The 72,089-nt window shown below is 41.0% G+C and overlaps 1 protein-coding gene and 2 long non-coding RNA genes across 3 annotated transcripts in view; 2 read left to right on the top strand and 1 right to left on the bottom strand.

Annotated features, from left to right (window-relative positions):
• The window catches only part of Adamts17 (ADAM metallopeptidase with thrombospondin type 1 motif 17), a 344,255-nt gene extending 338,634 nt beyond the window's left edge, over positions 1–5,621 (top strand). The window contains 2 exon segments of the mRNA XM_015493124.2: positions 1,623–1,800; positions 2,889–5,621. Of these exon segments, the coding sequence (XP_015348610.2) occupies positions 1,623–1,800; positions 2,889–3,055 (345 nt within the window). The 3' untranslated portion in view covers positions 3,056–5,621.
• An 11,373-nt stretch (positions 5,622–16,994) lies between these two features.
• Positions 16,995–24,281, top strand: LOC125612525. Its single transcript, XR_007342950.1, has 3 exons — positions 16,995–17,100; positions 21,929–21,934; positions 24,270–24,281. It is a non-coding gene; the product is annotated as an uncharacterized LOC125612525 (long non-coding RNA).
• An 8,817-nt stretch (positions 24,282–33,098) lies between these two features.
• Positions 33,099–61,066, bottom strand: LOC125612524. The gene is made up of 3 exons (XR_007342949.1): positions 60,905–61,066; positions 53,624–53,628; positions 33,099–33,142 (listed from the first exon to the last, which is right to left on the bottom strand). It is a non-coding gene; the product is annotated as an uncharacterized LOC125612524 (long non-coding RNA).
• Positions 61,067–72,089: the final 11,023 nt, after the last annotated feature.

Raw genomic sequence — 72,089 nt, 5'->3', positions numbered from 1 at the left:
TGCCACACATGGATATGGCTCTCTGCTTGGGAAGAGACCAATGTAGCAGACAGTTTTAAGGGCTCCTGCAAGAGTTAGCAAGGGCTCAGGGGGCAGAATCCAGGCAGGACAGAATGCCTGGCAGTTTCCTCCCTGGGTAACACAGTCATGCGCCACTTACAACGGGGCCGGGTACTCAGAAGTGTGTCATTAGGTGAATTCGTCTCTGGGTATGTAGGAGTGCACTTGCATAAACCTAGACGGCATGGGCCAATCTCCATGTGGCCTCTCGTGTAATCAAGAGACACACTATTAAACACAAGACATGTGAGGCTGCTGCTGGCGTAGCACAGCAAACTTTTACAGTAAATTATTTTTATAAGTAGAGGAGTACACTGACCATAAAAAGCATAGTAAATATATAAGCCAGTAGCATGGTCGTTTATTATCAAGTATTATGTTCTGCACATAATTTTGTGTGCTATACTTTTTATGTGCATGACAGCGCAGAAGGCCGTTTACGTTGGCATCACCACAAACACGTAACTAATATGTTGAGCTATGACATTAGGACATCTGCAACATTTCTAGGTAATGGGAATTTTTCAGCTCCAGTAGACTCTTATGGGATCACTGTCGAATATGCAGTCCATGCTTGACTGAAGAGTAGTCATGTGTCACATAACCTGAGACAACTTGTCGAGGAATGGACAGAGGATAGAACCACAGCAGAGGGTGCCTCAGGAATTTGGGATGCTCTGCTCAGCCATACTGTCCTGGCTGTAGCAACCTCTGCCTCTTTGTGCCAGGGTTTCTAATGCTGTAAATGCCAGCAACTGGGGATTTGGTGCCAAAATCAACAGCCTCAAATATTAGTCCATGACTGATATACAGTTTGCATTTCATTTAAACTTAATGCTAAGCTGCAGCCCCCCAGGCTTGTGGGAAATCTAACTGCAGTCATGATTGAGCAAAGGTCCCAGAGGCATGGGCAGCAGAAGTTCTGGGGAGACCTGTGGTAATCAGGTCCAGTCCCTTCTGGGGGCTACTGGGCCACCTGCCCACTGTCTTAAGAATTTTGAAGCCCAGAGCTCTGCTTAGAACAAGTAGAAGATGAAACGCAACCAGTATGAATTAATATTTTGGCAATCATCTTAACTGGGGCTGCTATCACAAAATACCAAAGACAAGGCAGCTTAAACCAAAGACATTTGTCTTACACAGTTCTGGAGTCTGGAAATCCAGAAATCGATGTACCAATAGATGCAGATCCAGTGTGTGGTGGGGGCTCTCCTCCTGGTTTGCAGACGGCCATCTTATATGAAGAGAACAGTCTTGCCTCTTTCTCTTCTCATAAGGCTACTAATCCCATCCTGAGAGTCCCACCCTCATGACCTCATCTAACCCTAACCCTCCCAAAGTTCCTGCCTCCTAATACCACCCCCCTGGGGGTTAAGGATGCAACATATCATTTGGGCAGGGGGGACACCAACATGCTGTCCATATCTTGAAATGGTCTTCTTTCAGGCCACTAGTACCTTGCAAATGTTGCAAGCACCTGGGGATGACTTGCAGGACCAGGGGCAGTACATTCTGGGGTCATTGTCCTAGCCCCCACCTCAGGCTGTCCCTGTCTCTGGCAGTGCTCATCCACCTGCGGGAAGGGGCTGCAGTCCCGCGTGGTACAGTGCATGCACAAGGTCACCGGGCGCCATGGCAGTGAGTGCCCCACTCTCTCGAAGCCGGCAGCCTACAGACAGTGCCACCAGGAGGTCTGCAATGACAAGATCAACGTGAACACCATCACCTCCCCTCGTCTTGGTGAGTACTTCTGGTCCAGATTTCCAGGAGGCACTGTGTCCTGTGGACAGTGACTCGCTGCTGGTGGTAGAGTTCTATATGCCAGAAAGCTGCCTCCTTGGACAGGCTTTGAGTCCTGAAGAGGCCAGCAGTTGTTTGTTCTATAGAATGTAGGAGGATTCAGAGAATTTCATTGTCAAGAGACATTTGCTAACTGCAGTCTCAAACATAGTCCTTAAAGGTATCGGGATTCCTAGGCGTCACAGGGCTGAAGGAGGTGCTTTGTCCTGGAAATGAAAGATTCAGGAGGCCCTCATGATGTCCATGGGGGATGCTCCCGAGTGAAGCCAAAGATGCAGAGACACAGTGGAGAACAAACAGGTTTTGTGTAAAAAGTTTGGGGCCCAGAACCTGGTCCTCTATCTGTCCCAAGCTGGTGGTGGGATAAGAGGAAGAACATTTGATATTGATCTGATGACTCAACAGTTTCTGCTTTTCTGGATAAAAATTCCTGGGAAATATATCCTTGCCAAATATATTTCCAACATGAAAACTCCACCCAAAAGAAGGGGCTTTCTGAACAGCTCCATTTGGGTTTGGGCAGGGAGGGACTTTGAGATCACAAAAGTGACTCGTGGCTTTTGCCAGCCTAAGCCTGATTGGTATCCTCCAAGGACCTCCTCTGAGCAGGGCTCTCTCTCCATACTACCCTGAGGGAAATTTGGGTCATTTGTTTGTACTCTGACCTCTTGTATTTGTGGGTCCTTCAAAGTCCACTGCTCCATGTCCCCTTGTCTTCAAAATGTCAACAGTAATGGTATGCTGTGCCACAAAATAACAGTGAGTGCTACCATGCTCAGGAGCAGAGTGTCCTCTGGTCTCTCCCTTAAACAGGCAGCCAGATTACCACACTCAGCCAAGTAGTTGTGTTGGACATACGAATGTGTCCTTTGTAGCAGAAAATGGCATCTACAGTGCCCCTGGCAAGGGCTTAGTTTCACGAGTCTCTAGAGGCCAGTGGGTGCACAAGGGTAAGGGAGCCCGACACTGTCAGAGCATGGACCATCTCGATTTCCTCTAAGTGCCCTCTCTTCCCATTGTCACCTTAGCTGCTCTGACATACAAATGCACACGGGACCAGTGGACGGTGTATTGCCGGGTCATCCGAGAAAAGAACCTCTGCCAGGACATGCGGTGGTACCAGCGCTGCTGCCAGACATGTAGAGATTTCTACGCGAACAAGATGCGCCAGCCGCCTTCTCCGCCAAGCTCATGACACACGGCTCAGCAGTTGCTCAGCACTCACACTCGAGGTCCGAAGCCTGGCATTTGAATGAGTGAAATGCCCACCTTCCCAAAAGCAAACCAGCCCCATGGCCAGGACTCCCTGAAGCACACCTTGGCTCCCCCAACAAGGCCACCCCAAAAATTCAGTTGCATAGAACTTAAGAGTGGACTTGACATTGCCATTAGTGCTTTTGTTTAATATATTATTAACAGCCACTGGATGGCTTTCTACAGTAAGGAAAAACAATGGGCATGAGTCACATAATTATTATTTCTAAGGTTCCGTGTACTTCAAAAGGGAACACCTCTGGCAGACAGTTGCCGAGAGAGAGACACCATTCATTGCTTCTGTCCTGGCTCTCTTTTGACACTGAATACCCAATGCCTGTTGTACTGTGGGGGTTGGGGAGGGGTACATTCTGAAAATGATACACCATACTTAGAAGAGGCTTTATTCTGAAAGCCAACAACACGCTGTATGGAAGGACAGACGCAGACAAACCTCTACTGGCTGATCTGGAGCCCACATTTCTTAATCAACCTTCCAGATAACACAAGGATGGAACTTGGCCTCCCTGCCCATCTCTGAGAACCTATTCTCAAAACCCTGGGCCTTGCCTTGGAAGTTTTATTCCTGAGAGTTTAACTCTGCATAGACCAACAAGGAGGCCAGCGTACGTAGCACACTGCCCAAGTGGGGAGGACATTCTGAAGGGCTGGGTCTGGGGAAGCATCTACTTTTCCAAGCTCTGCTGTTCACCACGTAGGGCGACAGAAGTGCCTTTCTGCAAGGTGTCGTGAAACAGGACACATACCAGTCGGGGCAATGGATTCTACTTCCTAGCATACAGGTGGGCTCAGCACAGCTTGTCGTGTGGACTTCCCACTCCTCCGGGCGTCCACTCCAGCAGGCCCTTTGCAGAGCTTTGCACCTTTAGCTGCTGCAGCACCACCCAACAGCCCACTAGCCTTGCATTGGACCTTGGCCTTGTATCTGAAGTAAAGATTATACTCAAGACCTCTGAGGATGCAGTTCAGGCCTGGGATCTGCAGAGTAAGGCCTAACTGCTTCCTTGGGGCGGGTTTCTCGAGCTTGGTGTGCCATGACCGGTGGATGCACACTGCCCAGCTGGGATGGGCACCAGGCCTCATGGAACCATCATCACCTTGCAGAAGGCCTTCTTCATAGTCCCCTCACCCTTTGCCACAGAGCTGTTTTGTCACCCAGAATGGCCTCTTTGAGAGCACACCTTATGGTAGGACCCTGGCTGTCCCAGGCGGCCTGTTGTGCTCACCAACTTGGTGGCTATGTCTCATAGGTGCTTATGTTGAAACTTACCTTGAGAAAGTCCCTTCTCCTCCCTGGGTTCAGACAGAGGATCTCACTTGGGTCAATTTCCACAGATCATCTTCAAGTGCTTGATTTATTGGTGCTGTTTTGTTTTTGTTTTTTGATTTTTACTGTCCCCTAGCAGAGAAGTGGTAGGGATGGCCGGAAGTATATTCAGTTCCACTTGAATCAATGAAAAGTGTGGAGAAAACTCCCTAGGTGCTTAAATGAGAGAATGTCAGGATGGATTAAGTGACCCGTCAGCCACCACTCCAGGGCCTGTGCAAAACACTGTGCTTTCCCAACTCAGGCCTGGCCACCAGCAGACTCCCCTGAGCCCATTTCCACAAAACCTTCAAATGCTGGGGAGCTTGAGGTGGCACTATCTTCCCCTAGTCCAAAATGCACTGTTAATTCACCAAAAGACATTTGCCTTTTGGAATCAAGAAGCAGAACAGGGGCAACCAGCTGAGGCGGCCTCGGTGACCTTTCTTGTTCATCCGCAGGGGCCACCCAAGCAGACTGAGCATGTGCTGGTACTCACTTTGCCTGGTGCCTCTGAACTGCCTCTGGGTCAGGCTGAAGACTCCCCTGGCAAAAGCCCCATACCTTCAGAATGAAATGATCAATTTGGTTATTATTAAACACTCCGCTAATTCCCCAGGGTCAGTGTGTTCCTGAGCCCTTGCAGCTTATGCTGGTGCTGTCACTCTGAAATCCACCAGCCCACCTTCGGTTTAATGGCATCAGCCATGTCACCATCATGACATTCTTGTTCCACTTTGTAGGAGACAAGCTCTGAGTACCATAGTGATGTTTCTGTGTTAACAATACCCTGCACTATCACTCAAGTACTGTACCTTTGTGGTGGCACAGATGTGTTACTAACTAGAGTCTCACGGTCTCACGGTGCTATTCTTCTTGGTGCAAAATGAAACCCTCTCAGTTGACCATGGCTTGATGTGATCAGAACAGAGGAAAAGATCCTCAATGGCAATAATATCATTGCTCTTTTTTTTTTTTTTTTTCATTTCAAAGTCAAATGTATATATTTTCCATTAGTTAACTTACATTACGTACTGTACCCATGGTATTGTTTGTTTTAATTTTTTGGTGCTGGTTTTGGGGGAAAAAAAAAGACAAACATTGGTTGCCGTTATACATGAAAAATTAATCATTTCATTGGAAGCAAGTTGAACACGTGTAATAAAATGTTTTTCTGTAACAGTTTTACACTGACTGTGAAGTAAAAGACGAAAGCCAGTCCTTGAGGGCTTGGGGGTAGGGGGAGCATAGGGGGTGGGGCTGTGTCCTTTACTGCTGTACTGGTCAGCTGGCCTGCCTGGGACTTGGCTGCAGGGAGCCTCAGCCTGCTGGCCTCAAGTGTGGTTGGAGTCAGAGGTCTCTAGTAAATGCAAGTCTGGTGGGTGGCTGTGTCTTTCTGAGCAAGTGCTAACAAATCATTGAGTCCTGGGCCTCGTCCTGTGTGATTGCAAAACCCTGGGTGGGGATATGAAGGTCTGGCAACGGTGCTGAATCTGTGCTTCTGAAGTGGATCAGCCACACTGCTGGCCAAGCGACACATTCAGCATGGGAGTAAGTGACCCTTGCTGTAGGAACCTCCAACAGAGTGTGGGCCCTGGTCATGATACAACCCAGGCCTTCTCCCTCTGGCTGGGTTCCCCAACTCTTAGCCCATCTCCTGCCACCCCCTATCTCTGCTGCCTGCCCTACCGGCTCCCCTCCTCCAGCAGGTATGAGGCTGATCCTGGCCCTGCCTACCTCCCAGGACTGGGGACAGAGCAAAGGCACCACACTCCCACAACTGAGACAGCAGCAGCTATTTGGAACCCATCTAGACAAGACACGGAGCATTAATGTCACAGCTGGGATGGAAGGAGGGCTATTTCATCTCCTAATGGGATCAGGAGAAACTGCTCTCCCAGCAAGAACTTAGAGACGATCCATTACTAAAGTTGAAGCAGCACCCAGAAATTTCACCAAATAATTTGTTAAGCAAACTCCCCACAGCCCCTGGTTGCCAGGTATATTAATCCATTTTCATGACTGTAATGAAGTACTTAATGCAGGTAACTCTATAAAGAAAAAAGGTTCATTTTGGTTCACGGTTCTGAAGTTCCAAGGTCAAGGGGCCACATTTGGTAATGGTCTTTTGCTGGCAGAGTCCTGAGGTGGTACAGGGCCTCACATGATGAGAGATACAGAGTGAATCTGTGTCTCTTATCTCACTGTCTCTTCTTCATGGGGGAATCAATCATGGGGGCTCCATCCAGTGACCCTATCAAATCCTAATCACTTCCTAAAGGCCCCATCTCTAAATACCATAGTCAGATTAAGGTTCTACCTTGGTAATGATGTTAACATATGACTTTGGGGAATGGATTTAATGCATGGGTTCAAGGGTACAAACCACATTCCAACCACAGCACTAGAAAACCTGTATCTTATGTTGTTAGATGAGATCCGCATGCTCCCCATCAGCAAATGTTGAGTGGGTTTCAATTAGAGCCCCAGCACCTCTAGAACTGCCAAGGACCCCAATCCCTGCTGGGGATAAGCCCAGAGAGTCACACAATAGGGAATGAGTGAAGACAGTAGAACCTCCAAGAAAGGAAAGGTCTGGATTTCCTTTGGGGGTTTATTGACTGACTTTCTGGACACAGACTATGAGGCCTGGGCTGGAATTGTTTCCAGGGGCGCTCTCCCTCTGCAAAAGGTCTCAGCAAGAGCCCTCGTGTTTCTACTTCTGGGCACAAATCTACCTGCTTCACTGACAATGGGAGCAGCCTCGTACCTTCACGTAACCCACAAAGAGCTCTGCTTTCTGCCTCCCATTTCTTGCTGTCATTGCCTCTCTGGCCTCTGGCATTTGCCCAGAATATGAACTGACGTGACACTGTTCTTGACAGGTCACCAATGACGTCACAGGATCAGACTGCAGACATATTAATCTCCTCCTCTCTGGCTCTCCGCAGCCCTCCCCTTCAGCTTGTCTTCTCCTCTGTGGAGAAGACACAGGCCCATGACTTTTCTCATCTTCATCTTTCCTGGCTCCCTTTTCCCACCAGCTCTCCAGGTGACCAAATACCTGGAGAAGAGCCCTACACATTTTCTCTCTAGACTTTCTCCCCAGATCACCTCATCCATTTTACCCAGGACTTTTAAAACCATGTTCATTCAAGTCTCTCCTAAATGTGCGTCTTTGACCCTGACCCTGGAAATTCATTCATGACTCTTCACATGTTTGGTCAATCCCACAGGAAGCTCTAGAACTGGGATGGCCCTTCAGAGTTATCCCAAATCTGTAATTTGGGCAAGGGCTCAGTGAGGACAGCTCATCCCTGGGGTGGTTCCAAGGACAAGTAGAGACTGGACTCGACAGAAAGCTCACATACGCATAGATGTGGCAGCTGATATCAGCTGGAAGATTCTCATCTAGGATTCTCCCAGGAGCCTCCTGCAGCAGGGTGGTGGGGCTTCAGTGGCAAACAACCTTAGAGAAAGCACAGGGACGCTCAGGAGAGTAGCATCACTTCATAGGACAGCTCACAGTTCACACAGCATTGCTCCTGCCTGCTCGAACAGTGAGGCAGCCTCAAAGACCCACAAGTTAAGGTAAAGGGACAGAGCCCACCTGTCGGTGGGGATGTGGCAAGGTTCTGGAAGAGCAGGTAGGTTGGGAAATGATTTGTGGCCATTTTTTAAAGATTCATGCACCCACAGTCATCCTATATAAGTTAGAGTTCTCCAGGGGAACAGACAGTTGAATATACATATAGAGAGGTACTAAAGAGATTTATTACTGGAATTGGCACGCATGATCATGCAGGCCCATAATCTGCCATCTGCAACCTGGAAAACTGCTTGGCATAATTCATTCCGAGTCTGAAAGCCTGGGAACCAAGCAAGCTGAAGAAAGAACCAGGAGCATCTGAGGACAGGAGAAGATGGATATCCCGACTCTAGAAGAAAGAGAATTCACCCTTCTCCATCCACCCTTTTGTCCTAGTTAGGTCCTCAGTGGATTGGGTACTACTGCCCACACTGGTGAGGGCACTCTTCTTTGTTCAGTCTGCTAATTCAGATGTTAATCTCTTCTGAAAACACTCTCATAGACGCACCCAGACATAATAATGTACCAGTTATCTGGACATCTTATTGTCCAGGCAAGGTGACACATTAAATTAATCATTACACCCCAGGAACAGAATGCACTCCCCCTCCCCCATTCCACTTCTGAAGTCTCATCCTTATTTCTTTGTCTGGTTGAGGATTGAGGGCCAGGATTGGGTCATCTAAATCAGATACGCAAGAGCCTCTGCCAGTATAGTTGCTAGGTTCAGTCCTTTTGCATTCTCTCTCCAGATCTATGAACTAAAGAGAGACTTCTTTTTCCTCCCATCAAGACACCCAAGAGAAAATGGTAGTAGGGGCATCTGATAGCTGCTATAGGCACACTCAATTTAAGGAGGAAGGAAAGTGGAAACACATAGCACTCACTGTCCCTAACACTTTAAGTCCAGCCTGGCACTTTTTGCCAGCTCCATTTAAATTCAGTTCTACTGCCAGGAATGATTCTCCTTGGACCACCCCGAAAACCCAAAGAGAATTTGGCTTGTCTTTCATTCTTAACAGAAGGGGAAGCAAGATTAAATAAGTAAGTGTCCCTCCTCTTAGAGAGGATGTGGTAACATGCCCCAGACCTCTGGACTCCTAAAATACTTCACCCAAATAATGGATCTTAAGCTCTCTGTAGGGTTCATCTCCCACTCTCTTCAGTGCGTGTATCTCCCTACAGCCTGCAATTTACTTGCCACTTCTCACTCATCTGGTGTGTCTTGCATGAGGCCACAGATGCAGGATCCCTGTGGAGTCTGTGGAGGGTGTTGCAGTCCAGGCCATTTCATGCTACTTCATAACAGACTGGGAGAGCTAACATTAGCCCTGGGGAGGATGTAAGTGGATAGTGTTGTGTCTCTTGTGAACATGAACCGCTCTGCTCTCCCATTCTGAAAGGGATGCAAAAGAACACATTCCAAGGTCAATGGCCTTAGTCCTTACATCTGAACCAGGCCCATACACTCTAGCAACGATCCCATGGTGATCTAGCTTGTGGTAGTTCACCATTATCAGTGACTTTTCTAAGGACCAGACTGATGAATTTCATGGGAAAGTCACAGGGACATTATAGATTGTATTTTTAAGTTTTTAAGTATGACATTAAAATATGCCATTTTCGCTGGATTGCGATATCACAATCAAGTTACTCTCTTACCTGGGGATGGAGAGTCAGTTTCACAGGCTTCCGTTTGACCTTCCCTGCTACAACAGTGCTTTACACCACAGTCCAGGAACCAAGTTCATGCATTCTAACTATACATTCAGAGACAGAGGAAATTATCACTGGGTAGCTTCATGGATCCACTATGAACCAAATATAGACCAGGACCCAATTACCTGAACTCCATCTTCAGTCATTTCAAAAGGAGGACCATTGTGTAATTCTGGGTTCTGGGTATCAATGTCAGATTGGATCCTGTGTGCAACACCTGCCACCAAGTAAATGATGGAAAGTCCCTTTAAAGGTAGACTGAGGGTATCATTTCATACCTTCTTCCTGATCCTCAGCCTCTCCTGCAATCCACAGATTCTGAACATTAAAGCTGGCTTGGAATGGAAATTGAACATGGTATCATGACTTGTTTTTAGGATAAGGTTTCTCTTGTGATCACGTATCCTCTTTTATCTTAAGTTGTCATACCCTGTTGGTTGCCCATTTATCTTTCCCTAATAGATGGTTCTATCTCCAAGGCTATATATAAATCAGGACATTCCTTTCTGGTATTCTGACCTTGCCACTCATTTTAATCATTAGACCATCCTGTTTCTGATTATTCAGAACTACTCTCTGGTCTCTATTACTTGGTATTCCTATTAACCCTATTGCTCACAGGGAGCACAGTTCTGTAACAGCCTCTTCCACAGTCAGCCATGACCTACAGAAGACAGCTACGATTGGACTTCTCCATAATACTGGTGCCCTCTCTCTAGGACTATCTTATTCCTTCAGGAAATCTATTCCAAAGGCCATCCAGGGAACAGAGTCTGGAGTCCATCCTAGCAGGTCCATCCTCGGAGACTTTTGATCCCTTTTCCCACCACTCACCATACAACTTCTACTTTCCTTCCCATGTCTATCATTTTCCTCAGTGAACCGTGTGTCTCCCAGCATCCTTCCAGGGTTCAGTCCATGGAGAGTGCTCCCACCACCACAGACATGCCCCATCCACCTTTATATTCCATGTTGTTGATCTGGTGCCCTCAAATCTGGTCCCATAAAACTCTCCTGATATCTTCAGGTACGTTTTTGGCCAGGTCCTGCTGATCCTTTGGAAACAAGTTCCTTTCCTTCTTCAGCTGTGTTACACTGTGACTTGGTTTGTCCATCTAGTGGTATGGATGGAGGTAGGAGGAGACTAATTCTGAGGGGCTCATATTATCTTGCTAGGCAGAGGCACCCGTGTGCCCTTTAAGCAAAGGAGCAGTGATAGCATCAGTATGTAAGAGAAAGCACCACTTCTGCAGAATGGGAAGATTCCAGAAAATGTGGGATTTCCCATTTTTTAGGTCATTGAACTCAATATTCCCATTCCAATCTCAGAGTTACACTCTCTCCAAATCAGGGGCCTGACTAGCAGTCGTCCACCTACTGGGGCTGAGAAGTCAACCTTCCTTTAGCTTCTGTCACCATTACATTAAAGCCTGGCCTCAGCTTTTTCTGCCCTTCAGCTCTAAGAGGATGTCTTTTATGATGCCAAGAAAGCTCCCTGGTTTTTCCACTTCATCTTTAATTGTTAATTAGCAGCAATTAAGTTCTCTAATGCATCCCTAAAATTGGCAGTTGTATTTCATTGCTTTATTATTTGTTTCCCTGCATCTTTCAAATGAGCTATGGTGCCATCAGTGAAAGCTTCACCACTGCCTGTACAGGTACCAGGGGCCTCACTCTTATGCTGGAGTCCTTGCATCCAAGTGGCAGGTAATAGATCCTAAATCCTATTTTAGGGTCTACTTACTAAGACTATTCATGGCAACAACTACCTACCTTAGTCTGGTTCTCAGCAACCAGTCTCCAAAATAGAGGATTTGTGCACAGGGGGATCACTGACTGGTGCCCTTGAGGACGCTGTAGTGGAGCTGTCGGACAGGACTGGGCATGGAGGAGTCTGGAACATGGATGCAGTCACAGCATTGGCTCAGCCCATACCACAGGGAACTGTGGGGCTAGAATGGTCCTTTAGAGCTGCCCCAAATGGAGGCCAGGGGTGAGCCTCTGTATATCATGGGAACAGGTGTAATCTTGAGATACCACTCCAGGCAGTGCCTGGAGACAGATCCACTGGGAAGCGACCACTTCTGACATCTGGGGAATAAGTGCCTCACTCCTGAAAGGGGCTGAGCGTAGCACATCACAGCATCCACTACATGCCTCAAAACACAGATTTTTTTCAAAATTACATTCCAAAGTTCCTCCCTTTCCTCCCAGAGGTTTCCTTAATCAACAAATGATACCACTGTAACAGCTAATAATATATGACATCAAAAGCTTTAAGTCACCCTTGTTTTCTCAGTTTCCTTTTCTGTCCTCAGACCAACTCAGCCATGGATACTTTTGGTTCTGCCTCCAGCTAATTTCTGTAATCAGTTTACTTCTCCCTAACTTTCCACCACCACTGTGCCTTGAGTCACAGACTTCTCACTGCAACCCCAATGTAGCTTCCTGTCTTAGCCAGTGAGGGCCACTCCAACCAAGTACTTCATAATTTATAAGCAATATTAATTTATTGCTCACAGTTCTGGAGCCTGGAAAATCAGAGATCAAGATGAGGATGCCTCCACTTCATAGATGCTGCCCAACTTCATCTTCACCCTGTAGAAGAGCAAAATAAACATTTTTTAGACCTCCTTTATTTAAAAGGGCACTAAGTCCACTTTTGAGGGCCCCACCTTCATAACCTAATTTTCTCCCAGATGCCCCACCTCCCAGTACTACTACACAGAGAACTGAATGTCAATATGTGAATTTTAAGGGGACACAGGCATTAGGACCATAGTATTTCCTGACTCCCTCCCATACATTCTGCACACCCTAGAGAGGATAATATTTGAAAACATAAATCATAATAAAAACAGAAAACACCATAAAGACATAAATGACATTCTCTTGCTTCAAACCCTCTAAGACTTCCTGGGCCCTGTGATCCTCTCAGGCCCTGTGTTCTCTTGCCCCTGTCACCCTCATCTCCCTCCCTGTCTTTCCTACACATAGTACCAGTCACATGCTTCTATCCTGTGACACTTCCACTTTCTCCCAATATTTGGGCCTTTGCAGCTGTCATTCCCACTGTTTGCAATGCTCCCACCCACTCTGCAGTTCTTACCATGGCCCATTTCCCTGCATCCTTCATGTCCTACCTGGATTATTACTCCTAGGACAGATGTTCCTGAGTACTCCATCCAGTGTGGCTTCTCGTGCATGGCTGCCATCTCTATCCCTTCTGCAGTGCTTGTCATAAACTAGAATTATTTCAGCTTTTTTGCTTTTTTATGTGTGCATTGTCTGTTTTCCCATCTGAAAAGTAAGTTCCAGGGGGGCAGCAATCATGTCTTTTTCCTCTGTGAATCACTGGTCCCCTGGAGTGCTACATACACACAATAAACAAACATGCTTGCCCTCTGCTAGTTCCAATTTCTATCTTTTATGCTATTTTCAGGTAAAGGAAAGATGTTTGTACTAGGTAATAAAACGGTACTCTAAATTTGATGGGGGACCAGCTTATACCTTGAATGATACAAATATTTGGGCAATCAGCTTTAAGTCAATAAAAAAAAGTGTTTGCCTTTTTTTTTTTTTTTTTTTTTCAAATTCTCCATCCATTACAGATAGGTGTTTTCAGGAGGTTGCCATAGTAATCTAGATGCCGTTTTTCTCTCCTCTTTATTTTATCTACAGGGCAGGAGATTCACGAGGGACTTGGCAGACAGAACAAGTCCATGGCTTGGTGAGGATCTTTGTAAAGCTTGCTGCAATGCCACGGTCAGATTCTTCTAGACTAACAGCTTTAAGCCTATATGGCTCATGGTGCTGTCAGAACAAGTCCACAGGCCTGGCTGGGAGCCAGCCTGATAGAGTTGCTCACTGTGGGATTCCCTTGAGCAGAGACTATGCTTACTCCTGTGTGCATTGTAAACTCTTCCTTCTGGCATTGATGCCCTCCTTGGAAAACAGCCCCATCAGGAGCCCAAGAAGCTTCACTATTCCAAGGGACAAAATTCAAAAATGACCAAGAAATGAGATTTTCCTCCTGGAATTTCTCAGTAGAACACTGGGATGGATTTCCCTTGGAATAGACTAAACACTCAGGACTGGGGGAATCCATCCCATAGTAGGAAAAAGGTAAAGAACCCATCAAGGACCTTGCTAGATAGAGTCTGGTTAGCTAAGGCAAAACACCTTTCTGGCTGAGCCATCAGGGTATCAGCCCATACTGGGACTGCCTTAGGATCCATCCACCCAGTTCTTATATACACCAACACTTCAAGCTATGCATACAGACATGAATGTGGTTTAAACAGGAATCAGGGAAGGGAAAGTGTCCCTGAATCAGCTTCCAACAGACCCCCTCTCTCTCCTTTCTCCGAAATTCTCTTTTATGATTGAGTTCTTGATATCTTACTCTCCACCCCATTATTGTTCCTTATTTATTCTTTATCTCCCTCCCCACATTTACCTCTCCTTTCGTCTTTTCCCATGTTCCACTTTCTCCCTACCCTCTGCTATTTAAGATGATTATCCACTCCTGACTCTGGCCTCTCTGCAGATGCAGAAACTTTCACTGAGGGCCCACTCATTGGTCTCCAGTGAGTGGGGAAGTGCTCTGGGGGCTGTGTTCTACCACGCCTTTACACTAACAAGTACCCTTTAAAAATTCACTCTCCAACTGCTCACCCAGGATCCTTGCAAAACTAGCTGTTCTTTAGAAGTTTTAGAAGTCTCTGAGTGCTCACTTCCAGCTTGTTTTTGTGTGCCAATCACACGTCCAACAATCCTTTGGCTGATGATATATATCTAGCAATTGGCTTTTGCGCCACTGAGGTTAGTTTTAACATGCCAGTTGATAGTAATAAAGCAGCAATTCTGGAAGTTCTGTCCAAGGATCGCTATGTATTAACACATCGTTAAAATAGTATATTGCAAAGTCAACATACGATTATAACTGTTGACCTATCAAATACTGACAGATTTTGAAAGCTCAGTGGAAGCCAAACATCATTTTATTCAATTGGGATTCAGTGAAAGGAAGAGTATGGTGGATGTTGCAGTGGGGTTGGTTTAATGTGTTAATGGTCTTTGTAATGTTTTCTTTTACAAAATAAGCATAAAATACATCCACACATATTACATTATAATACTGCATTTTTATACTGTATGTACTTTCATGTACACACATAATGCATACATAGGACGCATGACCAATTGTTAACATGGGCCAATTGACTATAGCTTATATAATGGCCCTGGAGCAATTTCCACAGGGTCCCTGCAACCTTTGGAGCATCAGCCACGTGCTCAGTTAGAATAGATGCTCCCAAAGAAGCTGCAGCACCTATCTGAATATATATGCTTATGATAAATAAGAATCAGTTATATCATGACTCATATATTAGCCATCCACTTTACAATATAAATCAATAAACTTTATTGAGTGGTACAGTAGATGTAGGGTGGAGAGATGAAGGATGAATAATGCACAGCTCCCTAGCCTGGGGGAGTCATAACAATATGTTATTGTACCCTTGTCCTGGCAAATAAATGGTTCTGCCCAAATGTGGAAAAATATTTAAGTCAGTTCAAAACTAATAGGGCTGTTGGCTCTGAATTCAGGATAAACAAACCTCTGCCCAAGGAGAAATCAGATCTGCTGTCTTTCTGATCTGTTGTACTCAGCAAAGCCAAGCTCTCAACGTTTGAATGCCTCACTCCTAAGTACCCTCAAATGAACTTTGTGCCTCTAACACTGCATAGTGACATTGCCATTGCTCTCCAATATATTGACAAGTCAAACCACATTGAACAGTCCTGAATAGTTTTCTTTCTCCAGACCAAACTGACTAGTCATGGTGGACAGACGTTATCTGTCTGCACACTGCCAGTTGCATCTATGAACTGAATTTTCATTGTAGTATAGGATGTTTAAAGGGATAAATTAAAGGGTAACATGTATTTTAAAAGAACAGAAAAATCATTTTTTAAAAGTAGGTAGGAAAAATACCAACTAGAAAACTCAAAATTGGCAAAGTCATTAAAATGCAAAAATCAAAACACTGGATAAATTCTAGTGATAAAGGAATCAGAGAATTCATGAATCAAAAGATAATGGTGAAGCATTTTATTAAGATGGCAGTAGAGACAATGTAACTTTTAAAATAATTAAAGTGGAGATAATAAAAAGCATAGGCAATTTGAAAGGTATCCACTTTTGTCTAATAGCTACTCCAGAGACAATACTCAAAGAGATGACAAGAGTCATATTTAAGGAGATAATGGGTAAGGATGTCCAGGAATTAAAGACATGAGTCTTTAAATCAAAGGGACTACCCATATAGTAGTACCCTTTAAGGAGTACATTCTAAGACCCTCAGTGGATGCCTGAAGCCAATTATAGCACCATATTCTATGTATATTGTGTTTTTTCCTATACGTACATACCTAGGATAAGGTTTAGTTGATAAATTAGGCACAGTAAGACATTAACAATAATAATAAAACAGAACTATTATAATAATATCATATATCTTACCAACCTCAGCATATTTTTTTCCTTACTGAGAACTTTCAGCTTTTCACTTTAAAGAAGCACTTTTTCTTTTTTTTTTTAGTTTTTTTTATTAAAAAAATTATATTTACTTAGAAGCATTCAGAATGTCAACAAAACAGCTGCAACTTTTTTTTTTTTTTGCAATTACAGAGTGGTATTCAGTTAACAGAACAACAGTTATTTCCTATAAGCTACATCAGTTATGAAAGAGAAATGAAAACCTATATCCCTCCTAAAGAGGAAATAAACAGGAAGTTCAAGGATCCCAATGCACCCAGTTAAAATAGATGCTCCCAAAGAAGCTGCAGCACCTATCTGAATATATATGCTTATGATAAATATATATTTGTATATATGAAAAACCCGTCCCCATATATAACTAATTTGTGCTGTGCACCAACAAGAACCTGCTTTAAATTTCCATGTCAATTTACAACCCCCATACTGTACCAGGCAAGGTTAGTGGCTATTGAAAATACCACCAGGACAGGGCTCTCTAAAGACACATTCCGTAGTGTGTTAACTATACAAAAAAGACACTGTGCAGTTTAAAAACAAATCTTACACAGCCTTACATTTCAATTTTTTTCCTTAAAAGGAGTGAGTTGTGTAAGGGGGGTTAAATGCTTTATAGACAAGAAAAAAAAAAACTGCACTAGAACCAACTTATTCATCGTCATCATCTTCTTCATCTTCAACATCTTCCTCCTCTTCCTTCCGTTTCTTGCTTTTTTCAGCCTTGACAACTCCTTTTTTTGCTGCATCAGGTTTTCCTTTAGCTCGGTAGGCAGCAATATCCTTTTCGTATTTTTCCTTCAGTGGGGCAGCTTTCTTTTCGTAAGTCTGCTTGTCATCTGCAGCCATGTGATTCCACATCTCGCCCCGTTTCTTTGCAGCATCACCAATGGATAGGCCAGGGTGTCCTCCCTTGATTTTGGGGTGATACTCAGAACAGAACAAGAAGAAGGCCGACAGAGGCCTCTTGGGTGCATTGGGATCCTTGAACTTCCTGTTTGTTTCCCCTTTAGGAGGGATATAGGTTTTCATTTCTCTTTCATAATGGGCCTTGTCCGCCTTTGTCATGTCTTCAAATTTTCCTTTCTCTTTAGCAGACATGGTCTTCCATCTCTGAACACAGAAAACTCTGAGAAGTTGACTGAAGCATCTGGGTGCTTCTTCTTGTGCTCCTCCCAGCAAGTTTGCACAAAGAATGCATATGATGACATTTTGCCTCTCGGCTTCTTAGGATCTCCTTCGTCCTTGTTTAGTTATTTTTCCTCAGCGAGGCACAGAGTCTCCCAGTGCCCATCCGGCTCTCACTTGCCCCCCCTCCGCCCCCCCGCGCTGTCTCTGTGGAGCTCAATGTACTGCAACGGCTGTGAGAGTGGGAGCCAGACGCAGCCTCCACTTTATTTTTTCTTAAACATCAAATTGTATACTTTATTTATAATTTTTATGTGGTGCTGAGAATCAAACCCAATGCCTCGAACGTGCCAGGCAAGTGCGTTACCACTGAGCCACAACCCCATCCCTAAACAGAAGCTTTAAAGTGCTTCCTTAACATATCCAAAACACCAACATCACTACTCTTTCAGTTTGGGGCCATTATTAAGTAAAATAAGAGTTACTTGAACACAAACCCCAAAATACCATTCAAAAACCTAGATTACTACTAAGTGACGAGTGGATAGGTAGCATATATGGCATGGATATGCTGGACAAAGGAATGATTTGCATCCTGAGCAGAATGGAACAGGATGGTACAAGTTATCATCACATTACTCAGAGTGACAGTTAATTAAAACTTATGAATTATTTATAAAATTTCCCATTTAATATTTTCAGATCACAAATGACCTCAGATAACAAAACGCGGACAGCAAAACCATTAACGGGGGAGGGGCTATTGTAGTAAACAATTAGAAATAAATCCTTACATCACACATCATAGTAAAATTTATAAAATCAACGATGAAGAAGAAATCTTAGAAGCAGAGAAAAGACAGATACCCCCAGAGAATTGTACTGTGGCAGCAGACACCAGAGGGAAATGAAGGAATGTCTTTAAAGTCTAAGAGCAGCTGCCCTCACTTCTGGTTAGTTTGCCTATTCCTGTCCCTGTAGAATCTACCATGGGAAGTTTAGCTTCCTCCTTCTCCCACAATTGACAGGGGTCATTTCTCAAGCCAAACTCCTCCTCAAGCCTTTTCATCTCAATGATCCACCCACTTTTATCTGAGAAATCTAAGCATCAGCCCATGGACAGGACATCCCCCATCTTGTCATTCTGTCTTTTAAATTCTCTCCAGCCTGCCCCTCTTTCCCAATCCAAGTGGACAGTGTTGGCTAAGGCTCATGGCAGTAGCCTCCTGGCTAGTCTTGCTGCTGGTTGCCACCTCACAACCAGAGTGATTCTTTCGGACCACTATCTAACAGGGACTACCTGTACTGCTTCCCTGCTCAAAGCCCATCCCTGGCTCCCGGAGCCATCAGGACAGAGCCCAGCTCACCCTCCAGGTAGCATATTCTCCCTCCAGCCCTGTTCCTCTTCTGCATCCTGCTCATATCTGCCTGGGGATCACTGACTCTAAGCCAGGGCTTTTCAAATTATGGCTCACCAGCAAATCCTTCCCACTGCCTGCTATTACAATAAAGTTTTATTCACAGAAGTCATTCCCATAAGTTTATGTCTGTGGTTGCTTTTGTATCGTAAAAGTGGTTGAGTAACTGGACATAGATTGTGTAGTCTGTAAAGCCCAAAACATCTGCCATATGACCTTTTGTAGACTCTGAGCCGATTCCTCTGACCTTTCCACATGCTGTTCTCTGACCTGACCTTCCTTTCTCTGCCCACTTGTCATGGCCCCACGGCTGCCTGCATGTCCACCATTCTGACACAGCCATATCCCATTCAATTCTTGGTGGTTAGCCTATATCCCCAAGCTATGGTTGAACATGGTTTGAGTGTGTCCCTCAAGGTTTCATGAGTTGGAACCTTGGTCTCCAGTGTGGTGATATTGGGAGGTGTTGCATCTTTAAGAGGCGGAGCCTCGAGAGGGATCTTTAGGTCATTGGGAGCACCAATCTCAGAAGGATTAATGTAGGTCTCATGAGACCCCAATTAGTTCTCAAAAGAGAAGGTTATTATAAGAGAGCAAGCGAGGCCCCTCCCTGCTCTCTGGCTTCCTGTTTTATCATGTGATTTCTTCCTTCCATACATGTTCCTGCCATAAAGCCACATGTCACAGCCAGGTGGACCTCACCAGAGCCAAGTCAACATGGTATGATGCCCTTAAACCTCTAAAACCAGAACCTAAATGAGCCTCTTTTCTAATGCACCCCTTAGGCCACGAGTTTCTTCTGGGTAGCAAACAGCCTTCCTTGTAGGCATAAACCCATTTGTAGAGGGCTGGATGGTTGAGCAAGAGAACCACTCTCCAGGGACTGACTGCCCGGCATCTTTCACCCATGGCACCGTGAACTGTCCTGCTCAGGGAGATACACAGCCTTAACCATGTTGCTGCCAGGTATGTTACTGATCACTCCTGATTGTGGCTGTCAAAGGGAGGAAGCACTTCAGATCTTCTCTAACTCCTTTACTCTGTTCCTTCAGCAATGCACCAGATTTCCAGTGACAGTCCGGGAAGTATCTGAGCTTGAACTCTGAGGGCCATTGGCACTAAGGTTGGCTCCCCAGAATGCATCTTTCTATGACAGTAACAGCTCATCCTTGCAGACTCCCGTGGCTGAGGCTTCATAGAGATCTTTGCTTGAGATGTGACAGCATTAAAGATGATTAAAGAAAGCAAGCCTTGGTCCCTTTGCAGATGGGGATTAATTTCTCTTCATTTCCTTTTCTTCTCATCTGTCTGAACACTCCCATGATCAACTTCTGCTGTGGGCTCATTCCAGCCACTTGACATCACTGCTTCCAGCAAAAACCTCCAGGTAACTCCAAATGCAACCCTTTAAGCCAAAAGAACCTCATATAATCCATTTTCACCTCTATATGAGTTGATGTTCAGTAAGGTGTAATAATCCCAGGCACAGGGAAACTCCCCACCTGAGCTCTTCAGTGCTGTGCTTATCCTTCACAGAGTCCTTGGTCTCCTGTACCACCATACACATCCCTGCCTCATATGCACCTCCCAATGGCTCCTACCTGCACCGCAACTACTCTTTCTACAGTGCAGAGTCCCGTGTGCCAGGTGCTGGACAGGATATGTGCTTCACCCAGATCTCCCCACTCAAGGCCTCCTGGAACTGCTAGGAAACAGCAGGAGGAAGTTGCCTATCTATGCAGGACTCCAGGCCACCAGAAACTAAAAGCCAGACTTAAGGTACAGATTCCTATACCTAGATATAAGGAGGGACGTTAATTTTTTTTTTTTTTAATTTTCTGTATTCTTATGTCTTGAATCTGGGCCTTTGCTGCACCGGCAGGGACTGCCCCCAGCCAATTCAGAGAGGGCTTACTCTGATTTCTTTTTGATGCAAACCAACAAAGTCAGAGTGTTTATCCCCAGGTAATCCCCTTTATCCTTCCAGGCCACTCTGTACCTGCCCTAGTCACCCTGCAGTGAGGGACTAGACAACAAGGAAGGCCTCTTTACCCCAGAGCCTGATAAAATTATTCAACTAAATCAAATCTAGATCCCATGTGCCCTACTTCACTTGATCCTTCCCTTGGCAACCACAATAGAAGTTCTTGTCCACATTTTCCTCCTGCTCCCTCTGCCTCCCAACTGACCCTGTGCTTCTGCAGAGAGCCCTCATGCATGGCCCCTCCTCTCAGGAACTCGGAGTAACAAACTGTCTTTTCAGTGGCCATCATCTCCTGACCTATTAGTCCTGTTGTACTTCAAATGTTCTATTAATACTCTATTTTAAAACTGGAGATAGAAAGGAAAGTGACCAGTACTCTTAAGAAGATTCAAGACAGGACGCACAGGCTGACACTGTAATCTTTTTGCTGGGATAGTTATATTCCATGGCAGATGGATCATTAGACTGTGTCCAAGCAGGCAGTCAGTAGCCGGCCCCGACTCAGCCACCTACCCTCTGTGGGTTCATGGCCTATGCTTCCTCGAGTTGGAAAATAAGCCAAATTTTCTAGTTCTCCTTTGGTATTTATTAGTGTTTCCACTCTCAAAGTGTTATTCTTCTCATCTCATTATTGTGCAAGCTTCCTAGGGTCTTTTTTACCTTCTCTACACGCTGGACCCCATCTTTCTGCAAGCTAAACACATTTTACTTTTTCTTTTAAAACATTAGCTTGTCAGGATGACAGCTGTTCCTCAGAGGCCTGATGGAATGCTGGCTTGCTAGATTTGGGTCCTGAAGATGATGCATGGGTGAAACCACCTAAAAAATGAGATCCTGTCCAACTAACTGAGCTCTCTAAGAGTAACCCAGGACCATCAATCACTCCAGAATGCAAACAGCCACCTGCAACACCAAGAATGTTGAATCTGGGCCACATTCTCTGTCCTCAGATCTTAGAGGGCCAGGGAGCAAAGAGCCATGAAATGGAGTCCATGAAAACCTCAGAGAACTTGAAGGAGAAGTATTGGCAGGCAGAGGAGGGAAAAGGCCATTCTAGGCAGAAAAGACAGACTGCATGAGGGAACAGAGATAGGTGGAAGTTGCTGGTATGAGGGGTGCAGCACTGTGGGGATGATAGAGATGCAGAGACCAGTGCGTTTCCAGTATTGCTCCCCACAGGCCCCACCACTAGGCCCAGTGCAGATGGAGGGCTCCATTAGGGTTGCTAGATGAATGAATAAGTTTGATAGACAATCATGGACAGACATGATTGGGATCTTGAATGCCAAAACAGCATCTTGTCTTCTGTTTGGAGGGAGCTAACTGGCCTCTAGGCAGAAAAGGGTAGCTAATTAGACTTCATTGCTTTTGCAGAGACAATAGCTGGGGGTGTTTCTCAGCTAAGCTGGATGAGCCGGTTAAGCCAGTCTCTTAAAACAAATAGCTTATACTGTTTGTCCCCCAATGACAAAATATGCTTCACAGAGACTGTCTCCTTATTCCTTGCAACATACATATGCAAAGCATTAGCCATCAGACTCCCTCGCCCAGCTTGTTTAGAGAGGAAAGTTTTTTGCCAAGGTCACACAGCACATTAGGGATGAAACTAAAGCAGCAATGACCCTCAGTCCCTTGGTCTAACCATGCCACTCTGATATTTTTTTCCTTTTGCTTAGGCCAAGGGTGACCTACCAAAGCATGGGCAGCACCCCTCTCTGACATGGGCACATAGCCTGGTCCATGTGCTGAGCACTCTGGGCATCAAGGTACACAGTGGTAAATTCAACAGGCACTGCCTTGCCCTCATGAACTTATGGTCTGGAATCCTTATATTTCAGAGTATTAATGTGATTAGAGTTGAGGAGAGACCACAAATTGTAATTAGGGAGACCTGGACTCCAGACATTGTTCTAGCTATGCATTAAATGATGTGAAAACAGAAGTTCAAAGTTGACAACAAGACAATACAAGAATGTATGATCAGAACTGTCAAACCAATATTGCCAGCCCCAAACCCTTCACCCACTTTATGGATTTAACAGAGTTGGTGCTCGATGATTAGAGAAGGGTTTCTTTGCAGAGAGCTGTTCATGTGGCAACACTAACACCAGGCCTGCCAATGGTCTAGGAAGAAGGGCTGCGTGGGAACCTCTCAAAGGATTGAATACATGTGCCTAGAAGTTTGAACAGCACTGTGGACTGGTACCTGGCTCACACCTGACAAATCTAAAGGGTAAGAGGCCATATCTTGGTCAGCTTGAGGTGCCATAACAAAAAGCCACAGAAAGAGTGGGTTAAACAATAGAAATGTATTTCTCACAGTTCTGGAGGCTGGACGGCCCAGATCAAGTCCAGGAGGATTTGGTTTCTGGTGAAAATTCTTTCCCTGGTTTGCATGTGGCTCTTTTGTCCTCACACAACCTTTCCTCCGAGTATACATGGAAAAAAAGTAAGAGCTCTCTGTTGTGACTTTTTATGAAACATAATTCTTATGACACACCCTGATCATCTCTAACCCTAATTACCTCCTTATGGGCCCTATTTACAAATTCAGTCACACAAGGTGTTAGGAATTTTACATATGAATTTAGGGGAGACGCCATTGCTCAGGCAGCTGAGCTACTCTCACGGTAGAGCAAAAAAGAGGTCACAGCATGAGAATTATCCTGCACCTCCAAAGTGTGTCTCAAGACAGAGAATGTGGTGAACCATGTCTGAGAGAGTGGCCTGGGGCTCCATCTAAGAGGATTGTGTGCTGAAGGGACACAATAGGGGCTTATCAGCTGTGATAAGCCAGCATCCCAGGAACTATGAAGGAACAACAGGGAGGTAAACATTTCTCCCATATTGGCCTTATAGAAAAAAGATCCCAGCAGACAAAGGGGTGATGGGCTTGTACCTCCAAACAACCTATGAAAATGCCCTAGAAGAAAAGTCAACCTTAAGCACCTGCAAGAGCTAAAGAATGCTTACGTTCTATAACGCCACAGCAGTGTCGTCATCCCTCAGTATCCAGGGGGACTGGTACCAGGAATCCCTCAAATACCAAAATCTGAGGCGACTCAAATCCCTTGTATACAATGGCATCATATTTATACAGAACCTACATATCTCCTCCCAAATACTTGAAATCATCTCTAGATTACTTACAACACCTAACAAAATGTAAATGCTATGTAAACAGTTGTAAGACTGCATTGCTGGGGGAACAATGACAAGAGAAGTCTGCAATTTCTTTCCACATATTTTGAATCCATGTAGGAGGGACCCATGAACATGGAGAAACAACTGTACTGATCAAGTAGTAATTTCCTTTCCTCTCTCCTTTCCCCAAGTTCCTGAAACAAGCGTGCCCAGGTGGGGACAGCTCTAAGAGGACTATCATGCACCCTTTCCTATGAACAGGTTCCCTGCCCAAGCCGTAGGAGGAAGAGCAGACTCAACATTCAATCAATTTCAGAGCTGGGTTAAATGACATGGAACTGGATATTTTTAATATTGAATTGGGACCATATTTTGCAACTTCAACTTACTCTAGACAGTGACTGGAGAACTATATTACTTAGGAGAAAGCAGAAAATTCATGGGGGTGAGGTTTTCATCCAGACCAAGGGAAGAACTAGTCCCACTGAGTAGATTTATGGGAGCAGTGAAGAGACAGCAAGAGTATGCTTCATGTGCACCCCCACTGTGGAATTTTTGTGTGTTCAATGCTACAGTACACGTGCTATATAGTTTTTTTTCATCTTAAAAGAGACATAATATACCATGAAAGATTGCTCTGGAAAACTAAACTACATATGCTGATGTCTATAAAACACCTAGAACAGTAGGTCCAAGGAGATTGTAGTTAATATTATTGTTGTTCATGATAATAATAGTAACTGTACCAATAGTATAGCATCTAGAAATGAGACATTTCTGCAACTCTAAGCTTGCTTTGTATCTTGTCACTTCAAAGTTGACTCTCATGCTCAGGTCAGATTCCAGTTCTATGGGACCCTGTGAAAGTCCTAGACTGCAGGAAAATCTGGCTTCTCTCCTCAGCCTAATACAACTTTTTAATTTTATGTGGAAATCTCAAACCTCTCCTCCTTGTTTGGTCACCATTTGGAGCTTTGAAAATACACGATGTGCTGTATATGATCGCTCCCCAGACTCATGCTGAATACTAATGACTGTTTTCCAAAAAGCTCAGCATCTGGGCAGCTATCTAGCCCCTGGGATCACCAATGGAATTGGAATAATACCAAAGACTGGTTACCACAATACGTCATCCACTCATGAATATCATTAAATGAGTTTGGTTTCAAGAAACTTTAAACCTTCGAGCTTTAGCCCACTTCAGTCTTTTCTCAGCATTCCAGAACATGATTAATGGTGACACCATGCCACAAATGTTATACATGGCTCAAAACTCTAATTCACCATTGATCAGTCCTTTAACAATGGCCCAGGATAATGTTGTGTTAATGGCCAGCCCTGGTGGTCTACTCCTACCAGAAACCCATTACTAAGTCTACCTTATGTTTTATGACCTCCCTACTGGAACCCAATGTCTGCTCATGGGGGCAACAGCTTTATTTAGTGGTTGTGAACTATGCGCAATTGAGAGAGTCAAACAGACATTCTAGAGGTTACTGCTTCAGCCTCCTGGAGATATGAGAAATGTGACATTTTTAAAGTCTTTTTGCCTTCAAATGGACCATTTCCCCATAGTATGGGAAATAGAAGCCTTCACAGTGTGTTCAGACGGAGGGGAGAGAGGTAAGGCAACCAGGAAGACAGTAGAGGTTGCACAAGTGAAATTCTTACAGGCCTACAGGATAAAATGAAAGGATGTCTAAAACTGTAGGGAAAGAAGATAAATTAGATAGGAGGAATGCATGGGAAAGCCAAGGGGTCAGGTAGCAAAGAAATATGAAATCCATACTGAGAAATAATCAACACTAGGAAGTATAAAAGAGTAAATTAATTTTTGTTTGTTACTCATTCTTTCTCGTATTTAATTTAAAATGTATCTGTATGGTATGGTAATTATAAGTCTATGTTGATGAGCACTTAATGTGCAGAGATAATTTGTAACAATATGAGCATGAAGGAGATATGAAACAATGAACTGTCTGAAAAAGAAAGCAGGGGGGGAAATCCCATTTGTAGTAGCTACAAGAACATCAAATACTTAGAAGTAAATTTAACCAAATAGAAGAAAGATCTGTACACCAAAAACTTAAAATGTGGATGAAATAAATCAAAGAAGACATAAGTGGAAATATATCCCTTGTTAATATTGCTAGAATGTCTATACTCTCTGAAGTGATCTCCAGAATTAATGCAATCCCTCTAAAAATAGCAATGATATTTCTCACTGAAACAGAAATGATACTAAAACTCATACAGAATCCCAAGGCTCTAAATAGCCAAAGCAATCTTGAACAAAATGAGAAAAGCCAGAGACATCTACAAAACATACTACAAAGCTACAACAATCAAAACAGGATGATACTGGTATTAAAACAGCTGAAAAACTGAAACAGGATATAGAGATAAAAATACACATTTGTGATTGATTCTTTAAAAAGATGCCAAGGATACACAATGGGGAAAAGACAGTCTTCAAGAAATGGTGCTGGGAAAGCTGGATATCCAGATGCAAAAGAAGGAACTTAAACTCCATTTCGTACTGTACACAAAAATCAACTCAAAATGGTAAAAGAATTAAATGTAAGACCTGAAACTTCTTGAAAGGAACAAAGGGAAAATTTCTATGATATTAATCTGGGCCACTTGTTTTCTTCGTTTTTTTAAAGATATGACCTCAAAAGTACAGGGGAAAAAACAAAATAAAAACAGATGAATGAGATTGCATCAAACCAAAAGTCTCCTGCACAGCAAAAGAGACAATAAACAGGGTAAAGAGACAAGTTATAGAACAGGAAAAATATTTTTAAAATAAAGCCCTGTTAAGGGGTTAATAATCAAAATATAAAAAGGAACTCAAACTTGATACTAAGAAAACAAATGAACTTTTAAATAGGCAGAGGACCTAGGTAGACATCTCTCAAAAGAAGAGATACAAATGTCCAATGGATATATGAAAAAATTTTCATCATCATTAATCATCAAGGTAATGCATACCAAAGTCACAGTGAAGTACTACCTCACATCTGTTAGAATGGCTATTATCAAAAAGATAAAAGACAACAAATGTTGGTGAGAATGTAGAGAAAAAGGAACTCCTACACATTATAGCAAGTGTAAATTAGTAAAACACTAATGGAAAACAGTATCAAAATTTCCCCCAAAATAAAAAATGCAACTACTATATTACCCAGCAACCCTACTACTGGGTGTATAGCCAAAGGAATTGACAAGAGTATGTCAAGGAGATACTGCACTCCCACATTCATTATTCACAACAACTAAGACATGGAAGCCACCTAAGTGCCATCAACAAATAAATGGATGAGGAAAATGTGGTGTAGAGGCAAAAATGAATGCTTTTCTCTCTTGAAAAAGGAGGAAATCCTGTGGTTTGCAACAACATTGATGAACCTAGAGAACATTATATGAAGTGAGATCAACCAGGATCAGGCAGACCAATACCACATGGTGTCACTCATGTAGAATTTAAAAACATCAAATTCACAGAAACAGAGTAGAATGGTGGTTACCCAGGGTAGGGTGGTGGGCTTGGGAGTAGGAGTCAAAAGATACAAAATTCAGATGCACAGGAAGAAATTAAATGCCATGGTGCATATAATAAATAACAATGAGAGTAGATTTTAAGTGTTCTCACTACTAAAAATGATAAATATGTGAGGTACTACATATATGTATTAGCTCATTTTAGCCATTCTGGAAGTATACATATACCAAAATATGCTGTATGCCATAACTACAATTATTTGTCAATTAAAACTATTTTTTAAAAAGTTCTAGTGAAGAGGAAGTAGCAAGAAGAGATTTAAAAGAAACTACCAGAGCAACAAGAGTGCAAAACTCTTATCATCTTGCATTTCACTTTCACACGAGAGAGAAATAAACTTCTATATTGTTAGAGAAAGAGGAAACTGCCCAGCTCACGTAGGCATGCAGGAGCTGAGTATGTTTGGCAAGTCATTATGATAGAGGCCAGAAGAGGAGTAGACACTGGTGATCGATTTAAAAAAAAAAAAAAAGTTGAGTCAGAAAGACCCGAGTTTGAACCTCAGAGCTGCCTTTTTAAGGCAGCTTAGAAAATACCTTAGAAAAGTTACTTAGCTACACTATTTTCAAAGTTTGTCAACTATAAGGTGAAGATAAATATACCCAACTTTCAGGTTGTTTTAAGAATTAACTATCTCCAGATGTGGTGATGTACACCTGTAATACCAGCTACTCTGGAGATCAAAGCAGGAGGATTTTAAATTCAAGGTCATCCTCAGCAATTTAGAAAGATCTAAAAAAGGGCTAGGGATGTGTCTCAGTGGCAAAGCACCCCTAGGTTCAATCCCCAGTACCAGGAAAAAAAAAAGATGAGTATTTAATGAAGAGTAGTTAATAAATGGTTGCTATTTTTTAAGAGAATATAAAGGAGGGAAAAGGGAATGACATAGGAGCAAAGTTTTGATATATCATTAAAATTAAGTTATAAATTAGATTGTTAAAAATTAAGACATTAATGGAAACTTCCATGGTAATGTCTAAGAAGATAACTCAGAATTATATAAAGAAATCATAAGGGAACTAAAATAGTACACTAGAAAATATCTTAACACAAAGGTAGTACTATTGGAAAGATTTAAGACTTACAGAAAACAAACAGCAGAATTGGCAATTTCTACCCTAATCACATTAAATTAGTGTATTAGTACTAAATTAATACACTAAGTTAATGTGTTAGTATTAAACTGTCCAATTAAAAGGCATAAGTTGTCTGTATGAATTTTTAAAAATATGATCTGGGTAGGGATGTAGCTTATTGGTAGAGCACTTGCTTAGCATCTGAGAGGCCCTGGGTTCAGTCCTCCTACTACAAAACTCTGTGTGTGTGTGTGTGTGTGTGTGTGTTCTGACTAGAAGCTGTTTATAAGAAGATTCACTTTAGATTCAAAGACACAAATGGGTTCAAAGAAAAAGGATAGCAGAAAGAACTTCCATGCAAATAGTAACCAAAAGAGTTGGAGTGGCCATACTGTCAGACAAAATTGACTTTGATATAGAAATTGTTAGTAGAGACAAGGAAGAAATGTTACTCTGATAAAAGGGGCAATCTATCAAAACATATAATATTGCTATAGTTATATCTTAAATATCCCCCAGAGGCCCATGTGTTAAAGGCTTAGTCTCCAGAGTGATGCTGTTGAGAGGCAGTACCTTTTAAGAGGAAGAATCTTTAAGAGTCTGGGATTAGTGAGAGGTATTTAGGTCACTAAAGACAAGCCCTTGAAGGGGGTAGTGGGACTCTGAACCCCTTCTCATTTGTCCATGAGGTAAGCTCCACTATGTGTTCCTTTTCATCGCTCATGGTGTCCCCCACTGAAGGCCTAAAAGCAATGGTTGCACCTGATCATGGGCTGGGGTCTTTAAAACTGAGCCAAAAGCAAACCTTTTCTCTTTATAGGTTGATTATCTCTGGTACTATTATACTAACAAGTATAAACATATAACCCTAAAAGCAGAGCCCTAACATACATGAAGCAAGAGCAGACAGAAGAGAAGAAAAAAAATAGAGATTTTGACAATAACAATTGGAGACTTCGCTATCTCACTTTCAATAATGGGTAGAACAACTGGACAGAAAATCAGCCATAAAATAGAAGAGTTGAACAATACTAAAAACCCGCTGAACCTCATAGAGAGTTATGGAACACTCCACCCAACAACAGCTGAATACACATTCTTCTCAATTTCATATGGAACATTATCAAGGATAAACCATATGGTAGGCCATAAAATAAGCTTCAATAAAGGTAAAAGGATTCCAATCTTACAAAGTATGTTCTCTAACCATAATGGAATAAAATTAGAAATTAGCAAAAGGAGAACTTTGTGGAATTCACAAATGTATGAAAATTAAACAACACACTCTTAAATAACCAACAGTCAAAAGAAAATGCAAAGGAAACTAGAGAATACTTTGAGATAAATGAAATGAAAACACAACATTCCAAACTTAATGTAGTGAAATCGGTGCCCAGAAAGAAACTCGCAGCTTTGAATGACTACCTCAAAAATGAAGCTAGCCTAACTATCAACATTAAGAGACTAGAAATAAAGTACAAACTACACTGGACAGCAAACGTAAGGAAGAGGAATAATTAAAATGAGAGAAGCAGTAAACAAAAGAGAATAGGAAAGCAAGAGAAAAATCAATGAAGTTAAAAATTCTTTGAAAGGAACAATTAAACTATTAGCTCTATTTATCAGGAGAAAAAAGACTCAGATTATTAAAAGAATGAAAAAGATGACATTATTGCCAACCTTACCCAAAATAAAAAGCATTACAAGAGAATATTATGAATAATTGAATCCTGAAAAGTCAAATAATCTATATGAAATGGACAAATTGTCAGAAAAGATGAAAACTACCAAAACTGATTCAAGAAGAAATGGAAGATCTGAAAATCTGTAACAAAAAATTGAGTCAGTAAAGTAGAAAAAAAAAAAAATTACAACCGAGACCAGAAACAGATGGCTTCATGGGTAAATTCTAGCCCATATTTAATAACTAACACTAATGCTAAAAAAATCTTTCTAAAAGAATAGAAAGGTAGGGAACATGGAGGCAAAAGTCCTCAAAAAAAAATAAAATAATCTATCAGTATATTAAAAGAATTATATATCACAACCAAGTGTGACTTGTCCTGGGAATGCAAGATTAGTTCAATATATAAAAATAAATGTAATTATATTAGTTTTCTATTGCTGCTATTACAAATTAACACAATTTTAGTGCCTTAAAAACAATACAAGTTGATTAAAATCTCTAAATATATATATTTTTTAACTTCTTTGCTTTTATTGGTGTATTATAGTCATACATGATAGTTTCGTTCATTTTAACATAGTCATACATACGTGTAATTTAATTTACTCCATTTTAGTACATGGTGACCTCTCCCTAATTTATCCCCCTTCTTCTACTCTACTAGTCTACCTTCCACTCATTACTGTATTTTTATTTATTTTTTATTGATTTTTTAAAAAATAAATGACAGTGGAATGTATTACAATTCTTATTACACGTATGCAGCACAATTTTTCATATCTCTGGTTGTATATAAAGTATGTTGACACCAATTCTTGTCTTCATACAGGTACTTTGGAAAATGATGTCTATCACATTCCACCATCCTTGATAACCCCCTGCCCCCTCCCTTTTCCTCCCACCCCTCTGCCCTATCTAGAGTTCGTCTATTCCTCCCATGCTCTTCCTCCCTACCCCACTATGAATCAGTCTCCTTATATCAGAGAAAACATTCAGCTTTTGTTTTTTTTTTTTTTTGGGGGGGGGGTTGGCTAACTTCTCTTAGCATTATCTTCTCCAATGCCATCCATTTACCTTTAAATGCCATGATTTTATTCTCTTTTATTGCCGAGTAAAATTCCATTGTGTATATGTGCCACATGGGCCAAGGACCTGAACAGACACTTCTCAGAAGAGGATATACAATCAATCAACAAATATATGAAAAAATGTTCTCTAGCAATTAGAGAAATGCAAATCAAAACTAGTCTAAGATATCATCTCACTCCAGTCAGAATGGCAGCTATTATGAAGACAAACAACAATAAGAGTTGGCAAAGATGTGGGGGGAAAAGGTACACTCATACATTGCTGGTGGGACTGCAAATTGGTGCAGCCAATATGGAAAGCAGTATGGAGATTCCTTGGAAATCTGGGAATGGAACCACCATTTGACCCAGCTCTCCCTCTCCTTGGTCTATACCCAAAGGACTTAAAAAGCATACTACAGGGACACAGCCACATCAATGTTTATAGCAGCACAATTCACAATAGCTAAACTGTGGAGCCAACCTAGATGCCCTTCAGTGGATGAATGGATAAAAAATGTGGCATATAAAAATCTTTAAATATATTTCTATTATCAAATCATCTTTTCTGGTTCTGATCTTCCTACATACATCCCTTTTAAAAGAACTCTGTGTTTAGAATGGTTCCACCCAGAAAATCCAGGAAAATATCACCAGCTCAAGAATCTTAATCTAATCATGTCTTAAATTTTTTTATGATATAAAATATCATTTCATAAGTTCTGGATATTTGGATTTGGATCCCTTTGATGTGTCATTGTTTAGCATAGCATATATGAATAGGACAATACATTATTGGATGTTAACAAAAAGGACAGTATAAAATATTAACAAAAAAACACATGAACATCTTAAAAGATTCAGAAAAAGTACTTGATAAAATACTACATGATAAAAACACTCAACAAAGTAGGAATAAATGGCAACTTTTAGAGTAATGTCAGCAAGCTGGCTGACTAGGAGCCCTTAGAACTCCCCATCCCAGAAAGATATTCAAACAACTAATAACTATACTTGGATGAAAAATAACTAAAAGAGCATTGGAGTACATTAAAAGAGTAGCAGAAACCCTGTAAAGCACAGAAACCCAGGATGGCTGTGTTAGTCAGATTTCCATCACTGTGACAATATATTTGGGGAAAAAAATCAACTTGTAAGGAGGAAAAGGTTTATTTTGTCAAGAATGTTTTTTCCATATATCATCCGATCCAATTTTTTCCACATTTTTATTGGTGAATTATAGTTGTATATAATGGCGGAATATGTTGTTACACATTTTACATGCATACACGTAAAATATAATTTGGCCAATATCATTCTCCAGTGTTTCCCCTTTCCCTTCCCTCATCCCTCCTCCTGGTTCCTTTCCTTTATTATACTGCTTTCTGTTATTTCCATGGGATTACCCCCAGCCACCTTTTTTCTCTTTTTCCTCCCTAGCTTCATATGAGAGAAAACGTATGACCCTTAACCTTCTGAATTGACTTATTTCACTTAACGATGGTCTCAAGTTTCATCCATTTTCATGCAAATGGAAATTTTTCTTTATGGCTCAATCAAACTCCATTGGATACACAGAGCACGTTTTATTTATTGATTCATCCACTGATGGACACCTAGGTTGGTCCCATAGTTTGGATATTGTGAATTGTGTTGCTGTAAATGTGGGTATGCATGTATCACGATACTTACTATGAGGACTTGAATTCTTTAGAATACCAAGGAGTGATGGATATAGCTGGGTCTTATGGTGGTTCCATTCCTACTCTAGAAAATCTTTATTTTTGACTCATAATTTCAGACATTGCTTTTGGGCCTGTGGTAAAGTAGGACATCATGGCAGAGAGCATGAGGTGGAGAAAAGCTGCTTACCTCATGATAACCAGGAACCAAAAGGAGGGAGGCAAAAGGGAGGGAGAAAAAGACCAGAATTCTAATACCCCTTTCAAGGTCATGCTTCCCAGTGATCTGACTTGATCCCACTGGGGCCCCATCTTCTAAATGTTTCACCATCTCTCAATAACACTACACACGGGGGACCAAGCTTTGAACGCATAGGATTTGGATCTTAAATGTTCCCCCAAAGGCCCATCAACGGCACACAGAGAATAAAAGGAAATACCTCTCTTCACCATCCCATCCCCAAGATTGGATCAGTTGAGGACCAGAAGGGACTTCTCTGCACAAAAAGGTAAGAGAACCCAGCTGCCTCCCACAACACCTTGGATACTTACAGTCCTCATCACTGGAGATTCCTACAGTTCTCACAACTGTAAGAAGCTACCTGGAGTCCATACTGAGGAAGCTACAGCTGAGGAAGCTACCTGCAGTCCATACAGCTTCCCTTCCTTCTGAGGAGCCAATACTGAGTCCCACACCCCATGGCCCATGCAGCTACTATACTATTCCATCTTGGAACCAGAACCCTGTTGGCATGGGCTCTGCTCCAGGGATGAGTGGCCATGATACCCTTTCATCCTTGAGGCTTTGTCATGGCTGAGCCATCCCCACCTAGTGACCCACAGTCCTTAAGCCAAGTAGCTAATACACCCTACCCCATGGGGCCAGGCTGCTGCAAAGCCACTTTATCTAACCCTCTCAGAGCCTGAGCTAAAGTGATACACTAATTGTTAGGGAAACAATGCTTTGGATGCCCTGAACAGTCATGCCCCACTGTGCCTATTTTGGACACCAAAGTAACCACACCCTGCAGGCCTAAATTGAAGTGATTCCTGGGGATCAGTGCCTTGGGCAAACCAAGCAGTTGCATATCCCCAAGCTGAGTTGATATGGTATCCCATGTTCCAGAGAAACAAAGCTTTGGCCAAGCTGAGACCTCCCTGCTACACACACAGACACAAACACCAAAAGCACCCTCATCCTCTGGAACTGAACTAGTCCCCTAAAGTCTGTGCTGCTGAAATATCCTCTCTTCAGGGAGTGGAGTCATGAGGCCCTCTCCAGGGCCCAAGTGACAGATACAAACTCTGCCAATCTGGGGTCCTTGCTGCCACTGCACCTGACCTCACAGTTTGGAATACTGCTGGATCCCACCATTTCAGGGCCTAGAATCACCTAGAACAAATGAAGTTGCTTGTGGACCACATCAAGCCAATACCAAGAGGGATCTCCTCTCAGCTATGTCTCCCCATTTTTTGGAAAACAAGCATAAGAGGACTCAAGACTTCTTGCCAACAAGGACACTAACGACCTACATTGGCACTGCTGCTACCATAAACTCCTACGGGCTAGGATTCTGAGGCCCTTACATTCATTGTTGATGTTGAGTGCCACTGAAAAGGCAATGCAGAAGCTTTATCACTGCACCTACGTGGAGCCAGAGCCACCAGACACAACCACAGGACTGTACCATCAGAGGCATGGGCATCAGCACCAGGCCATAGGAAACATGAAAAGGCAAGAAAACATGTTACCATCAAAGACACGCAATATTCTCCAATAAGTAACCCCAAACAAAAGGGCATTCACAAAGTGCTGGAAAAATAACAGAAAATAATAATTTAAAGAAATAAGGGTAATAATTCATGTTTTGAATAAGAAACTCAACAGATAGTTTTGAGTGTCCTTAATCTGAAATGGACCAGAAGTGTTTCAGATTTCAATTTTTCAGATTCAGACATCATCTGTTGAGCACAAGACATTACCAGTTGAGTATGAACCTAAATGCTCTGAAATCTAAACTTTTGTATGTCGTGACAACATACAAAAGTTTCAGGTCTGCAGCATTTCAGATCTCAGATTATGGATATTCAACTGGTATAATAAAAAAGAATCATACCAAAATCTTTAGGCTGAAAACTTCAATGAATGAAATTAAGAGTACATTAGAAGGCTTCAACAGAAGATTAGATCAAGCAGAAGAAAAGATCTCTGAACTTGAACTTGAACTTTTGAAATTAGTCAGGTGGGAAAGAAATGAAAAATAATGAAGATGGCCTGTGGGACACCATTCAGTGAACAACAACCCCCCCCCCGCCCAAAAAAAAGCACATTATGAAAGTTTCAGAAGACGAGGCAAAAACAGGGACAGAAAACTTATCTAATAAAATAACTGCTGAAGACATCCCAAGTCTAGGAAGAGACATGGACATTTACATACATGAAGCTCAAGTCTCCCCAAAATACTCAATCTAAAAACTTCTCTTCAAGGTACACTGTAAGAAAACTGCAAAAGCCAAAGGCAAAAAAAGATAATTTTAAAAACAACAAGAGAAAAGCATTGAGTCTCATATAAGGGAATTCCCTAGTAGGGAATCTAATGACTATCAGCATATTTCTCAGCAGAATATAAGGGAATAGGATCATATACTCAAAGTGCCAAAATAAAAATCTGTCAACAAATAATACTTTAATCTAGCAAAGCAGCCCTTCAGAAATGAAAGAGAAATAAAGTGTTTTCCAGACAAGCAAAAGTTAAGAAAATTCATCACCACTTGGCCTGCCTATAAGAAAGGCTTAAGGGAGTTAAAGTAGAAAGAAAAGGATGGTAGTTCCTAACATGAAAGAATAAAATTCACTGTTAGGCAAATATAGTCAAATCAAGAATACTGCAATACTGTGGTGCTCTATAAGTCATATGTACCTCTAGAATAAAGGTTAAAAGTCAAAAGGGTAATAACTAATGATAACTACAATGAGTTGTTTAAAAATCTCTAACATAAAAAGAAGCAAGTTGTGATATCAAAAATAGAAATTGTGGGGAGTAGGGTAAAAGTCTAGACTTTTTAAATACAACTAAAGTTAAGTTGGTACCAGTGTAAACCAGTCTAAGACTGATGGTAGTCAAAGCAAAACATTATTCCAAATATACAAATGATAAAGAGAAAGCTTTCAAAACAGCACTTACAGAAATCACCAAGTCACAAATATAAGTACCAAGGGAGGAAGAAAGGAACAAAGGATCTACAAAACAACCAGAAAACAATTAGTAAAATAGCAATAATAAGTCTATACCTATCAATTTTTATTTTGAATGTAAACAGACTGAATTCTGAATCCAAAGACAAGAGTAGCCAAACAGATTTTTAAAAATCTAATAATAAGTCTATACCTATATCTATACAAGATCTAACTGTTTGCTTCCTACAAGACACCTAGTTTTACCTTAGGACAAAACTAGGCTCAGAATAAAGGATGGAAGAGGATACTCCATGCAGTGAGCAGGGGCATCTACAGTTTCATCTGATAAATATATTTCAAATCAAAAATTGTCACAAGACACAAAGAAGGTCATTGTTTGATAATAAAGTATTCAGTTAATCAAGGAGACATAATTGCATGTGTGTATATTTATACACACATATATATGCATCCAACATTGGAGTGCCTAAATAAAGAAAGCAAATATTAATGGACATAAAAACAGCTAAATAGTAACAGTAGTGTACTTCAATACCCCACTTCCAACAATGGACAGATCAACCAGGTAGAAAACTAACTAGGAAAAATTAGAATTAAAGTGCATTTTAGACAAATGGACCTAATAGAGCCATACAGAACCTTCCACCAAACAACAGCAGAATACACATTTTTCTCTAGTGCACATAAAGCCTCCTTCAGGACAGACCATATGGTAACCACTAAACAAGTCTTAACAAATATAAGAAGATCAGAATAACATCGAGTATTGTTTTTGACCATAATGGTACAAAATAACAGGAGGAATTTGGAAAATTTCATAAATATAAACTAAACACCATGTTCCTAGACAACAAAGGAGTCAACAAAGAAATCAAAAGGGAATTTAAAAATAACTTGAGACAAACAATAGAAATAGAAACTTAACATATCAAAACCTATGTTAAATCAGAAATGAAGGTGGAAACATTATAGCAGGTGCCTCCACAATAAAAAGAATAATAGACTATTTTAAACAATTCTATGCCAGAAAATTTGATAGCCTCGAGAAAATGGATAAATTTCTAAAATAAATACAATGTATCCAGGTTGAGTCAGGAAGACAGACAACAGTTTGAAGCAGTAATTTAAAACCTCCCAACAAAGAAAAGCCCAAGACCAGATGGCTTTACAACTGAATTCCACCAAACTTTGAAAAAACAATTAATACCAACACATCTTAAAGTCTTCCAAAAGAACGAGATGGGTGGAATACTCCCTAACTCATTTTATGAGGTCAGTATCTCCCTGACACCTGAGCCAGACAGAGACACCATAAAAAAAGAAAGCTACAGGTTGATATATCTGACAAGTACTGAAGAAAATTTCTCAATAAAATATTAGCAAATCAGGGCTGGGGTTGTGGTAGAGCGCTTGTCCAGCACATGTGAGGCATGGGGTTCAATCCTCAGTACTACATAAAAATGAATAAATAAAATAAAGTTACTGTGTCCATCTACAACTAAAAAAATTTTTTTAAATACTAGCAAATCAAATTCAACAGCACATCAAAAACATTATACGTTATGACCAAGTGGTGTCCCCCAAAAGCTCATGTGTTCAACAATGCAAGAATGGTCAGAGGTCAAATGACTGGGATACCAGAGCCTCAATTTAATCAATGGATTAATCCACCAATGCGGATTACCTGGGTGGTAACTATCAGCAGGTATGGTGCGGCTGGAGGAGGTGCCTTTGGGGTTTATATTTTGTCCTGGGTGAGCTGAGATGACTGCTTCCTGATCGCCATGTTCCGAGCTCTTTCCTCTCCATACCCTTCCACTGTGATGTGCTGCCTCACCTTGGGCCCAGAGCTGTGGAATCAAACCATCTATTGACTGAGACTTCTGAAGCCATGAGACCCAAATAAACTTTTACTTCTCTTGGTTATTCTTGTTGGAGTTTTTGGTTGCAGCAGCAAAAAAGCTGACTTAAAACATATAAGCCTTCCTTAAAATAAACAAGTCAATCAATGTGATCATGTTAGCAGACTGAAAAACCACATGGTCATATCAATAGATGAGAAAAGGCATTTGAGAAAATTCCACTGCCTTTCTGGATGGAAACTCTTAATAGTTTGTGTATAGAAGGAAAGTTCCTCAACATGATAAAGGGCATTACTGAAAAATCCACAGCTAATGTTGTAGTTAATGGGGAGAAATGGAAAGCTTCCTCTAAGAGCTGGTGCATGGGGCTGGGGTTGTGGCCCAGTGGTAGAGCCTAACATGTGCGAAGCCCTGGGTTGGATCTTCAGCACCACATAAAAATAAATAAAATAAAGGTATTGCATCTAACTACAACTTTAAAAAAATTTAAAAAAAAAAGAGTTGGTGCAAGGCAAGGATGCCTACTCTCACTGCTTCTACTCAGTGAAGTACTGGAAGTGCTATCAAGAGCAATTAGACAAAAAAGAGAAATAAAAGTTATCCAAATCAGATTGGAGAAAGTAAAAATTTTGTCAATTTGCAGACGACATGATAACATACAGAGAGAACTCCAAAGACTCCACCAAAAAGAAAAAACTGTCAGATCTATAAGTAAATTCAATGAGGTTGCAGGATATAAATTCAGCTTATAAAAATCTGTGACACTTCTATATGCAAATAATGACCCAACTAAAACAGAAATCAAGATAACAGTCTCTTCTATAATAGTATCAAAAATAAAATTCTTAAGAAAAAATTTAACCAAGGAAGTGAAAGACCTGTGCACTGAAAACTATAAAACAATGATAAAATAAATTAAATCGGACCCAGATAAATGGAAAGATACTCATGAATTTTAAGAATTGTTTTTCTACTTCTGTGAAGAATGCCATTGGAATTTTAAGAGGGATTGCATCAAATCTACCTATTACTTTAGTTAGTGTGAACTTTTAAATAATATTCTTTCCAATATGTGAGCATGAAATACCTTTCCATTTATTTGGAAAATAATGGTATCCATCAATGAATACAGAAACTGTGAGGTAGATATAATTATCCAGCCATTGCACGGAAGATGGAAGGAGACCCTCATTGTTATACAAAATTATATATAAGAGGATGTGAGGGGGAAGGGAAAAAAGAGAGAGAGAGAGAGAGAGAGAGAGAAATGAGTTACAGTAGATGGGGTAAAGAGAGGTGATGGGAGGGGAGNCTTCAGCAGTTATTTTATTAGATAAGTTTTCTGTCCCTGTTTTTGCCTCGTCTTCTGAAACTTTCATAATGTGCTTTTTTTTGGGCGGGGGGGATAGGAAGGGGATAGGAAGGGTAGCATTTTACAACAGACACTAGTATGGCAGTATGTATAAATGTGGCTGTATAACCAATGTGATCCTGCAATTTGTACACGTGGGAAAAATAAGAATTCATACCCCATTTGAATCAAATGTATGATATATGATATGTCAAGATCATTGTAATGTTTTGACCAATAATAAATAAATTAAATAAATAAATAAAAAAGAAAAGGCAATCTTGCCATTTGCCACAATGTAGATGGGTCTGGAGGACATTATGCCAAGCAAAATAAACTAGAAAAGTAGGGCCTGGTCACATTTACATGCAGAATCTTAAAAAGTTAAATATACAGAGAATAAAATAGTGGCTATTAGGGTAAAAGTAGGGATGGGGAGAAACGGGGAGATGTATATCAAATGACACAAAACAACAAATATTAAGCTGAACAAGACAAAAGATTTGGTATATAACATGAAGACTATAGTTAATAAGTCAGGAATTTTGCTATGTAAGTAGAATATAGCTGCTCTTGCCACAGGGAAAGAAAATAGGTCACTATAGGAGATGATGGATATGTTAACTTATTCCACTATAGTAACTGTTTTACTATACATGTCTCTATTTAAAGCACTGGGTCTTTAAATATGTAAAATAAACTTCAGATTTTAAAAAAGTAGAAGAGACTTTCTCAAGCTGATGAAGGACATCTATGGAAAACCCACAGGTAACATCATACTTAAATGATAAAAGACCCAGGGCTTTAAGATTAGGAGCCAGACAATGATGTCTATTCTCACCACTTTGACATTTTACGAGAGGTTTCTAGCCAGGGTAGTTATATAAGGAAATAAAATAAAAGGCATTCAGTTTGGAAAGGAATAAAGTAACACGATCTCTATTTACAGATGACTTGATCTTTTGTCTAGAAAATCCTAAGGAATGCACCAAAAATTATTAGAGCTAATAAAATGAATTCTGCAAAGTTGTAAGACACAGGATCAATTTATAATAGGCAGTTGTATTTTAATTAACAATGAACAAACTGAAATTGAAATTAGGAAAATAATTACATTTACAACAGAATCAAAATAACAAAATACTTAGGAATAAATTTAACCAAAGAATGGGGCTAGAGTTGTAGATCAGTGGTAGAACATTTGCTTAGCTTGTGTGAGGCACTGGGTTTGATCCTCAGCACCACATAAAAATAAATAAATAGAATAAAGGTATTGTGTCCATCTACAACTAAAAAATAGTTTTAAAAAATTCAACCAAAGAAGCATAAAACCTGTACACTAAAACTATAAAATACTGTTTAAAGAAATTAAAGAATACAAAACAGACAAAAAGATAATGCTTGTTCATAGATGTGGAAGATTTAATCTTGTTAAAAATGGAAATATTCCCCTAATCAATTTACAGATTCGATATAATTCATAACAAAATCCTAACCGGGATATGGGTATAACTCAGTGGTAGAGTGCTTTCCCAGCATGTGTGAGTTTTGGTTCCATCTCAGGAGCACATGTGTGCGTGCGCGCACACGCGCACATACACACACACACACCAAATCCTGACTGCCTTTTTTTACTATTTGCAGAAATGTAAAAGCTTATTTTAAAATTCATATGGAGTGTAAGTGACCCACAAAAGCCAAAACAATTCTGAATTTAAAACAAAAACAAGGTTGGAGAACTCATGTCCCATTTCTACAGGATTACCTCATGCTAAGCAAGACAGTATGGAACTGGCCTAGGGTGCACAGAGAGATGAGTGGAATAAAACAAGAGAGTCCAGAAGTGAACTCAAACCTTTATGATCAGTTAACTTTTTACAAGAGTGACAAAACAATTGAATGGGCAAAGAATATTCTTTTCAACAAATTGTGCTGAAACAACTGGACACGAATTAGACCCATACTCCACAGAACATACAAAAATTAGATTGAAATTGAACAAAGACTTAAATGTAAGAACTAAAATAATAAAACTCCTCAAAAAGTTTTTTTTCATGAACTTGGATTAAGAAATTGCCGCAGTCTGGCTGGGCACAATCAGGAGCCACTTGTCAAAAGAAACTAACTTTATTTTTAGAACCACACATGCCAAACAAAACAGCCTCTCAGGAAAAACCCTCAGAGCCTCAACTGCCACCACCGGCTTTCCACAAGCCTCTCTCTCCCACACAAGCCTCTCTCCACCTCCCACAATCCTCCTGCTCTTGAGGCCGATTGGCTGGGTCACGTGGGCGGAGCCAAAAAAAGTCCCCCAATGAGCAGCTCCGTGGTCTGAAAGGGCAGGGAAACAGTCCAATGAGCATCACCGCAGAGGAGCCAATCAGCTAGATGTTGCTGGGGCCGAGGAGCCAATCAGCTAGATGTTGCTGGGGCCGCTGTGAGCCAATCATCAGCCGGCAGCTGGAAGTTTGCTGGCAGCTGGAAGTTTGCTGGGGCCCCTTTGGCTGTGGCTCTCAACATCTCCCCCTCTCTGTTTAAACAACAAGCATGTGGCTTAGGGACCGTGTCTGTTAGGCAGTCCAATTCAACATATGGTCCTTACCCGTCATCGGATGAACTGACCTCTAGGCGTCAGCCTCCTGTCTTAGGTTGGTACCACTGCAATTGGATCATACCCGTCACTGACTACCGGTCCAGCATACAGCTATACTTGTGGATAGGCCTTTGCACCAGTGGGGGGGTGAGGTTCTTTGCCTCACCTCTGTTGGCCCCCAAATTTTAGACCATCACTAGTAGAGGAGGATGCAAAATGCCATGACATTAAGCCAATTGAGGGCTCCTTTGAAAAATTGTACCACCGGTGACATCATCAGCAAAAATACCCCAACACTACCACAAGTCGCTGCACCAACAGATAGTTCACAATGCATACAGGTGAGCTCACAATGTGTCCAGGCAAGTTCTGCAAGCAGTTCAGTGATGGCTATTGTAGAAGCTGTAGATTGGTTTTATCTTTGACTTCACCAGCACTGGGATGAAGATAGGAATTCTGGCAATAATGGCTAAAGAAAAAATTATGTAACATTACAGAAGGCACTAAAAGAAAACAATTTTCTTAACAATTTACATTATCTTTAAGAGAATTATTAAATATAATGAAAAGGAAAGGTGAAAGTAAACAAACAGATCTGTTAACCTTCTTTTGTGTTCACATATTAAAACAATCTTTAACAGCTGTTTACCCAATTAAATTAAACCATTTAAATCACGTGAATTAAAAAAAAATATTTGGATCCATTTTATCATGAGCGCTCATCATATATGATATATGGACATACATACATTCAAACATATAACACAAAACACAAGTGTGCACACATAATATAATACATACAACACATAACATTATAGTAAAGGCCTTATAACTTTTTACAGGTGAAATCTCCATTGCAATGTTTAAAAACTCTATAGTCAAAAAATAGAACTGATCAGCAAAACATTAACCTAGGTCTGTATGAGCTCAAAAAACAAAATAGAACTTCATGATATGGCAAAGGGCAATAATAAAATAGATATTGAAAAAAGCATCCTGGTTCTGTTGCAGATGTAAGAATAGCCAAACTGGAGTTTTGGATATCAGTTGTTATGGATTTGAGCCAAATCATCTTCTTTTTGGTCTGTAGAAATCGCTTTAGTTAATCTTTCTGGAATCCAAATCGGCTGCTGTTCTCCCTGTGGAAACACATAAACAGACTCCCGACTCCAGACAATCACTGGGTCAGGACCTTGGTTAATCTCTCTGGAATCCAAATCGGCTGCTGTTCTCCCTGTGGAAACACACAAACAGACCCCCGACTCCAGACAATTACTGGGTCAGGACCTTTCCATTGTCCTGTTAGAATATCCTTCCAAAGTACCTTGGGCTTATGTACATTTTTTGGACACATATGCCTTTCCGCAGCACTAAGTCCTGATGAATCCAAATTTAAAAAGTTTAGAGTAAAAAGGGTTATTTTAAGTTTATCTTTGGGGAATATATACCCCTTCCCAATTCCTTCTTTTTGCTTTAATAAGTACATTTTAATAGTTTGATGAGCTCTTTCAACTATGCCTTGTCCCTGTGGATTGTATGGGATTCCTGTTATATGAGTAATGCCAAATGTTGAGCAAAATTGTTTAAAAGAGGTAGAAGTATAACCAGGGGCATTATCTGTTTTTAACTGTTTTGGAACACCCACAGTGGCAAAATTTTGTAAGCAATGAGCTATAACATCTTTAGTTTTTTCTCCGGCATGAAGGGAGCCCATCAAAAATCCAGAAGAAGTATCAACTGTAACATGCAAATATTTTAATTTTCCAAATTCTGGCAAGTGTGTGACGTCCATCTGCCAAATATGGTTAGGTATCAATCCTCTAGGATTGACTCCAAGATTAACTTGTGGTAAAAAGGTCACACAATTTTGACATTGTTTTATTATTTGTCTAGCTTGTTCCTTAGTTATTTTAAAACGCTTTTGTAAAGTATTAGCATTGACATGGAACTTTTTATGAAAATTTATAGCTTCTTCTAGTGTAGAGAAAATATGTATGTCATGTGTAGTTTTATCTGCTAAATCATTGCCCAAACTAAGGGCTCCAGGCAATCCTGTATGTGCCCTGATATGTCCTATAAAGAATGGATCTTTTCTGTCCCAGATTAGACTTTGTATAGTGGAAAGCAAAGAGAAAACAGTAGAAGAAGGGGAAATCCTACCAGCATCTTCAAGAGATACTATAGCATTAACTACATACTGACTATCAGAAAATAAATTAAATACAGAATCTTTAAACATCACAAAAGCTTGTAAAACTGCATTAAGCTCTACCTTTTGAGCTGATTGTTTGGGTACTAAAAATGTAAAAGTTTGATCAGGGGTAACTACTGCTGCTGTACCATTATTTGACCCATCAGTGAATATATTTGGAGCATTCATGATAGGTGTTTTTCTTGTCATTTTTGGAAAAATTACAGGATGCAATGACCAAAAAGACAATAAAGGATTAGATGGTAAGTGGTTATCAAATGAAACATTAGATTTGCACATGATTATTGCCCAAGTATTTAACTCATTAGCTAACTCATCAATTTGATTCATAGTATATGGAGTAATAATTTTATTGGGAGAAATTCCAAACACTCCCTTTGCTGCTTTTATTCCTTTGAGTATTAATTGTCCTACAGCCTCAGGATACCTAGTAAGAATAGTGTTAGGAGAATAAGATAAATGTATCCATAATAATGGACCTTCTTGCCAAAATACTCCTGTAGGAATATTTTTTGTTGGTAGTACAATAAATAATAAAGGCAAACTTATATCAATTCTATCCAAATGCATATTTTCCATATATGTTTCAATGATTTTTAATGCCTTTCTTGCTTCAGGCGTTAACATTCGGGGTGAATTTGGATCTGATGGACCTTTTAGGATATCAAATAAAGGTCCCAACTCTCCTGTTGGTATACCTAAATAAGGCCTTATCCAATTTATGTCTCCTAATAACTTTTGAAAGTCATTAAGTGATTTGAGTTGATCTACTCGTATTTGAATTTTTGGTGGACGGACCATGGTTGAGGATAATAGAACTCCTAAATAATTAATTGGAAAATTTAATTGTACTTTATCTATTGCTATCTCTAGATTATAATTTTTTAATAAGTTTGTAAGTGTGGCATAACATTCTAGCAATGTGTTTTTATCTTTGTGTGCTAATAATACATCATCCATATAGTGAAATATTTGTAGTTCAGGATTTTGATTTCTAAGTGGCTGGATTACTTTGTTAACATAAATTTGACACATAGTTGGGCTGTTAGCCATCCCTTGAGGGAGTACTTTCCATTCATATCTCTGATCAGGACCTTCATGATTCAGTGCAGGGATAGTAAATGCAAAACGTGGACTATCCTCAGGATGAATTGGAATTGAAAAAAAACAATCTTTAATATCTATAACTAAAACATACCAGGTTTTTGGCAAAGCAGACAATTGAGGAATCCCTGATTGAGCAGGTCCCATAATAACCATCTCATTATTAATGGCTCTTAAATCTTGCAATAATCTCCATTTACCAGATTTCTTTTTGATGACAAAAATGGGAGTATTATGGGGAGATACAGAAGGTTGTATATGTCCTTCTGCTAATTGTTGTTTGACCAGGTCATGGGCTGCTTGTATCTTTTCTTTAGTCAGGGGCCACTGAGGAACCCATACTGGTCTTTCTGATTTCCAAGTAATTTTTATTGTCTCAGTGGCCCTTTCTGAAAATCCAACCCATGTCTGTCTGTTCCTTGATCTATTTGTATTGGTGCTGCTATACCTTGTTCTTGTTTTTCTAATCTTTTTCCTTTCCTAAAACCTTGTCTAGTCATAATAGTGGGTGCATTTTGGTTGATGTTATTTGTTAATGTCAAACCTAATTGATCTAGGACATCTCGTCCCCATAAATTTACGGGAAGATGATCCAATACATATGGCTGTATAGTTCCTTCACATCCTTCAGGATCCTTCCAATCTAATACCATTGCACTTCTATGGGGATTAGTCGCCACTCCTAGGCCTCGAAGCGTTTGAGTGGCTTGTTGTAATGGCCAATGTTTTGGCCATTCTTGACGAGAGATGATGCTAAGGTCTGCACCTGTATCCAGTAGCCCATTAAATTCATGTCCTTGAATATTTAGTTTTAGCATGGGGCGAGAATCTAAATTTAAAGAAAGCATAGCCCAATCTACACCTGTGGAGCCTAATCCCTTGGAACCTCTTTCTACAGTACGACTGGAAAATTTATCATGTAGGCTGGGTATTATTAGTAACTGTGCTATTCTATCTCCTGGTGAAATTACTGATATACCCTTTGGAGAACTGGCTATAATTTTTATTTCACCTTCATAATCGGGATCAATTACCCCAGGACTTATCATAAGTCCTTTTAGAGTAGAAGAGCTGCGTCCCAATAATAAGCCTACTGTTCCTTTGGGGAGAGGTCCTTTCACCCCTGTGGGAATGATTTGAACTCCCATCTCTGGAGTTAGTACTGCTCTGGCGGAGGCGCAGATGTCCAACCCTGCGCTCCCTCTGGTTTGTCTGATGAGGTGGTTTGATGGTGATTGGTTAGTACAACAGGGGGATTTGTTTGAACTGATTGTTTTAGGCCAAGAGGGGTGTACATGCTAAACTACATGGTTTCCCAACATGTTATCAACCCCCATAAACTGTCCATTTTTTGGCAATGGAGCCCGATGCCTTTCTCCACGATATCGTGGATAAACACCTGGTCCTTGTTCGTTTTTTGATAATAGAGTACCCTCTATGGTGGTTTGAGAACGGCATTCATTAGCCCAATGTCTCCCTCTACAGCATCGTGGGCAAATACCTGGTATTCTATTCCTTTGATACCTAGTTTTGTTAAACCCTCCTCCAATGGGGCAATTCCTTCTAAAATGTCCTGTTTGTTCACAATTGTAGCATGTTCTTGGCCTGGCATCTAAAGCCTGTTTTACTGCAGCTGCCACAATTTGCCCTTGTTCATTAATGTCTCTGGCATCTAAAGCCTGTTTTACTGCAGCTGCCACGACTTGCTCTTGTTCATTAATGTCTCTACATAATTTAATATATGTGTTTAAATCTTCATGTTTCCATGGTCTAATGATATCTCATTGCACACTTGTGTTTTGTGTTATATGTTTGAATGTATGTATGTCCATATATCATATATGATGAGCGCTCATGATAAAATGGATCCAAATATTTTTTTTTCACGTGATTTATATGGTTTAATTTAAATTGGGTAAACAACTGTTGAGGATTGTTTTAATATGTAAACAAAAAGAAATGGTTTCTTTATGACACCAAAAAGCACAAGCAACCAAAGAAAAACTAAATATATGGAACTTCATCAAAATATAAAACCTTTGCACTTTAAAAGACCCTACCAAGAAAGTTAGAGGGAAAATATTTGAAAAGTATTGCTAAGAATCTAGTATTGTTATGCCAGATTCGTGGGACCCCAATAGACCTCCAGGAGCTGAATCCAATGCAATCACACAAGAGTCTTTATTGCAAGCTCAAGCCTAGACTCACAACCATTCCTGAGACAGCGGTCCCAGGGAGTGAGTCCTGGTCCTTTGTTCAGTGAGATTTTATAGGTTTTGGGGGATACTCTATGCGTCACAACATCACACAGCAAATCATTCCATACCGTGGGAAAGTCAAACAACAACTCTTAACATTGATTAGCACATTCAATGGCGGGAACAAGTTGGGTAGGGGTGATTGGTTAGTACAACAGGGGGATTTGTTTGAACTGATTGTTTTAGGCCAAGAGGGGTGTACGTGCTAAACTACATGGTTTCCCAACATGTTATCAACCCCCATAAACTACTGGGGGGTCATCTGGCATTCCAGGTATTTTCCCTGTCTCATGCTGATTGGAGGTTGCTAGGGGGTTGCTATGGGTCCTCACCTAGCCTGACTGAGTCAGGGACACCTGGCACAGCAGATCTCTCCTGTTATTTGTAGATAAGCAACTCAGCAGGGTGGGTATGTGCCTAGGAGTGCTCTGTGGGTCTTTCCAAGAACAAGGGTCACACCCCCTTCCTTGGATAGGCTTTGCTCTGAGATAGAGACTGGTTTCTCAAAAATGGAGTCACATTAGTTTCTCAGTATTCAGAATATATAAAGAACTCTTACAATCAAACAATAAAAAGACAACCCTGTTTTATAAAGTGGGTAGATGTTTAAAATAGACATTTATCCAAAGAAGATATAAACATGAGCACATACACAAAAAGTGAAATAAAATCAAGACATCATTAGTCTCACTAGGGAAATTCAAATCAAATCACAATAATGTAACCATCTTACACCCACTAGGATTTTTATAATAATAAAAATAAAAGGAAGGAAGCAAAGGGAGAGAAATAACATGAATGAACCTTGGAGCTTTAGACCAGGAGTGAAAAGAGCCAGTCACAGAAGACCATGTATTTGTGTTTCCATTTATATGAAATATTTAGAATCGAAAAATCTCTAGACAGAAAGATAAAAAGTTGCCTAATAATGGGGCAGAGAACTGGGTACATACAGGAATGACTACAAATCAGTATGAGATTTCCTCTGGGGGAAAATGAAAATGCTATAAAATTGATTATGGTGATGGTTGTACAACTCTGTGAACAGGCTATGAGAACACTGAACTATACACTTAAAATAGGTAATTAGGATGTCTACAAGTTATACCTCAGTAAAGCTGTTAAGAAGCAAACTGACATACTCATTTTTAAAAAGAACTATATGTTAGGTCGGTGGTGGTGACTTAGTGGCAACTTAGAACAAAGTAGCCCGCACGGGAAAAGAACATCAATCAGATGTCGGCAGAAATGCCTGTCAGTCAGCAGGACCCCCTGGCCAATCCTGGAATTCAGCCAACTCCCCTGACCAACTCCAAGGGGGCGAGGGACCCTAGAAATACCTTTTCCTGTCCCAAGCCCTTCCCTTCCTGCTGTAAGCCCCATAAAAGTCCAGTCCTGTGGAGCTTCCACACGGTTTCTCCTCAGACCCTTCCTCTGTCCCCTCTGTGGGTCTGATCGAGTTCCGCCCAGGAGTGATATCTCAATAAAGCCTGTTCTGCGGCCCTTTTAAATCTGCCTCCTTTGGTCGCTGCCTGCCTCGCCTGATCTGACACTATAGTTCCTTAAAATAGCCTCTTTAGAAAGCAGTGTATTTAGTACATTTGTCAGGACAGAATAGGCTTTGCTCCAGGAACAAATTAAACCCCACGTCTCATGACTTACCTCATCCAGGGTTGGCTGGCTGGCTGGCTTTTCTGTGACATTCTTCTCCAAGTGGTGGCTGTTAGGTCAGTGGCTTAAGGATCTAAGCTCCATCTGTGACATTGTCACTTTAAACATGTGGCCATTGAGGTCAACCATCAAAAGGGAAGAGGGAGAACAGATAATGGTTCGTTGGGGTCCGGGGCATGGCTGGATTGGCAGTCATACACCTTCCTTCCTCCCACACCCCATTGGCCAGAATACAGTCACATTGCTCCAGCTTAATTACAAGTAGTACTGAGAAAGTCTCCAGAGAGCAAAGTAAAATGAATTTAGTGACCATACAGCCCTGTCTCTGCCTCCATCATCCATGGAGGAAAAGGAGTGGGAAGGGGAAAAGAAAAGAAAGAACAAGAAAAAAGAAATTGGCTACTTCTTCAATTTCTAGATGTCTTTGGCAAATACCTTCATATCTGATTCAAATGCCCAAAATGAACTTGTCCTTCCTAGCCCATAATTCTGTGTTTAGTACATACTAGGTCTACCCCATGCCTGTTAACATTCCCTATACTCTGGGTGTACCCTGTCACTTTAATGCCCCCTTGTACTGCAGGTTATCTGTCTCAGATCCATATCTCAGTCTCAGGCCATGAGCTCTATACAGAAGGACCCAGTGTATTCATTTCTTTATCCCCAAAAGGTAAAGAGATGCTAGCTGGTCAAGCCAAGTTTGGGGACTTGAGAATGCCTTGCATTCTCAACTAGCCCACAAGCACTTCCAGAACAGATAATCTCAATACGGCTTCTGCATAGTGTTCAGCACATCATAGACATCATTTTATTGATTCTCTTCTGGACCAACTGTAAGGGTCAGGCAAAGCGTCGGAGAAAGAGACCACCAAGTGACCACTCATGCAATTGGCAGAAGGGGATTTATTGAACCAGCATGCTGGGGCTCCGTGCCCACTCAAGAAGGGAAAGCAGCCCAGAGCCCCGAGCAGGGGCTGAGCACTGCTTAAGTACACTTTTTTTGGTAGGGCGGGGATTTTACATACATCACAGTCTCCTTTAACAAATCATTATACACCGCGGGAAAGTCAAGCAACAACTCCTAAACATGATTAGTTCATTCATTGGCGGGAACAGGTCAGGCGGGAGTGATAGGTCATTTCTAAACGGAGTACACATTCAAACTGATTGGTCCAGGCCCTGCAATGCCTACGTGCGACCACACAAAGCCCTTCAGTTATTAAACAACCAAATAGTCAGGGGAAATATTTACTGGGCGGTTCCAAGCATTGTCTTAACAGCTACAGAAATTTCAGGTTTTGCAGGTAGCATAGAAACCTAACAATACCTAATCCTTTACATTTTAACTCAGACCTTGCAGCTTAGAAACTTTTACAATACCCGGTCTTTTACCCTTTAACTTTTACGCTTTAACTTCAATTTCTTTTACCCTTACACAACCAACAACTAAGCAGATATGACCATTCACCTACACATTCATTCATTCATGATTTGAGAATTATCTATCCATTAAGCACCATGTTAGGTGCTAGAGATTTTAGCTTAGTATCTTTAAATCGGAAGACTGACAAAAATGCTGAATCTTTATTCCTTATAAAGCTCATTTGTAAGGAAGGAGGACATTGGAGCCCTGGGAACAGCTACCACATCTCAAATCTGAGATGCATCCTACAGACACTAGATGATCAACATGAGTTTTGGCTGAAGTTCAATGGTGCAGGACGCAGTAAGCCTCATGCTTGGGAAGGAGTCTACTCTAGTCCTAGCCAATGACTAGGACTGTTGCATGGGTGGGACAGAGGGAGCGACTGGTCCTGTAATCGTGGTTTTGCCCTTGCTCTAGTTATGAACACTTTCTATCCCTTCTCTGTTGCTGACATTTACTTGTTTTATTTTTTAATTGTTCCTTTTACTTTAAGGGCCAAGAGTTAGCCAGCTGCTCAGTTCATGATACACCTCAGGACTGCTTCATGCAAGGTCCTGCTTCTGTTGCCCTTCTTCAGTTCTAACCCTATTCCCACCCCTGCACATTCCACCCTTCTGAGGCCCGTTTACCCTTCTGTTTCTCTGTGAACTAGAGAAACCTAAAAGGTTGCCTTATGGGCATATATTTTCAGTTTACATAAACGGGAATGGTGTCATGGATTGTGTTCTGCTTCTTACTTTTCTTGCTCATCAGCAGTTTAAAAGCTGTGGTCATGCTGCTGGGCGGGGGTGGGGGTGGGGGGGCACTCATGTGACCATCTGTCATTTTACTCACCCATTTCCCTGTGATAGATGCCCGCCAGGGTTACCTCTAACTCTCCACCATCCCCAAACAATACTGTGGTAAATCGCTTCTTTCCTGTCTCTTTGTGTGCAAATATTTGGAAAATATGCCTAGGAGCAAAATGTCTAGGACTTGAGATACACAAATACCAGATGTCAGCAGAGTGCAGTTGGCCTCCAAAATAGCTGTGCCCAGCTACATGTTAACCAGCAGCACAGGGAGCATCTTGACCTTCACATCCCAACGGCCAACACAAGGCTCAGAGAGGCCAGTGCAGCTTAGTCTAAAATCAACAAGGAAATGCCATTATGTCAAGGACTGTCTCCTGAAAGTGGCTGTATTAATTCATCTTTCATTACTCCAGTGAAATACTCAAGGGTGGGTGTTTATAAAGAAAAGGGGTTTGTTTACCTCACAGTTTGGAAGGCTGAATATCCAAAGAGCATAGCACCAGTTCTAGTGAGGCCCGCCTTCACTACACTAACTTGTGGTAAATGTTAGGTGTCACCACAATGACAGGCGCGCGCGTGTGAGAGAGATGTCACATGGCCAGACAGGAAGGCAGACTGAAGGGGAGAGGCCTATGTGGAGACCTGCCTCTTACAAGTCCCACCAGTTTTCAGTACCACCACATTGGGGATCATGCTCCTAGAACATGAACCTTTGGGAGAGACACTCAAACCGTATCAGCAGCATTTCCCAAGTGACATCCTATCTCATATCTTTTCCCAGCGAGTGCCATCCCTGGTCAGTAGAATTCTCCATCTTATTCCCCAAACTTCTCCATGTACCTGGAGAGGCTTCCTCACTGCAGACTTGGCATCTGAGGTGGATGGAGGGGAAGGGACGGTGAGTCAGTTAACCTGAGTCACAGTGCACAATTTGATAAGGAAAGATAGGAACCAGAAGGGAGATGAACTCTTGCCCTGCACAAGCCACCCCAGGAAGCTTTCGAATCCTCACCCACCCCCAAGTCTTCCAGTTAATGCTCACAGCAGCCCTGGACAACAGACAGGGATGTGTAGAAATGAAGAACTCCATTCCAAAGTCAGGCGATTTGCCTTAGGAAATGGCTAAGGCCAGAACATCCTGCACCTCTTTGATATTCAGGACCCAGTGGAATAGGGGTGGAGGTGGGTGTCTTGCTCCTTAGACAGGGAGGAGGAGGCAGGGAGGAAGAGGGGAAGAGGAAGGAGGAGGAAGACCCAGACAGCTATCTCAGTTCAACAAAGACATTCCTATGTCCTGGCCCCAGGGGAGTTAGAAGCCACAGTGTCACCTGTGGGCTATCTTCCAGACTCACAGGACCCACAGCAGAGGCCTTGTGTTTAAGTTCCAGCTCTTGTCCTTAGGCTCTGTGTGTACACAAATACATAGATGTTGCTGCACCACACCAGCTGGACCAGGGCCATGTGAATGCTTCTGACCTCCAGCAAATGAAACTCTCACAGCTGTCATGAGAGGCAGAAGGGCCACTTGATGAGCAGATATCTGTCCTGGGAGGCTAGGCCTTTGCACACATTTGTTACTGGGGGATGGGGATCATGTTCAGGGCAATGTTTCCGCCACTAAGCCTGGAGTCCCCATGCTGCCAGTCACCACTCACTGTCTCTCTATCCCCTCCCACAACCTCACATGGAGGACCTTGACCTCACCTGGAGGCCTATGGCTCCTCTCTCTGCTGCATCTGCCTCAGGGAGAAATGGAATGTGGTTAAGAGGGAAGATGTGACAGCAGGAAACCCCAGCTAAACCCCAGCAAAGACAGAGGACCCTTGGCTTGAGGCCAGCTCTTTCTCCAACCTTTTTTCAAGTCTTCCTGGAAAACTTTTTTTTTTCCAGTTGGATACCCCGATACTTGAATGTGTCAAGGTCAAGAGCAAATCTCTCTTCCTCTATGAGGCATTTTTCTCCCTTTCATACCCTGGAGCAGCATAACCAAGTTTGGAAGAATTCTAAGTGGAGGGGAGGAGGGAGACTTTTAAGATTAACTCTTAAGTGGCTTTTATTTACAGAAATATGGCAAGCTGGGAAACCTAAGACCATACCTCCTGCAATATGTCCAGAGATGCTGGATACAATGGAACACACAGAGCTTTAAATGCATAGTTGGTCTCGTCGGATGTAGAAGGGTCAGAAGATGAAAAGGGAACCAACAATAAGATCTACAATTATATGAGCTCCTCAACCTCTCTTCACCTGGGCTGTTCTGGAAGGACTGGTAATTCTCTCAGAATCTAGGGTTTTAATACTGTGGGGGACCAGGAGAGAAGGCATTAGATCTTGCAAGCCCTCACAAAAAAAAAAAAAAAAAAAGCTATACAAATCTGGGGCCCTTGAAAGGCTGGATCTACCCTTAGTAAAATGGTCAAACAGAAAAAAATTCATCCACTGGTAGTTATGTCAGGGATTTGGGGCTTGGCCTGAGCTCAGAGTGGGAAAAAAATTATTTTCCTTAGAAATCTGTCATTTTAGGCCTATAATCATGAGATCACATTTGGTTGTATATGACATACATGGCCCAGGAAACTCCAAGTCAGAATTTGGGTAGGAAAAACAGCCCCAAGCTGGTGATACCCAGGAGCACCTGGCTGGAAACAAATACTGTGGAGGGACCCACTCTTATAAAAGGCACATAAAATTCCCATAGATGAATTCCCCATGACACGTTTTCTCATATTTGTTAAGAATGGTGTGACTTCCCATTTCCTACCCATCTACCCTCCCTTGCTTTGAACTCCTTGTAACTAACTATCTAATTTGCAGCATTAGAAAACTTCACTTATGTGCTACTTTCTCCACCTCCCAATCATTAATGAAGGTGTAAAACACATGATGGGAAAAATAGCCAGTTCTACAGTTGGAGACTTCAGTACCCACTTTTGACAAGAGATAGAACAGACAGAGGGAAGAAAATGGAATTACTGGGACAACACCACAAGCCAACTAGACCTAAAGAGTATTCTGTCCCAACCAAAGAAGATAAATTCTTCCCAAGTGCTCACAGAACGTTTTTCAGTATAAAATCTATATTTAGTAGGCCACAAAACAAGTCTCAGATTTTAAAAGATCAATATCACACAAAGTGTCTTCTTCAACTACAACTGGATGAACTTAGACATCAATAACAAAAGGAAAACTGGAAAATTCACAAATACGTGCAAATTAAGTGTAATTCTAAACAAATGAGTTAAAGAAGAAATCACAAAGAAAATTATAAAATGCTCAGAGACAAAAGAAAATGAAAACAAAACCTTATGGATGCAGCAAAAGCATTGCTCAAAGAGAAATCTATAGCTGTTAATATTTATGGGACAAGCATTACCTGGATACCAAAATCAGATAAGGACATGAAGAAAAGAAAAAGCGATAAGCCAATGTCCTTGATGAACATAGATGTGAAAAATCCTCAACAAAATACTAGCAAATTGATCTAACAACACGTTAAAAAGACTATTCACCATGATCGAGTGGGATTCATGCCAGGGATGTAAGGATGGATTCAACATCCTCAAATCAATAAATGTGATATACTACATTGCAACAGTCCGGCTGCAGCAAAATAACCGGGGGGTGACGTGCAACTTGTGTAGATTGATACAGCAGGAGTGGGAGCCGTTTATTGTAGGACAACAGAGGTATTTATACATTTTACACAGCTTATCTTAATTAGCATAAACTAGATACATCAGTCAACCAATAAGGAATCTCCACACTTAATGGCTCGCTGGTGTTACTTCACAAACCACTCCCTCTGGCATTTTGCCAGGCGCCATCCAGACTTGTTTACAAACTCTAACAATGAGTGGGATTCATGCCAGGGATGTAAGGATTGATTCAACATCCTCAAATCAATAAATGTGATATACTACATCAACAGAATGAAGGACAAAAGCATACAGTCACCTCATCAGAAAAGGATTTTGATAAAATTAAACATCCGTTCATGTTAAAATCTCTGAACAAGATGAGTGTAGAGGAAACATACCTCAACACCTGTGCTCATGGACTGAAATGCTAAAATGTCCACATTTCCCAAAGTGATCAGATTTAGGTAACAAATTTAATGCAACTCCCATCAAAATACCAATGACATTCTTCTCAGAACTAGAAACACAATCCTAAAATCTGGATGGAACTATGAAAAACTCCAAATCGCCAGAGCAATCATGAGCAAAAAGAACAAAGCAGGAAGTATTGTGTTCCTGGCTTCTAAATCTCCTACCAAGCTGCAGCACTCACACCAGCATGGTTGGTTGGGCATGAAGACACACAGACTAACAGAATAGAATAGAAAGCCTAAAAGGTGAACCCACATGTCTACAGTCAACTGCTTTTTCAATCAAGGTGCTGAGAAAGGACCTGGAGAAAGGACAGCGTTTTCAATAAATGGTGGCCAGATGTCCTCATTTAGAAGAATGAAAGTGGACCCCTCTCTCTCACCAGTTACAAAAATCAATTCAAAATGGATTAACTATGTAAGTGTAAGACCCCAAACTACACAACTTCTAGAAGAAACATAAGGTAAACAGTGCAGGACATTGGACTAGGCAAGGATTATATTTGATGCCCTAAAAGCATAGGAAACAAAAGCAAAAACAGACAAATGGGATTACTTCAAACCCTTATGCACAGCCAAGGTCAAACTCTTATACACAGCAAAGGTAACACCCAACAAAGTAAAAAGACTCTGCAGAATGGGAGAAAATATTTGCAAACTATACATCTGATAGCTACAGTATATAAGGAACTTTAAAAACTTCAATAGCAACATATATATCAATTAAAAATGGGCAGTATACCTAAATAGACATTTCTCAAAACATGACATACAAATAACTAGCAGGTATGTGGAAAAAAATGTCCAACATCACTAATCATCAGACAGCTGAATATTAAAACTCTATATGAGATATAATCATTATTACTGAAGTAATGTGATATCAAAAAAAAAAAAAGACAAAACAAGTGCTGGTGAGGAGGTGGAGAGAATGAACACTTGCACACTGTTAGTAGGTATATAAATTAGTAGAACCATTATGGAAAGTAGTAGGAAGATTCCTCAAAATTTTTAAAGTAGAACTACCTGATAATCTAGCAATCTCACTACTGGGTGTACATCCAAAGGAAATGAAATGAACATGTCAAAGAAACACCTGCATGCCCATGTCCATTGCGGCACTATTTCCAATAGCCAAGAAATGGAAACAACCTAAGTGTCTGTCAACTGGTGAGTGGACAGAGAAAATGTTGTGCATATAAATAATGGAAGACCACTCAGCTGTTAAAAAAAAAAATGTATGAAATGTAATTTGTGATGATGTGGATGGCACTGAAAATCATTATGTTTAGTAAAGTAAGTCAGGCACAGAAAAGCAAGTACCAAATAATCTCACTTATATGTGCATTCTTAAAAGTTGAGCTTATAGAAATAGGAGATAGAACAGTGGTTACCAGTGGCTGGAAGAGTGAGAGAAAAGGAGAGAGAAGGAAGGTTGACCAATGGGTACTAAGTGACAGACAGGAGTAAGAGGTTCTGGAGTGATATTGCACAGTGGGATGACAACAGACAACAATAATGTACTATACATTTTGAAAAGCTACAATAAATTATTTTGAATGTTTTCAGCATAATAATAAAAAGAGGAGACAGGTTTGCTCAGATTTAAACATTATACCATATATTGAAGCATTATTTAGCACCCCCACAAACATGTACAATTTTTATGCTTCTATCTATCCATTAAAAATGAATAGATAATAAGAAAAATCTCAAATCAAGAGCATAACTTACATCTTAAGGAACTAGAAGACAGCAAACTAAACCCAAAAGTAGCATAAGGAAGATGACTGTAAAGATTAGAGTGATGGTAAAATAGACAATAGAAAAAAATAGAATCAATGAAACCAAGCATTGATTTTTTTTTTTTTTTTTGGTACTGGGGATTGAAATCAGGGGTGCCTCGCCATCAAGCTACATTCCCAGCCCTTTTTATTTTGAGACAGGGTCTCACTAAGCTGCTCAGGGGCTTACCCTGAGGCTGGCCTCAAATTTACAAGCCTCCTAACTAATCCTCCCAAATTGCTGGGATTACAGGTATGTGCCACTGCACCTGGCTAGTGTTGATTCTATATAAAGATCAACAGAATTGCAAACCTTTAAGTAGACTGACAAAGAACAAGAGAGAGAAGATATAGATGAAGTGTCTTGCTCAGAGGAACACAGCTTGGTGTGACTTTAGGATCCTGTGTTATTGGGCTGGTTCACCCAGACTCCCATTTGTATGGAGGCAGTTCTCCTACAGAGCAGCCCAACCAAAGCTGTGGCTCTCAGAGTTTCTGCTCTGTTCCATCCAGTTCATCCAGATCTTGCCAACCTCATCCCACTGCCCTTCACACACACCCCACTGCTCCCAGCCAGCATGGGGAACCATGGTTTTCAAGCACCTGCTGGTTCACTTTCCCAGGGCTGCCTGCTCCTGCTCTAGCCACCACTCCTGGAGCCTTGTCACCTCCTCTCACCCACCTTATGACACCCAGGCAACAGTGAATATGAGAAGGCCCTGAATCAGAAGGCCCCTTTTCCAGGTAACCCCTAAAAGGACTTCTGCAAAGGAAGAACGGTTTCTGATTCCCTTTAGGAACCCTACACCCAGCACCACTTCTCTCTCCCCCCTCCCCCCCTCTCTCTTGCCTTTCTCTTCCACTTTTAGGATGCTCAAGAACATTGGGCCCACCTGGATCATCTCCTTATCCCAAATTGATTAGTAACAATCAAAATTCTGAGGGGCATATAGATCATGCACAGGCCCCAAAGCTGAGACCTCTGGACATAAGGCCCAAGGTGGTGCATTACTTTCCTAGGGTGGCTCTAATAATTTACCAAAAACTTGGTTGTTTAAAACAACACAACATATGAGCTTAGTTCTGAAAGTCAGAAGACAAAAATGGATCTCTACTGTAGACCCAGGTGTGGCAAGACTGCATTCCTTCCTGGAGGCTCTGGACAGCATCCCTTCCCTGGCCTCTCCCAGCTTCTAGAGGATGTTCTCATTCCTTGGCTCATGGTCCCTTCTTCCATCTTTAAAGTCAGCAAAACTGAGCTGAGACATCCTTGTGCTAACTCCCTATCTATCTCTATCCCCCGCTCCCCACCCACACTTATAAGGACACTTGTGATTCCATTTGGCCCACCTGAATTATTCAGGATAATCTTATTCCAACATGATTAGTAACCTTAACTCCATCTGCAACTATAATTGCCCTTTGCCCTGTACCAGAGCATTTCCACAGGTTCTGGGGAATACATCTTTGGGGGCCATTACTCTGTCTTCCACAGTGGGGGACTTCAGACCCTGTAGGGAGATGTTTGGAGCTGGCACCCTTAACTTCCTCTACAGCTCCAGCTGCAACCTGGAGCCTGCAAACACAGCCTCCTGGGTTTGCTGCCCTGCAAGGCTCTGATCAGCCTGCGCCTTGGGAATACCCATGTAATCGGAGGCCCCAAGTGTATTCTTTAACATCTTCAGGTTAAAGCTGAGACCCCAAGAAGAGAGGAGCAAAATCCAGAAAACCTGGGCTGAGTTAGAAGGTGCATCCTGGATTCGAAGAATATGAACCATGGACAGTGGGAAAATCACCCTTGGTGTAAAAAAGACGCGAGTTTAAAACCAATCTCTGGCGCTCACCATTCTGTGATCTAGGGCTAGTAGCGCTTGGCCGCTGGACTAATGGCAACGCCACAGTGCCCCCTGCTGGCCGGGCGCCCTCACTTGCGCACTTCGCCCCGCTGCGCAGCCTGGCTCCCGCCGCCTCAGTATACCTGGAGCTACAACAGATCATCTGCGGGGCTCACACTGGAGTTGAGGTTTCCCGCGTATCCCAAGGGGAAGAGAATGCCCAACCAAGATGTCAGCTCTGTCCCAAGGCTGTTGGCCCAAGCAGGACAATGCCACCTGGGGAAGAAAGCTGAGTGGGGCTCATCAACATACTTGCACCATTGGAGTGGAAGGAGAGTTAGATTTCTATGCCAGTTTTCATCTGGATAACTTCTGAGCCAAATACCACTTTGTGAATCTCTAAGGGTGCCCTGAATCTGCCCCCATTAAATAGACATGGACATGGACATCGTTTCCAGTGTCAACCCATTCTAAAAACCATCCATTCTGTTATTTGCCACACATTTTAATAGGTATCTTATGAGCTATTAATTCATCCAAACATTTATTGAGCTGCTCTTCTGTGCCAGGTCATGTGCTAGTTGTTAAGGATACAGAGATGATGAGTGTGCAATCCCACACACATTCTTACCTCCTTTACTTCCTCTGCCTTATTGTTTGCTGTAGCACTTGCTATCCAAAATATTGCATATTTTACTTTTTATTTTATTGTCTGTTACCAAACATGTGCACATGCACCCCTCCACACAATTTTTGTCTGTTTTGTTCACTGTTGTATCTCTAGTACTTAGAAAACTGCCTCACACATAGTATTCAACACTGATAGATTTGAGGAGTTCACACTTCAGTAATCTGATTTATTCCTCAAAGCTCCCTAAAACTAGTGGCTTATATTCCCCATTTCACAAAAGAAAAAACTAAGGATGGGAAATGTTAGTAGCTTACATGGAGTGATTCAACTCTTGATGGCCGAGTTGGAAGGCAAACCCAGATCTACTGATTGCTCTCAGAGCTACCCCCAAAATGCTAATTACTGAATGTAACAGAGGGAAGGAAGAGAAATTTCTATCAGCTTTTAAATTTGTTTTAAATTTTACTTTATTAATCATAAGTAATTATTAAGTTAACAGTGCACAGACACTAGTATGGCAGTATGTAAAAAAGTGGATGTGTAACCAATGTGAATCTGCAATATGTATACGGGGTAAAAATGGGAGTTCATAATCTGCTTGAATCAAATGTATGAAATATGATATGTCAAGAGCTTTGTAATGTTTTGAACAACTAATAAAAAAAAATAAAAAAATAAGTTAACAGTGCGATTCATGTGGTGAAAAGGCAGACTATCTGCTCAAAAATCCCTCCCGGATCATTATGTATAAAAAATGTTAAAGAATTTTAGATACATATAAATAGATATGTGTACACACACATTAAAATTCTACTGAGACAGCCATACAATAAGGAAAACAATCAGAAGGCAGAAATCACATTAAAATCAAAATTCTATAGGAATGTGCTGACTTTCGTCCTGAAAAATATCTGCTAATTTCTAATAGCCTAGAGCCACAGATTCACTGAGTTCTGCTGAGCACAAAAGATAAAGAAGAAGAGGGTTTACTTTGGAGGATTTAAAATCACTTACTACAGTGATGCAGCCACATCAATGTTTATAGCAGATCAGTTCACAATGGCTAAGCTCTGGAACCAACCAAGGTACCCTTTAACAGATGAAAGGATGAAGAAAATGTGGTATATACACACAATGGAGTATTACTCAGCCATAAAGAAGAATGACTATGATAACTGCCAACAAATGAATGGATCTGGAGACTGTCAGGCTAAGTGAAATAAGCTAGTCCCCAAAAGCCAAAGGTCATATGTTTTCTCTGATATGTGGAAGCTAACCCACAGTAAGGTGGAGAGGAGAAGAACAGAACTTCAGTAGATTAGACAATGAGGCATGGACGGAAGAGAGGGGGGATAGAAAAAGGAAAAACAATAGAATGAGTCTGATATAATTTTCCCATGTATATATCTGAAGACAATACAGTGAACCCCACTATTATGTAAGTCCATAAAAATATGGACTAGAACAAGATATGTTTCATGCTTGTATAATTATATCAAAATAGAGTCTGCTGTCATATATAACTGAACATAACCAACCAACAAATTAAAATAAGAATGGGGTCTGCTTCGGGAAAGAATTCTGATCAGAGGCGTCTGCATAAATCTAGAGATCCAAAACAAAGGCTAACACCTTCAGTGGGTAAACACAGAAGGAAAGTAAAACATTTCCCTTAAGGAATCTGTAGAGCTGGGGTTTTAACTCCATGGTATTGCACTCACTTAACATGTGTGAGCCCCTGGATTTGATCCCAGGAAGGATAAAGAAATCCTTAGCCTCCCACCCATATTCAATGGGAAGGGGGCCAGAGTCCTGCCCCTTCCCCCAGTAAAATTGCAGAAATTCCCCCTGGGAGTAGAAATGTTGGTTTGAAGTCTGTAGTGCTTCCTGGTACCTAGCAAAAGCAAATATAGATTCTCTTTGAAAGAGAATTCTCTTTAAGGCCAAGGCCTTAAAGATTTCTCAGCTAGTTATAAGGAACATGACTTCATAATCATAAGTCACAAAACATATGAAGAAATAAACTGCCCTGAGATAGGAGGAGAGATCATCTGGTCCAGAACCTGAGAGCAGGAGATTTTGATATCACTGGAAAGTGAACAAGCCAGTGAGAAAGTACAGGGGAGAAAGGGAATCCCAGAGAAGTTAGTCCAGAATTTGAAGCCATTCTCACCATATGATACTAAGAGGAAAATGACCCTCAACAGAATTGAAGCCCACATTCAAAATCATGTTAACCCCCGATTACATCAAAATGACCGGAGAAAGCTATGGCTCTAGTCTAGCTGCCCACAGGAAATGCACTCTTCTTAAATTGTAGATATAATAATTCAGAACTTCAATTGCTTAACTTTTTTGATATACAATTTCCAGTATTAGGTCAAAAATAGCCAAGCATCGCAAAGGATAATTTGTTAGTAAAACTCAGGAGGACTGATAAATAGTAGAAATAGACAGAGAACATTCAAGGATCTGAAGTTAACAGAAACAAACCTCATCATGGCTATGGTTAATTGGTTCAAGAAATACAACAAGATTTCAAAAACAGAATTATAAAGTATAAAGAAGTTTAAACTAGAAATTCTGCTACTTAGAAAAATAATTAAAATTTTGAACTCAACAGATGGGTTTAACAGAAATTTGAAGTCACTGAAGAAAAAACTGAACTGAGAGGAAGATCAAAGAAAATATATACACGAAGGCATAGGAAGACAAAAGTTTGAAAATAGAAAAAGGAATGTAGGTGGTATCTAGGGAAAATAGCTGGCATATTTGTAATTAGGTGTCACAGAAAGGAAGGAGAAAAGAGAGTGGGGTAGAAGTATTACAGAAAAAAAGAATTTTCAAAAATTAATAAAATATCAAACCACAGATTTGAGCAGCACTATGATCTCCAAGAAGAATAAAAATAAGTTCCTCACACTCATACATTAGCTGATGGGACTGAAAATTGATGCAACCACTCTGGAAAGCAGTATGGAGATTCCTCAGAAAACTTGGAACCACCATTTGACCCAGTTATCCCACTCCTCAGTATATACCCAAAGGACTTAAAATCAGCATACTATAGTGACACAATATATATAGACATCAATATTAATAGCAACTCAATTCACAATAGCTAAGTTATAGAACCAACCTAGTTGCCCTTCAACAGATGAATAGATGAAGAAAATGTGGTACATATACACAAGGGAGTATTACTCAACCTTAAAAAAAATGAAATTATGGATTTACTGGTATATGGATGGAATTGGAGACTATCATGCTAAATGAAATAAGCCAATCCCAAAAAACCAAGGGTTGAATGTTCTCTCTGATATGTGGATGGTGACTTACACATTAGGTGTGGGGAGGCAGGAGTGGAGTTTCACCAGATTGGACAGGGCAGAGTGGGGGAAAGGGAGGGAGAATGGGAATAGAAAAGACAGTAGAATGAATCAGACATAACTTTCCTATGTTCATATATGAATACATGACCAGTGTAACTCCATATCATGTACAACCACAAAAATGGGAAGTTATATTATACTCCATGTATATATGTCAAAATACATTATACTGTCATGTATAACTAAAAGAAAAATTGTACTTAATGATAAACATAACTATTTAAAAAACTAAAACTGAAAAAAAAATAAGCATCTTATGTAGGCACATCACAGTGAGCTGATGAAAAAAATTTCAGAAAAAAAAAATCTTCTAAGGAGCAGCATTAAGAGTGATAATGGGGACTGGGGTTGTGGCTCAGTGGTAGAGTGCTTGCCTAGCATGAGTGAGATACTGGGTTTGATCCTCAGCACCACATAAAAATAAGTCAATAGGGGCTGGGGTTGCAGCTCAGCAGTAGAGCACTTGCCTAGCATGTGCAAAGCCCTGGGTTCAATCCTCAGCACCACATAAAAATAAAGGTTAAATAAATAAATAAACTTATTACCAGAGATGGAAAATACATAAAAATAAAATAAATGTCCACTACATTGAAACATATATTTTAAAAAAACAGAGTGATAATGGACTTTAAAATAGAAATGGGAACCAGAAAATGAAGAAATGGCATCTTGAAAGCTGCCAAGCTAGAATTTTAGAGAAAACATCCTTCTAGAGAAAATATCCTTCCAAAAATTAAAAACTAAAGATACTTAAAGAGTACTGAGAAAACTTATTACCAGTGAAGAGGATATTCTAATTAGAAATCTACCCACAAAGAATTTATGCAGACAGTTTTGCCAATGAATTCTTCCAAACACTTAAGAAATAATAATAATCCAGGGCTAGGGTTGTAGCTCAGTGGTTGAGCACTTACCTCACATGTGTGAGACACTGGGTTCGATCCTCAGCACCACGTAAAAAGAATGAAAGAAATAAAGAAATAACACTAATCCTACATAAAATCTTTCCAAGTATAGGAAAAGAGGGAATAAAGTCAGTTCTGTAGCTCATTAATGAAGAAAATTACATGCCTATTAACATTTAAAGAAAAACTTCAAGATATAAATTAAATGTTATATTCACAGATTAAAATCCTGTTTTATATGTATGCTGGAGATTGAACCCAGGGCTTTGTATACGTTAAGCACACACTCTACCCCTGAGCTATACCCCAAGCCCAGAATACTTAATACTGGAAGATATCAATTCTTCAATGAATCTAAGCAATTTGATTCTAAAAATCAGGTAGATATTAACACACAATAACTTGGATGGAGCTCACAGGAAATGTCCTAGGTTTAAAAATAAAATTGATTCCACATATAATAATATGATTCCATACATAACTTTTTTTTTTTTTGGCAGTGGTACAGATTGAACCAGGATCTTGTATATGCCAAGCAGGTGTTATACCTACAGAGTTACATGCCACACCCCCAGCCCAAGATTCTTGAAATAATGAAATTACAGAGACAGAAAACAGACTAATGGCTACCTAGAGTCACTGTTAGAAGGTTTGGTCAATGGCTCATGGAATAAGAAAGCAAATAAGGAAGATGTAAAACTGTCAATGATAACCTAATTGCGTTCATAAAAGAAAATGAACAAATATAATACAGGCCTTGTGTGTCATATAATTCTAGCTACTACAGAGGCTGAGGCAGGGGGATCACAAGTTCCAGGCCAGCCTGGGCAACATAGCCACACCCTGTCTCAAAATAAATAAGGGCCAGGGATGTAGCTCAATGAATAGAGTTATGGATGTATGTTATGGATGAATTTCTATATGTTAGGACCTAGTAATGTCCTGGGCTTAATCCCCAGTAGCACAAAAAACAGTAATAACAAAAACAGGTAAAAACTTTAAAGTTACTGAAAGAATTCATCAAGATCACTGGCTACGAGGTCACTACAAAAAAATTATATCTTCTTCTCCCGAAACTGCTCAGCCTGGATCTAAACAAAAGGAAATAAGCCAAATCTAGATTATGGAGCAGTTCACAAAACATCTGCCTCAACTCTTCAAAAATGTAACGTCACAAAAAGAGGGAGAGAGGGTGAGAGGGAGGGGAAGGGCGGTTCTAAATTAAAGGAGACTAAAGAGACATGACAAGTGAATGCAACGTGGATCCTATATAGGATTCCAGGTATTTGAGATATCATTTAAATAGCATAAAACTGTTTCAAAGGATAAAATCCAGGGGTTTTGAATATATTCCCTGCATTGTGTGACCATCACCACTATCTAGCTCCAAAACAGTTTCATCACCTTCTCCCACAAAATCCTCTCACTGTAAGAAGTCATTTCCCTTTCCACACTTCTTCCAGACTCTCCCAACCACTAATCTCCTCGATGCCTCTCTGGGTATATCCATTCTAAATACTTCATATAAATGGAATCACCCATCACCTTTTGTCTTTTGAGTCATTTTTTCCCACTTCTTTTTCAATAACATTTCATTAATGTTTTCAAGATTCGTTCCTATTTTAGCATATCAGTACTTCAGACCTTTATGACTAAATAATACTCTATTCTGTGGATTTATCACATTTTGCTTATACGTTCATCAGTTGATGGACATCTGAGTTGTTGCTGTGTTTTGACTTATGGGTAATGCTGCTGTGAAGATTCATGTACACATTCTCGTGTGAACATGTGTTTTCAATTCCCTTGGATAGATACCTAGGAGTGGAATTGCCATGGCATATGGAAACTATATGTCTAACTTTTTGAGGAACTGCCAAACTGTTTTTCACATCTGCTGTACCATTCCACATTCCTACCAACAACGTCTGAGAGTTCCAATTTCTCCACATCCTTGTCAACACTTGTTATTTTGGGTATTTTTTATTATAGCCATCCTAGTGGATATGAAATGGTATCTCAATGTGGTTTTGATTTGCATTTCCCTAGTGACTAGTGATATTGAACATTTTTTTAAATAATTTCTAGGTCCTCTTTAGAGGGATGTCTATTTAAATCATTTTTCCATTTTTAATTGAGTCATTTATTCTTTTATTATTGGGCTGTGTGAATTTTCTATAAGTTATGGATCCTAGACACTTATCAGACGTGGCTCATAAACATTTTCATCTAGTGTGTGGTGTTTATATTTTTACTTTCTTGATATTGTTACTTAGTGCCCAAAATTTTTAATTTTGTTGAAGTCCAATTTTTCTGTTTTTGATTTCTTGTGCTTTTGGTGTCATATTCTACCTAATCTAAGGGCACCAATGAACTCCCTTTATGCTCACTGTGGTTCCTACAGAATGAGGGTCCTCTTTCTTGCCCCATTCACATTGCTTGAAGAGGGTAGTATCTACAAAAATAAATTGGGGTATAAATTAGAGCAAAGTCAAAACCATGCTAAGAGTTCTTGGAAGGAAATCCGGCAGTGAGGATGCTGGCTTAGTGGAGTGGGGTGTCCAGGGCCAGGCTGGCCAAAGACACAGGACATGATGAATGGCTCCAGCATCAGAGAAATGACTTGCTGCTGTAGTTAGGGTGCTTGCCGGTCTCTTGGTATCATGGTGCAGACTCTTATGCAGTCATCCAAGAGCTCTGAGGCACCAGGGAGCTTTGAGGCTGGTCCAAGAGACAACTGTTAAAGCCAACCCCATATTCCAGCTTACCATTGACCTCTCTTGTTTATTATACCCACAAAGCCTCTCCTGTACCTCCTCGCTACCATGTGCTTGCTGCTGTCCCCCCATGACCCCATGGAAAAAACATGAGCAAATTACAGAATCCAACACAGAGGACTCGCTGCATATCGAGCACCATGATAGCCTGTTGAATGCCCTCAATGGCTCTCTGTTTCAAAGGTAGGGAAACTGAGGCCTGGGGAAGTTGGTGACTGGCTAGAGAACACGCAGTTGGGAAATGGCAAAGCTGAAGCTCAAGCCCAGGTAGCTCTGTCTGCAGAGCCCACTCCCAGCCCTCAACTGTGGCTTCAGAAATCTTTAAGAAGCCTCAAAAAGTCATGAGAGGAGAACCCCTCCTCTGCTGAGATGGAGGGAGCCATGGCTCAGTGTGCAGCCTGCTGGGTAAAGTCACGCAATTTTGAAACTGAAGGGGAGAGCTGGTCTTTTGCAGATGCTCCAGGCAGGCGTGTGTTGTGTGATATGTCTGGTCTTCTCCTAGGAGGTGATCCCCTCAACCCCAATTCTTAACCACTGTTGGCATGAGAGAAAAATCCCAGATTGTCATGTGTTCTGGGCAGCTTTCTTATACTGTGACAAAGTACCCAAGGAAAGCAATTTAAAAAGAGGAAGGGTTTATTTTGGCTCACAGTTTAAGTGATTTCAGTCCATGGTTGCTTGGCCCCATTGCTTTGGACCTATAGCAAGGCAAAACATCACAATGGGAGAATGTGACAGAGCAGAGCTATTCCTACTTCTACTTGCTCAACTCCAGCTCACGGTGGCCAGAGGGCTTTTGTAATAAAGCTCCTCCCCAAATCCATTAAGTTATGAACCCATCAGTGGATTACACCATTCATGAGCTCAGAGCCCTGGTTATCCAAACATCTCCCCAAAGGCCCACCTCTGAATGCTATTGCACTGGGAACCAAACCTTTAACACGTGAACTTTTGAAAGACATTTCAGATCCTAAACTAACACCATAAAGTGAGGAAAGCTGTCTGATCTTCTGACATGCTCCTGTACCACCCTGTCTCAACAAGCCATGTGCCCATCATTTTTAAGTTCTTTTATAATTTAGTTTTCAATAGGGAGGGAATGCATGAATGTACATCAAAGATGCTATAAAAAGCAACACATTGAGCAACCTTCTTCCAGTCTCTCCTTCTCCATTCCTACTTCTACTTGCTCAACTCCAGTTGTTCACCCCTGCCTCAGTCAGTGATCTCCAGAGAGACAGTTTTACAGGACTGGCTCCTGTGTTCGGGAGGGCTGGCAAGTCCAACCTGTGCAGGGCAGACTGGCAGACTGCATCCCAGGGGGAAAGTGGATGCTGTAGCTGGATCCAGGGCAGTCTGGGGTCAGGATTCTCTCTTCCTCAGGGGATCCTTATCTTTGCTCCAAGGCCTTCAGCTGATTGGATGAGGCCAACCATGCTATGGAAGGTGATTTGCTTTACTCAAAGTCCACTGATGTAAATGCTGGTCTTATTTGAGACCTTCACACAGCCACATTGAGACTGGGTTTGACCAAATACTTTGAGACTGTGACCTAGACAAATTGGCACATAAAATTAACCATCACAAAAATTTATTGATTTTTGACATGACCTTTTCTTTATTTCCTTATGAAAATACAAATGCATACTTGATCCTCTCCCTCTTTCTTATACAAGTTGTAGCACACTCTGTAGTTCTGCACCATGTATTTTCACTTAAAACAATATACATGTGACCTCTTCTTACCTGCTTGTTCGTTTTCTTCCTTTCTTTTTTTTTTTATGGCTGTGTGCCATGGATTAAGGGACACTATGGCCTTGTTTTTGCCAGGGCTTGTGTTTACCTGTAGGATGAACTTCTGAGTTACAAACAGGGATCTTGTGGTTTCAGTTCTGAAGGATGCTTAGTAATCATGACGTTTGTTAAACCTCGTAGCTGAAAAGTACGACGTTTTTCAAGATTTCATCCTTTATCAAGGAGGAGGAACCTAGGGAAGGTTTCCAACATACCAGAGGTGCCTGTCATTTGGAAAAGTAGGGCCTAGAAACTTTCTCGGGATAATTCATTTGGCACAGAGGACCTTGAGGTAAAGAGGCCGCGCGTTTTAACAACTGGAGCAGTTCCGTGCTGAGCTTCCCTGCACAAAGAAATGAATGAGCCCCCAAGAGGCCAAGGTTTGTTTGGGAAAGCAGAAAGCAGCAGGGAGGTCAACCAGATCAGTTGGAAAGGTAACTGTATCCATGAAGCCTTTTCAACGTCTCCCTGGGCAGACAGAGTATTTCCTGGGCTCTTCAGCAAAGAAACAAGTTCTTGGTGCCTGTGGGCCTGCTGGGGCCAAGAACAATGTGATATGAAGTGTGTAATAGTCCCCTATTATCTGTGGCTTCTTTTTCTGCAGGTTCAATTACTTACAGCCAACAGTGGTACAAAAATATTAAATGGAAAATTCTAGAAATAAACCATAAGTTTTCAGTTATGTACCATTAAATTTTGTGCCAACCTGCCTGGGATGCAAATCATCCCTTTGTCCAGAATATCCACGCTGTGCTATCACAGTATATAAGGTAACATGATATACATGTAATAGAACACACTAATGACTTATTGAATTCTGATTGTGACTAATATTACTTAATGATAATAGTGGATACAAGCCATTGGAGTAAGGGCCCACCCTATTCCAGTATGACCTCATCTTAACTAATTACATCTGCAACAGCCTTATTTCCAAATAGGACCCCATTCTGAGGTCCACGGGTCAGGACTTCAAGGTACAATATGTTGTGGGACACAACTTACCCCATCAGAGTGGGTGAAGGGCCTGGACAGCCAGCTCCTCTACCAAGAAAGCCCAGATCCAGGACAGATGGATTTTTCATTCTTTCCTCCCCCCTCCCCCACATAAACTCTATGACCCTAAGAAGAGTTAAAGAAGGTAAACCAACAATAGGTGGCTTTTCTCAGGGAAATTCTCAGTTCTGGAAACACATTAGAATGTTTACAAAGCATTTTGTAGCATGGTTGCCACGTATTGCACAACAAGCACCCAGATCCACCAGCACAGTTGATTTCTTCTCAAAACCTCTAGTCTGTGAAGCCAAAGACATCTCCTGCCATGGAAGGACTGGGCTAGGTCAAACCACTGAGCCCGTTTCTTCATCTACCAACTGGAGAGAGTACTACCTACCTCACAAGCAAAATATAGTGTCTCCTGCAGCCCCAGTGCCTGTGCCTACTGTAACAGTGGCCCATTTTATGCTTTGATATAGTCCTTGCTGCTGTGGCACAGCAACTTATTTTTAAAATGGACACGTTTCTTTCTCTTCCTATCTCTCCCCCTCCCTAATCTCAGGGGATACAGGGTTACTTCCTTCCCCATCCTAGGTGGAGTTATCTGTCCCTGAGTACACACCCACCATAGGAACCAAGTAATCCAGACTTTGGGGATGGTACCAGAAGATCTCAGAAAGGACTATCTCCCAAATTAACAAGTAAATTACAACTCCAACAGAGAACATGTGGAATGTAGCCTTTAAAAGCCTCCTGTTCCTATTGATGGGCAGAATCGTAGGATCTGGGACAGGAGTCCCCTGTGTTTCTCTTTTGCTAACAAAGCAATAAACCTTTTTCTTTTTTCATATATATTTAGCTATACTACCAAAAGCACTATTCAGATTTAATGCAATTCCTATTAAAATTCTAATGACATTCTTCACAGAAATAGAAAAAGCAGTCATGAAATTCATTTGGAAAAATAAGAAGCCCAAAATAGCCAAAGCAATTCTTTGAGAGAAAAGTGAAGCAGGAGGCATCACAATACCAAGACCTTAAATTTATACCACAGAGCTATAGTAACAAAAATGACATGGTATTGGCGCGCGCGCGCACACACACACACACACACACACAAAGATATGAAGACCAATGGAGCAGAAGACACAGAGACAACCTCACATAAATACAGTTATCTCATACTAGACAAAGGTGCCATAAACATACATTGGAGAAAAGATAGCCTCTTTAACAAATGGTGCTGGTAAAACTGGAAATCTATATGTAGCAGAATGAAATTGAATGAATGAATGAAATTGAACCCCTATCTTTCACCCTGCACAAAATTCAACTCAAACGAGACAAGAATCTAGGCATTTGACCAGAGAAACTGAATCTATCACAAGAAAATGTAGGCCCAACTTTCCATCATGTCAGCTTAGGAACTGACTTCCTCAATAAGACTCCTAAAGTGCAAGAAATAAAATCAAGACTCAATTAAATGGGATGGTATCAAGCTAAAAATCTTCTTCACAACAAAGGAAACAATCAAGAATGTGAAGAGAGTATACAGAATGGGAGAAATCTTTGCCCCCCACACCTTAGATAGAGCATTAATTTTCAGGATCTACAAAGAATTCAAAAAACTTAACACCAAAAAGCAAATAACCCAATCAATAAATGGGCAAAGGAACTTATAAGGCATTTACAGAAAAAGAAATACAGTCAACAAATATAACGTTCAACTTCTCTAGCAATTAGAGAAATGCAAAATAAAACTACACTGAGACTCCATCTCACTCCAGACAGAAGGGCAAATATCAAGAATACAAGTAACAATAAATATTGGTGAACATGTGGGGGAAAAGGTTCACTCTTACATTGTTGGTGGAACTGCAAGTTGATCCAACTACTCTGGAAAGCAGTATGGAGATTCCTCAGAAAACGTAGAATGGAACCACCATTTGAACAAGTCATCTCACTCCTCAGTATATACACAAAGGACTTAAAATCAGCATACTACAGTGATGTGGCCAGATCAATGTTTATAAGCAACTCAATTCACAATAGCTAAGCTATGGAATCAACTAGGTGCCCTTCAACAGATGAATGAATAAAGAAAATGTGGCACATATATACAATGGAATATTAGCCATAAAGAAGAATGAAATGATTGCATTTGGCTGGTAGTCGGATGGAAATGGACACTATCACGCTAAGTAAAATGAGCCAATCCCAAAAAACCAATGGCCAAATATTCTCTCTGATATGCACCTGCTGACACACAATAAGGAGGGGAGGGAAGAACAGGAGTTTATTGGATTAGACAAAGGGGAATGAAAGGGAAGGCACA

This window comes from Marmota marmota, unplaced genomic scaffold (genome assembly GCF_001458135.2).
Source record: "Marmota marmota marmota unplaced genomic scaffold, marMar, whole genome shotgun sequence".
NCBI lineage: Eukaryota > Metazoa > Chordata > Mammalia > Rodentia > Sciuridae > Marmota > Marmota marmota.
Note: the sequence above shows the minus strand (reverse complement) of the source record. Positions and strands in the feature narration are given on the sequence as shown.